At 36.6% G+C, this 72089-nt stretch overlaps 1 protein-coding gene across 1 annotated transcript; it reads left to right on the forward strand.

Annotated features, from left to right (window-relative positions):
* The first annotated feature begins 23392 nt into the window (after positions 1–23392).
* LOC111445179 lies at positions 23393–25098 on the forward strand. The gene is made up of 3 exons (XM_023083415.1): positions 23393–23512; positions 24107–24434; positions 24749–25098. The coding sequence occupies exons 1-3, from the start codon at positions 23393–23395 to the stop codon at positions 25096–25098; spliced, it is 798 nt and encodes a 265-aa protein (XP_022939183.1).
* The last annotated feature ends 46991 nt before the right edge of the window (positions 25099–72089 follow it).

Below are 72089 nucleotides of genomic sequence, written 5' to 3' on the forward strand. Positions count from 1 at the left end.
TAGAATGATAAAAGAAATAAATTAACTAAACTCTTTAATTAATAAATTTTCATTCATTATGCACAATAGGACAAGTTATGTTCATTGATACAATCATTACAAGCAAGTCAATCTTTCACGAGTTGTTCATAATTACAGCCGGGTCAAAATTCAACTTTACCCCTGTCATTACACTTTCACCTTAAGTACCACTGATTTTCTAATGAACAATTCGTTTAGGATCCAATTATAAATTAAGTCTTTTTTTGGGCCAATGAGAATGTGGAGCCCCATTGTTCAAATCAAGAGAGCAACTCATTTACTTTCCTGGTATGGAAATGAGTGAATTTCATCCCATGACATTACATTCCCATGTATTTTGTCAATTTCCTAAAATGGTAGGCATATTGAATGGACTATAAGAGTTATTCTCACTCATGCAAATTAAAGAAAAAAACGAATCACAGGCACGAGTTCATAACTCACTCAGAATTAAGATCGAGTCGCATATGATCATCATGTGAAATATTTATCTTCTTAATTAATGGATTTATAAATAGAGATTAAATATTTTTTGGTCTAGTCTTATACTTACTCATTGTATATGATACCCCCACTCATATGTCTCCACATGAACAATTTGGATCAAATCATTGATAACAATTACAAAAGTACTACCAATATAAGACACCCAAACTTATCCATATACTATAAGACCTTTTAGGTTATTAATTGAACATGATCCTCTTGTATGTCAACCACATAATGTTCAGATTACATTAATAACCTTAGATTTTCATATCATCGATAATATTAAATTGTCGATAAAATAATAAAAAATTATTAAAAATAAAATAATTAATTACGAGGGTTTCGCAGTGTAGTCAATCAAACAAGTCGGTGATGATGGGCAGAGGGTACTTGTTTCTGACGGTAATCTTATTTAGAGTGCGGTAGTCTAAGCATAGGTAGAGACTCCCGTCTTTGTTTTGGAACAGCACCGAGGATCCTTAGGGAGCTTTTGTAGGTTTGATGAACCCAACACTAAGTAGTTCCTCAATTTGTTTTTGCAGCTCCGCTAACTCAGGTGGAGTCATTCTATAAGTATTCTTTGTCGAAGGTTTCAACCTCAACATCAACTCGATATCATGATCTATACCTCAACGTGGAGGTAAGATTTTTGGAAGACTATCTGGTATTATTTCATGGTACTCTTCCAGTACCCATTGTATTTTTGTGGGGACAGACTCTGTTGTCCCTTCGGTTTCAACCACATGAATGCCCATGAACACGGGTTCATTGTGAGAATATCATTTTTATTCTATTGGATTGTTGGATACTCGCCTGTACAATAGTAGGAGTGAATCCTGTTGTGACCAAGCATTTGGCTAAAAACATGGAGATAACTTTGTGTTCTATAAGAATTCCATCCGGAGTACAACATCAAAATCATCTATCTTGACAATCACAAACCCTGCCAGGTTCCCAGCTTGAGGGCATTTCTCCTTGCTACTCCAAGGATAGGTAAAGCGGTAGAGTTGACAACTTTCATCTTCCTATAGTCTCAGTGCAAATGTATGTTCAATCAATTTACCTCAATCTCGGTATAAAGTTATGGGTGGCTCCTGAATCGACCTTTGTACTCTTAGTCAATTGATGGTTGACTCATGCTTCTGCATACATGAGACCTTTTTCGATCGGCTCTTTTATCTCTCCTACTTTCTTTTGTAGGGAGGACAAAAACTTCAGGCCCCCATACGAGGGATGCCTTTATTCTATGACAGTGGCTTTTCGATTTCCCCACCTTCAGACTTTGTCTCTGAGTTTGCGTCCAAAGCGGCTTGAAAAAATTGCAATGTCGCTTTCTTTGGGCACTCGTATACTCTATGGTTCCATCTACACAGGAAGCAAGAGGGAGGTGAGCAATTGAAGTGATTTTGATTGTAGGGCCCTTGGCCTAAGACTCCATTCCTTTGTTGGGTTGTATTTGTTCTCCCCCTCCGACTCCCGATCTATCTCCTTTGCCAATCCTGGTTGAATTGAACATATGGTTATGAGTGCCTCCACTCTAGGAGGTTTGGTTTCTCCTTACTGTTGGGTTTTATGCCCTAAAACTCTAGTTTGTAATAAAAATATATTCTGTTTTCAATAAAGTTATTATTGATGTTTATTCAGTAAAGATTGTTATTGAATAAAGTGAATGTTACGATCATTAATCTAAATCCAATAAACTAAGAACACTCTGGCTATAGTATGATTACTTGAACTATATGTAAAGACATAAGAGTGGATCAAGTCAAGTATATAGTCAAAATAATCTATAGTACAGGGATAAGGCTGAGTACCTTATTCTGGAGACACTATGGATGCGGCCCACTTTTGTATATGATATAAACAATGTTGATCACTAAAATGTACATGTGGAGATGTGAGTGGGGGCATCCTATGCAATGAGTATTGCATAAGATCGGACCATGAAGAAAACCACTCTCACTTTATAATGTCGTTTACTGTTGAGACTGATTTTTTCATTCGATGACCTAGGTATCTCGATCTTAATCCTGAGCTAACTATGAACTCCTGTTTATTCGAAATTATTCTTAGATTTGCATGAGTGAGAGTGGCCTGAGTTCGCCGACTCAATAAACCTCCCATTTCAGGGGTAAGATTGGGTGAATAGCTGGGGACATAGGGTGTAAGTTGGAATTCACTCCTACTGGCTTTTAGGGATAGTAGAGAGGTTGTTCCCTTACGTACTGACTCCAAGTCTTGAACAAGGGGCCCCAACCTCTCATAGGCTCGAGAGGGATTCGGTTTGGTGGTTGGACACAAATCAATTGTTCATTAGAGGATCAATGGGACTTAAGGAACAAGAAGTAACTTTAGGGGTAAAACGGTAAATTGACCTAGCTCTAGTTACGAACAACCTGTGAAGGATCGCTTACTAATCATGGTTATATCAAATGGACAGAAATATATCTATAGTGAGAGGAGTGCAACTACTAGGCTATAGTGAAGTGTCTTAGTAGTTAACGAATGTTGGTTAACAAGGTTAATGAGCTTAGTTGGTTAATCTTAGATCGTTTGAGCTCATGATGTGTAGGTCCATTAGGTCCCTCTACTAGCTCATATCAGACTAAACCTTAGAACAGTGTGACAAGTGAGTTCGAAGCGTTCAAATTCAAAGCAGGGAATACACACTAAATATATACGATATATTTAACCGCATTTTGTTTTAATTGTGAATTAAATAAAAAGAGAGAATTAGAGATATTTAAATAAGATTTAAATATTTTAATTATGAATAGGGATTCATGCATTGGGATTGACATTTTATTTAATGTTAAATATTAATTAAATTGTTTAATTAATCATTTAATATTATTTTAATTTGAAATTAATTGTTGAATTAAAATAAAGAAAGTCAAAATGTTGACTTCAGTTAATGAAAAAACTCATGTTTGAGCTAGTGGAATATTGAGTATTGATATATGGTTTAACCAAACTTGCATGTTTGCCACCTAATCCCACAAATTTGAGTGGAATTTTGAGTGTCAAAATTTGGTTAACCCAAACTTGCATGCTTGCCATATAATCCCACAAATTTGAGTAGAATTTTGAGTGTCAAAATTTGGCAATCTCAAATTTGCATGAACATGCAAATATGACTTTGTAAATAGAATGATCAAGGTACATGGAAAGTTGGCTTGAAAAACTTTGAGAAAATCTCTCAAAACTCTCTTTACATATACTAAATTCTTATCAAGTTTCATCACTCACCGGATTCCACAATCCCGTTCTAAGGGCGGAGAATAGTAGGGAAGACACTAGTGGTGGTTCGAAACCGGTTCGTGAGGAAAAAGGAATTTGAACTACAAAAGATTAGTATTCAAACTCATTGAGTTTTAATGCTTTTGAACATGCTAGCTAATTTACTATAATTGATGTACTTAGAGTGCCTAAGATCCAAATTGCTTCCGCACATGTATAATAACACCATCACTTACATCTTGGGACTGTTCATTACTCAGATCGAATAGTCATTCAGTGGTAACATTGGCTGTGGAGAGGTTTTGTATTCTTTGCTCGTATAGTTTGGACTTTGCCCATGACTTCAGTTCTTCTATGAAGTGAAAGACCTTGTCTTTCTCAGATATATCTCGGATGTCCAACATCAACATCAAGAACCGTTTGACGTACTCTTAGATGTTTCCTGTGTGTTTGAGATCCCATAGTTTCCTTCTAGCCAAGGTTTGGACATTCTCTAGGAAGAATTGAGATCGAAGTTCTTGTTTCAGTCTTTCCAAGGTGCATCGACCCTCTTGAATATCCATGTACCTCGACCTCCGCCATAATTTCGTATTCTCAACTAGATGCATGGTAGCAAAGGTGACCTTTGATTCTTTTGTAACTGTGTTTGTTGCCCAAAAATATTGCTTAAGGTCAAAGATGAAGTTCTCTCGGTCTTGACGTCTCGAACCCCATGGAAAGGTTTGGACTTCAGAACCTTAATCTTGTTGAACTGAACCGCTCCCCCTATACGGGTTTGGCTTCTTACCACTCTTATGGTGAGGTTTACTCTAGTACTAAGATCCGCCATTTTCTATCATGACTACATCGATGGTTGCTTTCACATTGTAAGGACCGGGCTGACTCGATGACTCTAAAAGACGGGTAAATTTTTTAACAAAATAAAACAACCAAAACTTAAAACATATCAAACATTATATCAAAATAAAAATGATATAAAGTATTTTAAAACACAACACAACAGTTAAAACACAAGTTAAGGGACGACACAAAAGGGTTGAAGGACGATGGGTGAGGTTTGTTTATGACACCTGCTCCAGAGTCCGCTCCCGACCTCGACCTGCTCCTTATTTCCTGGAGAAAAAAAATGGAGAATAAGGAATGAGTACAAGACTCAGTAAGCAGCCTACTTGTAGGCTCTTAATCATGTCCTTGATATGCTAGGGTACCACACCTTTTGTTTTCTTGTTCTTGTCTTAAGTTCTTGTTATGTTTCTTAATTCGTTCTCCAAGACACTCCCCTTAAGATTTACAGTACTAGACATAAACTTGTCAACCTGTGTCCGAGGCTTCATATGTCCCAAGCGACACAGTCTTAATACCTACGCTCAAGGCTTCTTATGTTCCAAGCAGTGTAGTCTAAGTCATACACATGACGTAATGTATAAGGTCTTAGGAGGTTCTTAATTCATGGCTAGGGTAACTTACTCTCTTCTTGCTCCATCGTGGCCATAGGTTCTTCCCATGATAGACCATAATGGTCACGTGATCGATACATGCATGAACATGGCATAGACCATAAAGGTCACGTGATCGATGCATGCATGAACATGGCATAAACCATGAAGATCGCATAATCTAACATAGACCATATAGGTCGCGTGATCGGTGCATACATGAACATGGCATCCTGCAAATCATAACATGGCGCAGGGTATCTCATCTAGGTGAGGGGAATGAGGCCAAGCATGACATCCTGCAAAGGAAACACGGTGTAGAGTATCCCACCTAGAAGAGGAAAAAGGCCTCCTTAGAAAGCACCGCATGGTGGGAGTTATGGGCAACAATTAGACATGCTTAGAGTAATACCTATTATTCTTGCATTTTCATGTCTAAGGACTTTGGTCATCATCTTTGAGTGGTACCTAGTATTCTTCTTATCTTGGTAGTTGTAAAGCTTGTTTGGTAATGTTTTTGGCTCTTAACCTTGTAAGTTTCTAAGGTTCTTATTTTCTTGAAGCATAACTTGTAACATGCATTCGTATCATATGAACCCATCTTAGCTTGAGCTATTCTAGAAGGTCATAGATTCCTAGGGAGTTCTTTAGAGGGTTCTAGAAGAGTCTTGAATCTTGACACGTTTTCTTTAGGCGTTTCCTTAAGTTCCATCTTGGCTTATGTTCCAAACTTGCTCTAACCAACTTGAAATCTTGAGCTTATCCTCGTGTCATATAAAATAGACCTTATAGGACATGGTTGGTGATTTGGAGCATATTCAGACCTTGAGTTAGGATATGACTTCTTGTTTCGTTTTCAGGAACTAACCCTTAGAGGTTGTCATGTCATATATCGTATTTTGATCCTGAAAATACTTTCAAAGTAACCCTTAGTTTTCTCCCCATGAGTGCATAGGTGACATTATCATAAACGTGGCATCCTGCTGGCATATCGTGTTATAGGGCATCTCATTTAGGTGAGGAAAATAATAAGTCCATCATGACAACCTGCTCGTGGTACATATAGCAGGGCATCTCACCTAAAGAGGAATATGGATCTCATGGTACACTTCATGATGAGAGATAATGATTACTCCGGGAATGGATCCTAGCAACTTGTTAAGCATACCATCTGCATTAACCTAGGTGTTTCCTTGTATTCTTGGGGATCCTAGGTTTATGCCTTGGAACTTAAAGGTTCTTCTTAGGAATAGCCCAACGTAACCTTGTGCATTTAGAATCTTATTAGCAATCAAGGGTACCTGTGGAAAATCTCTTATTTCATGGGTACCTCGTTAGTCATCCTAGGAGGTAAAGTCATGTGGATCGTGATGAACATTTTTCCCCATATCTTGCTTTCGCTATCTAACGTTTTCTAATGACTCTCAAACTTCATTACCTTATACAACATCTTGAGATAAGGATTCATACAACATTTCACAATGTTGGGAGGTCATTTAGGGCTTAACCCGTAGGTAGTCTTTGTTAGGGGCATTATGGTAATTTTCTCCTAATTCTTGGTTTTGCTACTTAACGAGTTCCAATAGCTTTCAAACTTCACCATCTCATCAAGAATCAGAAAATAAGATCTATAGTAGAGTTTCATAGCATTTGGAGGTCATCTTGGTCATGAACCGTAGGTAGATATCCTTAGGGGCATTATGGTCATTTTTTCCCATTTCTTGGTTTACCTACTTATCCTTATCCAATGACCACCAAATTCCATACATAACCTTAACATGATATATTATGCCCAGCATTAAAATTTCATAGGCATTAGAGCTCATTTAATTGTTTATCTTAACATTCCTTAAATCCCGAGCAATTTGGTCGGTTTAGGGCCTTAACTCACGGTTCTTTGAATTTTTCTTTCATATATCCTTGTATCATACTTTTTTTAGCATTCATATAAAAATTCAAGCGATTCTTACAAGTATTTCTTAAGAAAAGTCCAAGGTGGCTACTTACCTCATCGTCGACGTTCGGGACCTTTGTTCTTGAGCTTTCGGTATCCGAATTACTTCACATTTCCTTCCATAGACTCCTTATTGTGTCTAGTTTCTGGAACCATAAGGTTTGTCATGAGCACCAGTTTGGAAGGGGGTTAAAATTGAGAAATACCAAGGGGAGGTCGGATTTTGAGCTGACTTGGCCGATTCAACTGAACCGGCTATGTCATCGTCTTCTTCCTTTGGACAGGAAGAAGACGCGCGCGTCCTTTGCGCTGCCGTCTGAAAGTGGCCTTCTACAGCCCTAATATCTTTGTTTCTCCCCTCTATTTCTTCATGAAACTTAACGATGATGTTACAAGGAAGAGCGTGAGGTTGATTTCATACCTTTTCGTGGATCATAGCCTAAGATATTTGCCTCCAAAGTTCGTCCAAAATCATTTTCCTCGCTGGAGCTAAACAGGGAATTCTTGTTGGGCAGCCAATTATAGGGATTTTCAAGGCTCGATTTCTTCATGTGACCTCATTCATATCCTTAGCCCAAGTTATAGGAATTGGTTTGGAGGAATTGGTGTGGGGCCTTAATTTCCATAAATCGTTCTCGGTATGCAACTCATCCGAAACGTTGAATTTTTGATCTCTTGGGTAGCTTGTTCTAAGACGTTTCAGCTCTCGATTCCTTCATAGAACTTGTGGGTAATCTTGTTTAAAAACTATAGGAATAAGTTTGAGAGGAAATGGTGGAGAATGACTCTCGAATTTGGAAGAAACCCGAGAGTAGGAGACCCACAAACTAAATGCTCATAACTCTCGAATGGGTGCTTGACCTTGCTCGTTTCTTGTTCCATATTGTTGCTCCAACTTCAGACTTTATAGAAGAAGCTTAAACCTGTTAGTTTGTTTAATCTTGTATATTTTAGTATTTGTGGCTAATAGCAAGGGTAGTTAGTGTAGGTTATTATTGGTTGTTGTGTAGGTTATCAGTAGTTATTTTTTCTCCTGTCTTTAGTTTTTTTTCTGTGTCTATATAGGTGTACAGCAAGTTGAAGAAGGATAACAGAAGTTGGTTTTTGCTTGTTGTCTCTGTGTGTTGTCTCTTCCTTGTATGAGTGTGTCTAACAATTGGTATCAAAGCGTGGTTACATGCCAAAGATCATGCCGAGAAAGAATAACAACACTGGAGAGAGAGGAGAGTCGTCAAAGTCTGCAACAAAGGAAGGTCTGGTATCACTCCGATACCCGACGTTATCGAGAACCAACTTGGGCTATGAAGATAAAGGTTTATTTGCGTGCTCAAGGGCTGTGGGACGCAATCGAATCAACTGAGTCTCTGGATAGTCTTGATGAAAGGAAGGATCAAATGGCCTTAGCAGTTATCTATCAAGCAATCCCTGAAGAGATGTTGTTTTTGTTAGCAGAGAAAGAGACAGCAAACGAAGCATGGCAGACGTTAAAAATTATTCATGTCGGTGCTGAACGTGTAAAGGAGGCAAAGATCCAAACTCTGAAGATTGAGTTTGAAATTATGAATATGAAGGAGTCCGAGACTATTGATGATTATGCAGCAAGGTTGACAGAAGTTATTAATAAAATACGTACTTTTGGAGACAAGTTTGAAGAGGCATACTTGGTGAAAAAATTCCTCCGCTCAGTACCTCCTAAGTTTCTTCATATCGCATCGGCAATAGAGCAATTTTCTGATTTAAAGGTGATGACCATGGAGGAAGTCATCGGCTGCCTTAAAGCATACGAGGAACGGATCAGTGGCAACAAAGAGAATGCTGAGCATGTCTTATTGACTCAAGGAGAATGGAAAGAGAAAAAACGTAGCGACAATGGAGGCCATAGCCGAGGGCGAGGTCACAGTGGTCGCTGGAGAGGGAGAGGTCATGGTCGTGGAAACGACTCGTTTCATCAAGAGAAGAAGGCTGACAAGAGCAAGGTAAGATGCTACAAATGTCAAGGCCTAGGCCACTATGCCTCAGAATGTCCGAAGGTGAAGTGTTATAATTGCCAAAAGATTGGCCATCATGCATCCGACTGTAGATCGAAGAAAAGGGAGGATCATTATGCATCCCACTATAGATCGAAGAAAAGGGAGAATCAGGCGCACTTAACTGAGACGCAAAGTGATGAGAATGAGCCAACCTTACTTACGGCACAAGTTTGTGAGGTCCAAACTCTCGGTTCACCAGAGTTGACGGAAATGGCTCTTTATGAAGAGAAGGTTGTCCTGGAAGAAATTGAGAAGAAAAGCAACACTTGGTTCCTAGATACGGGAGCCAGCAATCATATGACTGGGTATCGAAGTTGGTTCTCGGAATTGAACGAGTCAGTAACCGGCACGGTGAAGTTCGGAGATGGATCACTTATAGAGATAAAAGAACGTGGAGATGTGATGCTGCAATGTGAAAATGGAGAACACTGTATCCTCTCCGATGTATATTTCATTCCAAAACTTAAAAGTAACATTATAAGTTTAGAACAATTGGATGAACAGGGCTGTAAAGTTGAGATCGAACATGGTTTACTTGTTATTTTCACAAAGGCAAAGAAGTTCTTGGCAAAAGTGAGGCGGTCAAGAAATAGGCTATATACAATTAGCCTAAAAACAACGAAACCAACATGTCTACTTGGTAAGTTGTCTGAAGATTCTTGGTTGTGGCATGCTAGGTATGGGCATTTGAATTTTGAGGCTTTAAGAAACCTGTCTACGAAACAAATGGTGAAAGGAATTCCGCGTGTTGAAAGGATCAAACAAGTTTGTGTTAGTTGTGTAATCACTAAACAACGAAGAACGCCATTCCCACAACAAGCGAATTTTCGAGCCGTTAGTGTTCTACAATTGGTGCATGGCGATTTGTGTGGTCTAATCACTCCAACAACTCATGGAGGTAATAAATTCTTTTTGTTGTTGGTAGATGATTGCAGTAGATATATGTGGATTGAATTGCTTAAAAATAAATCTGATGCATTCTTGGGATTCAAACATGTAAAGAATAAAATTGAAACTGAATCCGGAAAGAAATTGCAAGTGCTTAGAACTGATAGAGGTGGAGAATTTACAAGTATTGAGTTCAAAGAATATTGTGAGAGCAGTGGGATTAAAAGATATCTAATAGCACCCTATTCTCCGCAACAAAATGGTGTGGTTGAACAACGAAACCAAACTATTATTGCAATGGTGCGAAGCATGTTGAAGTGCAAAAATTTGCTGATGTATTTCTGGGTAGAAGGTGTGAAGACAGCTGTCTACATCCTTAATAGATCCCCAACGAAGAGTGTAATTGAAGCAACTCCTTATGAGAAGTGGAGAGGAAGAAAGCCTAATGTAGAGCATTTTAGAGTGTTCGGAAGCCTGACGTATACAAGAAATACAACACCAAATTTAACCAAATTACAAGACCAAAGTGTGCCAATGATTTTCGTGGGATATGAAGCAGGTTCAAAAGCTTATCGTTTGTATGATCCTAAAGCGAAAAGACTTCATATCAGCCGAGACGTCAAATTTCTTGAAGAAGAAGAATATAAATGGGATGTGCAACAATTGGAAGAAAATAAGAAGGAAGGTGGTAAATTCGCTGTTCATTATGATCCATAGGCTTATGTGAATGATGAGATCATTTTAGAAGAGAGGGGAGAATCATCAGGGACTCTATTGGGAGACGATTCATCACCAGCAAATAATTTATCACCAAGAGACAATTCATCACCAAGAGACTATTCATACATCTCATCAAATCCAAGAAAATTTCGACAGTTAAGAGAAATTTACTCTGATTCTATTGAGTTGGATGAAGAAGTTGGGATGTGTTTTCTTTCACTTGAGGAGCCAAATTCAAATTTGGAAGCAAGAGATAATGAGAAATGGCAGCAAGCAATGCTAGAAGAGTTGTCTGTTATTGAAAAAAAGGGCACGTGGGAGTTCGCAAAACTACTAAATGGACATCGAGCAATCGGGTTGAAATGGGTATATAAGTTGAGGGAAATCTGGATGGGGAGATTGTGAGATATAAAGCCCGGTTAGTCGCAAAGAGTTTTGTCCAAAAATATGGAGTGGACTTTGATGAGGTATTTGCACCGGTTGCAAGGCTTGAAACAGTGCGAGTCTTGATTACTATAGCAGCGCAAGAGAGTTGGGAGATTCATCATATGGATGTCAAGTCAGCATTTCTTAATGGTGAGTTGAAGGAAGAGGTTTATGTAGAACTACTAGAAGGATTTGCTGTGGAAGGTCGAGAAGGGAATGTTTTACGACTCAAGAAAGCATTGTATGGCTTACGTCAAGCACCTCGTGCCTGGAATGCAAAACTGGATAATTGCTTTAAGTCTCTTGGATTTCAAAAGTGTCCTTTAGAGCATGCTGTGTATACACGTTGGAAGGAAAATAAAATTCAGATAGTTGGAGTTTATGTTGATGATTTAGTTATTGTCGGGTCAAGCAAGGATGATATTTTAACCTTCAAGCAACAAATGAAGAAGTTGTTTGAAATGAGTGACTTAGGATTGCTGTCTTATTATTTGGGAATAGATGTTAAACAAGATGTTGACGGAATCAGGTTATCTCAGTGAGTTATGCAGCAAAGCTTTTGGCGAAACTTGGAATGATGGATTGTAATCCGTGTCATGTTCCTATGGAGCCGAAAACAAAACTAAGCAAAGTGAGTAATTGTACATCTGTTGATTCCACTTTTTATAAGAGTATTATCAGAAGTCTTCGTTATTTAGTGAACACACGACCTGACTTATCATATTCCGTTGGAGTTATGAGTCGTTATATGGAAGCTCCGACTATGGATCATATGGCAGCTGTGAAGCAGATACTCAGGTACGTGAAAGGAACCATTGATATTGGATGTCATTATGTGAAGGCAAAGCAAGTAGAAAATTGCTTAATCGGATATAGTGATAATGATCTTGCTGGAGATATAGATGATCGAAAGAGCACTACAGGGACATTGTTTTTCTTATATGGCAATCCAATTACATGGACTTCAAAGAAACAAAAATGGTGGCACTTTCGTTCTGTGAAGCGGAATATATTGCGGCGATGTCAGCTGCTTGTCAAGGAATATGGTTAGGACGTTTACTGAAGGAATTGCATGGGAATGAAGTAAATCCAGTTCGTTTAAATATCGATAACAAGTCTGCTATAGCATTAGCGAAAAATCCAGTTCATCATGATCGCAGCAAACATATAGACATGAGGTTCCATTTCATTCGTGAATGTGTGCAAAAAGGAGAGATTGAAGTGGATCATGTAAAAACTGAGGATCAATTGGCTGATATACTTACGAAGCCATTAGGACAACAAAAATTTGTGGAGCTTCGAGAAAGAATTGGTTTGAAGAATGTAAGAATGTGAAGATCGAAATACAAGATTAAGGGGATGATTTGTTAGTTTATTTAATCTTGTATATTTTAGTATTTGTGGCTAATAGCAAGGGTAGTTAGTGTAGGTTATTATCGGTTGTTTCTTTAGTTTTTTTTCTGCTGTCTATATAGGTGTACAGCAAGTTGAAAAAGGATAACAGAAGTTGGTTTTTGCTTGTTGTCTCTATGTGTTGTCTCTTCCTTGTATGAGTGTGTCTAACAAAACCGACATTGAAAGCTCTAGAATCGTCATGAATTGGCGGTTGGATTTTCTAAAAAATTTGCCGGACATATCTACTCTGATCAGAGCCTCACGACTTTGGTTTTACATAATAGCGGTTGGATGTGATGATCTGTCCATCTTCTAGATCATATCCAATTTTGGGGAAGATCCAATGACTGATATCTGAGTTTCGAGAGATTTTCTCGAATGGTCACGGTAGATGCTCTGATTCTGACTAGAGGGGCATTTTCGTTATTATACATTCTTCCAAGGGTATTTTGGTCATTTGTCACTTTTCGAATATTTTAATATTATTTTTCTAAAAAATCCATAAATTTTTCTAGATATCCTTCTTCCATTGTTGGTCATTTTTCCCTTCTTGAGCATCTTAAATTCCTCGTAAATAAGGAATTAAAAACTCGGGAAGATCCTTAATAATTGAAAAAATGACCTTTTTGCCCTTTTCACTTACTTTTACATTCCAATCCTTTTTTTCCAAAGGTTTAAACTCCTCTACATTACTTATTTGGGTATAAGAATGACTTGCTTGAGATCATCATCTTTGCTTAATCCTTTAATTTCTCTCCTCTTGATCCTTTTGGTCTTTCATGGACAGCCTATTCTTATGAGAGCTAATTTCCTTCATTTTTTGGGGTGTTACACACATTTTCAAATAGCTTAGTGATCATCTGAACAATTGTTTTTTGAGAGCTGTCTAAACCATCGACTCGCTCTTTAATTAGGGCAATAGAGCTCCTCAAGATAACTTCTCACTCGAAGCCATCAGTCTTTGTGGGTTTTGCTTCTAGGTTGTCCACTCGGTACATCAGTTCCTGCATGGGTAACCCATCCAATCGACCAGTTACTATATCAACCATGTTGGTCTTGTCGGCAAGCTCTTTCGCCCACTCGTCCAAGTACCGAATACTATCAGGGACTTCTTGCAAGTATGGCATTTGTTCTTCTATGTCGACAATCAGTCGACGTGGGACTTATTTAACTGCTTCGTTTTAGACATGTTTACCTAATCACTATTGGAGTCAACTTAGCTCTGATACCAATTGTCATAATCGTGCTCTTATGAGCCGTTTGTAGGCAGTTGTGCAACACTCATTCTCATCACCAAGTGAGTCAGCTAACTCAAAATTGTGTCATCTTTGGTCAAACAACGTATACCAATCTTCTGGCCATGTTTTAAGAAGAAGGTTTTAGAAAATGGAGCCAGGGAGATTTTAGAAAGATAGTTTGAAAGCAAGATTGAGACAAATGAAGAAAGTAATGTTATAGGCTATAAGCAAAAAAAGATAACACACGACTTAAATAACATCTCACTCTGGATAGAAAAAAATTTACTTATAATCGCATAGTCCTATAGTACATTCTTGGCCAAAACATCAAACACTAGAAAATACAATAAGAAAATTATACATCATGAAAACGGTAAAGGAAAGCAATAAAGTGATACGATGCAAGGAGTTTTGGCATGCAATGGTCATGCGGCCACGGACAGCACACCTTAGATAAACATAACTGCGACACTATAACACCATGAAACCACGAAACATTGTGATAGGAAGGATACTCTTATAGTCAAATGGAAAATAAATATATATACACCCCATTTTCTCCATTTCCTACCCATTTCCTTCGTCTCCCCCATCCACCACTTTCTCTTCTCCCTTCCCCTATAAATAATCCCCCAAACCCACCATATCCCAACTCATCCCTCTCTTTACTTCTCAATTTCCCTATCATCCTTGCATCAATTTGTAGAATTAAGAAAAAGAAAGAAAAGAGAAGAAGGGGAGGAAGGAAGAAAGAAAGAAAGAAAATAGAGAAAGTAGGTTGGAAGTTAACCTCAAAATGAAACCCCTTAACAACCGTTTACTTCAAATCCAAATTACTAACTGAAGCTCAACTTTGGAACTAGACCTTGCAGAGCACAGATCAAATGAGTATTAACTTAAAAAATTTAGTAATTTCGACCTAGGCCAACAAGGTTAGTGGTTTTACTGTTGGAACGCTCGTGAGCTTGCTTGAATGTCTTGTATGATGTATGAATGACATGTATTTTGTGACGGTTTACATGACATATTTTTATAATGTTATGGTGTGTTATATGATTTGTGATAATTATATTATGTTACAATTATGTTATGATATGAATCTTATATGATGTATATAATTTCAGTATATCACACAATGTATGTATGATAATATGATCACATTTTTCTTACGAGGCACTAATGAGTTATGTATGTTAACTATGATAGATATGTCAAGTATATGTATGTATCATAGGATTATTATGTCATTGGAAGGAAAGGAAGTATGATTTGAATCTTGATTATGTACCAATATTTGAAAATTAGGGGACCTCATGCATGTTGTATATCATGTGCATTGAGATATTTCTCCAGTGTGATTAGTATAAATATGTGTTATAATACACGTTTCTTTCCTCTATGACTTTTAGCAGTGTGAGCGTGCTCTAGCCTGTAGTCAGGCCTAAGGAGTACGTATACAAGTCTCCTTGATAGGTTCTTGTGCGCGTGCATGGACCGTAGTTAGAGAAATACTGCATATCAAACCTATCTATACTTGAAATTATAACCTAAGAAACAATTCACATAAAGATAACTCCTACCATGATCCATAATTGCATGTGATTATATTTTTCGGCTCCAATAGTAGAGCTACTCGTTTTTAAATACTCAAGCCATGTTTTTTTTCTTCAAGTAAAGGTAAGACACTCATATACGAATGATAGCGTCACTATGGAGGCCATGCAAGTAAGGTCGGAGTATTGTGTTTGAGTTGTAGCCCTTAGATTAAATTATATATACCTTTCTTTTAAATTCTTGTCAAGAGCGACCTTCAACCAAAAGCTTAATAGCCCAAAGCCTAAATGAGTGTGGCCCAAGCCTAATAGTTCACCCAACCCAGCATTTCAGGTGTGTGACTTGGGTTTGGCGTTCGGCTCGATACACACAACCAACGGTTAATGATTTAATTCAATTGGACTATCCTGACTCAAAATTTTGTCCTCTCCTCGTTTCGCTTTTAGGTCTATTTACGTGTTCTTCCTATTTTTAGTTCAAATTAGGCTTTATGAGACTGATTTAGGATAAACATATCCATGGTTAGAAGAAATGGATAAACATTACAATTTCAAGTAGTTTGCTAATTAAGGAGGATCGAGCAGGTCTTAGCTTAGTTTTGCCTTGGATTGAGGTAAGACACTCTCCTTTCTATTTCTAAACACTTTTACATGGTTAGAAAGATATGCATGTGACATTTTTATGCATTGATGTGAATTCTGGGATATTATTTAGGATCTTTGGTAGGTATAGATAATTATTGCATGGGAATATCATTTTCGACTCTATAATTTGACTTATTATTGTTATTATTAATCTAATTTTGATAAAAGATTGGGCAGGGAGAACTAAATTTTAGATGTACTAAAAATATGTAAACTAAATTATTGTAAGAAAAATAAAGTACTAAATTGGTAGGTAGAATGATAGGAGCAATTTAGCCAAACAAAACCGGACGGTAGTATATTGGCAATTTAAAAATGTTTCCTGATATGGGATGGTGGCCATAGAATGGCAGGTCACAAGCTTTAGGATAACGACACGTGTTGTACTAATGTGAACTTTGGGGAATAAATTGACGTCGTTTTGGTGCAAATTCATTCCTACTTTGGCGGCTGAGTTTGGTTCCTGTTTAAAGCACCGCTTCCATTTGCGGCTGAGTTTGGTCCTACACACATTTCTTTGGCTATGTCAAATATATTAATTTCATTTATTTTCTAATCAATTTTTTTCGAAATTATCTAAAATTATACCCAATTCATTTTATATATTCAATCCCTCCCATCCCATTCATTTTGGGATGTAATTACGAAACTTGTCAAGACTTGGGAGTTGACAATATGTCGTCCACACTCGTAGATAAAATAAGTGCACCTAATTTTCATAAATAAAGAGCGTAATGACCTTACTTTCCTATTGAAATCAAAGTTATTATTGCATACCGACATGTTAACTATACATAAAAAAAATTATTTCAAACATTTTGGGCTTATATACATGCGTACAAAATTCATTTAAATTAAGTCGTGCATACGTCTTAATCTAATTTAGGGCTATACACTAAAAATAAATATTACTATCTTTTCTAACCTTTCATGGCCTTCACAACAGCAACATCATCTGTATAAGAGTGTCTTACTTTTACCTTAAAAAAATAAGTCACATGTGACTTGAGTATTTAAAAATACTAACTAGGTAGTCCCATTGTTGAGGTCGAAAAATGTAAACATAAGCAATCATGGTGTGACCTATATTTTCTTAAAAACATTATGACCTTAGGCTTTCTTTCCAGTCCAAGGAAGATTGGATGCGTAGTATTTCTCTACACACAACTCACACATGCACACATAGACCTACCAGGAGCGCTCATTACCTCCTAAGCCTGACTAGTCGGACTAGCGCATACTCATGGTGTCAGATGCCACTGGTGGAAAGAGCTTGTAATATAATTGCGAACATAAATATTGTAAGGTATGTATCCATACTAAATATAACGGGGAAGTATCCCGATACATGTGATATACAACATACATTAGGTTCCATAGCATCAAATATGACATATACTTATGCCGCTAATCATACATCCATTGTTTTCCTAACATAGCGTTTTTACGAGACATACATACATGATGCTTGTCATATTATTCATGATTAGCATACATGGCTTCATAATGTCTCAGTCATAAAGTGTACGTATTAACATAGTTTACATGACGTAACATATAGAGGTTCATCCATCATACAATATTGATAACATAATATAGTTCCATGACATAGCATAATCATATTTTAGTATAAATGATAATATTACATGACTGGTATGTGACATGATGTATATCATAACATAAACATAACATAGCACAATCAAACACATCTAAAAGAAATTTTCATCCTCGAAATTACCTCATACCTAAAACAATTCCAGGTATTTCCTCCTCATCCCGTCCTCTCGTTCCTACACAACTTCTTCTGTTTGGTGGGTTTGCCACAACACCTTGATGAAAGCTATTTCTTTGGTATGTAGGCCCTTTACTTCACAAGATAGTATTCTTAGTGGCATTTCCTCTAACTTAAGTTACCATTTATATGTAGAGGTTCATAGTCTATCACGTGCGTTAGGTGGGTCAAGTACTTATTGAGCACAGACACGTGGAACATGTTATGTACTACGGAGAGGGATGGTGGTAGAGCTAATCTAAAGGTTGTTGGTCCAATTTGAAGAATGCCAGAGGTTTTGATAAAGCATGGACTCCACTTGCCCTTTTGTCTGAAACCTCGAGATGTCTTTCATTAGAGTCACCTTCAAGAATACCTTGTTGCATACTTCAAACTTCAAGTTTCTATGTCATAACTCTTTTGTATATTCTGAATAGTGTGCATTTTTTCCTTGATCTTTTGCACGACATCATTTGTGGCATGGACCAAATGTGGACCTAACCATGCACATTCGCCTACCTTATCCTAATAAATTGAGGACCGGCACCACTTCTCGTGGAGCTTCAAATGGTGCGATTCTAATAGTTACCTGAAAATTGTTATTGTAGGAAAACTTTGTTGGATGTGACTCTTGATCCAATATGTCAAAACAAGTAAAAGAAGGAAAGGAACAATGTGAGGGGAGAGATGTTTTGGAACAAAAAAACCTTGAGCACTTAGCTTTTAAATTCTCTTTGTTTCTCTTGTGAAATGAGCATACATATCATTAGTATTTATAGTGAAGAAAGAACTAACTACCTTCCTAAACTTTCTTCTCAAGTTAAGAACTACTAACAATCTTTCTAATTAAAGCACAAAACTTGGTTCACAATTTGGTAACTACTACCACTTCTCCTATAGTTAGAATATCTGCAAGTTGATCTCTAGTGCATATGAACTCCACAAGAATTTGTCTCTTCAAAACACACTCACGAATGAAGTGGAAGCGAGTGTCAATGTGTTTGCTGCGTCCATGAAATACCGGAATCTTTATCAGTGCAATCACAGATTTGTTGTTGATGTAGAAAGTTACCAATTTTAGTTCACTTCTAGTCACTTCGCTCAACAAATTTCTCAACCACAATGCTTTGCACAATGCCGCAGTTGCTGTCATAAACTTGGTGATATGAACCAAGAGACATCAATCATACAATATACTTCAATGAAGATGTGAAGAAAGTGTTGTTGAAATTATCAAAAGATATTTCAATTCATGCAACATTTAAGAAGAATGAAGCTTCAATGTTATAAATTTTGGGTGGATCATAATTTAGAGTAATTTAGAGTTGGTGTTTCTTTAATGTATTTTAAGGCTTATTTACCTAATGACTAATTATGGCTAGAAAGTATACATAGTGGTTAATTATGGTCATAAAGTATGAAAGTTACCACTCTTGGAAAACCTCATGTAAGGTTAAAGAGCTCATTTTGAGGCTATAGAATGCCATGTATGTTATCTTTGTAAAATAGACTTGGAAAATATGGTAAAAGAAACATTTTTGCTTTCCTTTAGCCAATGGCTAAGTTTCTTTGCAATTCTATTTAGTTTAGGTTGCATGTAGAACCATTCAAGCTTGACATGATCAATCTTGCTTGTGGAGTGATTCGAATCTCAAACAAGTGTTCTTGACTTGAGATATTTAATCAACAAGAATCATTCAAGTGATGGACCTCCTACTCGTGTTGAGCTACAAGAGCAAGAATCAACCTTACAGTGTCCAATCTAGCCACAGGTGCAAAAACCTCCTCAAAATCAAATCCTTGTCGTTGCACATATCCCTTCACCACGAGTCTTGCTTTATGCTTGATGACATTTCCTTCACTATTCTTCTTCAACTTAAACACCCACTTCAAACTGATGGGCTTGATTCCAAGCGGTGAGTTAGTTAGTGCCCATGTCTTATTCTTCTTAATGGCTTCAAGCTCTTTTTGCATGCCCTCTTGCCACATTGTCTCAGTTGCTGCCTTACGGTAGGTTGTCGGCTACTCGGTCACGAGAAACACTAACTCGTCGGGATCCAATTTTTCTTCAAGTGTATCCGCATAAATTTCAGTAAGAGGACAAAACTTGTGTGATTCATCTTTTGCTATGGGATCCTTTTGTGCTCTCGCCTTAGCTCTCTTGTTCTTGAGAATTCATCACGTCTTTCTGTTAAAATAATACTCACTAATTGTGAAGCAATCTCACACACACTAATGATAGAACGCTCCGATATCGCTTTGTGAAAGTACTACTCGCGTACTTGTGAAGGAGATGACGAGAAAGGAGAGATAAGAAGACAAAGAACACTGATTTTATCAAAGACCTTTTCTATTACTTTGTATTTCTTTGCTCTCCGTTTTTTGCTCTGACTTTACCGAAAAATGATTAGGTATTTATACCTTTTCTAACACTAATAATAGGGTGAGAGAAATGCCCGTAAACCCCTACCATCATCTCCTGGAAAAAACTCTGGGCTTTTTCTTTCACCCCACTTTCTCAAATTAACTTAACAAATTTACTAAAGTTAACATTAAGTTTATTTTAGACAAAACTAACCTTCAGCATTTAAATTTATTCCAACACTTTTCGATGTCACAGATGATGACATGTGTGGACTTGCTAGTGCCACTTTCTAGGCCTGTTGTGTCTCACTCTTCTTCCAAAGCAGTGAACTTTGTAACAGCCTGCTTGTTATCGCCAACGCTGCACCAATCCCCTTTGTCTCTTCTTCAAATACGGCATCTCTACTTACATAAATTTTCTCATGTTGCAGAACATACAACGTGTGTTGGATATAAACTTGTTTTTTTATTTATTTCTCTTGCTTCATAAGTTTTTGGTTAAAAATAGGTGTTAGTATTTCTTTTATTTTGTTGTTTATTTCTCTGTAAAAAAAGGCTGGGGATATGTGCCAAAGTGAAAGTAGTGGAAGAGGGGAACTAACTTTTAGGAAGTGGAACTAGTGGGAGGAGTGGTAGCTGATTTGTAGCAAGAAATGTATGTGTTTTTTTTTTTTAAATTATTATTACATAAGGAAAATGGTGTCAAATTAATTAAACACCACATAAAGAAGATAAAATTAATTTTTGTATTTTTTTTTTCCTTCTCCTCTTCTGTTATTATCTTTCATTTGGTATCAGAGCTACAAGATCAAGGCCTGTTTTCAATCATGTCTCATCTAGAGACTGAGCGATCAAGAAGGGAGAGAGATAAAAAAAAATGAGACAGAAATCGAGTGACAGGAGCCAAAACACCGGTGCGATAGAAGATGATGCCTCAAACGAAGTGAGTGTATGGATTCAAGAAAAGGAGGGATCTGCCACACTCAAATACCCGATGTTGACAAAATGGAACTATGCAGCTTGGGCGATTAAGATGGAGGTATTTATGATGGCACAAGGTGTTTGGGAGGCAATTGAGTCACCCGAAACAATTGATAACCGCAAATATAAGATGACTTTAGCAACTATTTATCAAAGTATTGGAGAAGATACGTTGCTACAGTTGGGTGCTAAGAAAACGACCAAAGAAGCCTGGATCATGTTGAAAAATATGAATCTAGGTCCAGAAAGAGTGAAAGAAGTTAGAACGCAAACTCTCTGGCGGGAGTTTGAAGCGTTGAGGATGGGTGATTCAGAAAGTATTGATGAGTATTCTGGAAAACTCACCATTATTGTAAACAAATTAAGAGGCCTCGGCAATTTGTGGATGATATCCACTTAGTTAAGAAGCTTCTACAATTCACCTCTACAAAGTTTCTTCAAATCACTTCAAAGATTGAGGAGTTTAATGATCTCAAAACGAAATCTGTTGATGAGATTATTGGATCACTCAAGGCATATGAAGAAAGGTTGCAAGGGTTTGGAGAAAATGATGAAACCGTTCTCCTCACTCATGCAGAATGGAAGGGATGAGAGAATGCAAAATCCTCAAAGAAAGAAGGGAAGGATCATGGCAGTTCCAGAGGAGGTAGGGGACGGGGTCATGGAAGATGGAAAGGCCGTGGGAGAAGTGACTGGCATCAAGGAGATGAAGGAGAGTCACTGTTGGATCGATATGGCAACCCTAGGGGGTGAACAGGGTTTCAATAATATAATGATTAAATTTTCTAATAACAATAAAACTTAATACCATGCAATAAAACTTAATAATAATATAGAATTTAAATAGGAAAAGGGTTAGAAAATATAGGGTAGTTTTATAGTGGTTCGGTCAAACTCGACCCACTCCACTCCCCAAGCACCTCTTGGGAATTTGAATAAACGTTTCTTGACTCTTTCCTCGGATTAGAGCCCAACCGCTACACCGCTCTTTTTACGAGTTCAAGAGCAAACTCAATCCTTTTCACGGCTCAGGATCAAACCGGTACAATTGTCAGAAATTTTATAGAAATACACCACAACTCTCTGAACTAGTAGATTTACAATTTTCACAATAAATAGACACCTCTTAAGAATAAGATAAACAAGAAATAAAATTGGGAGCTTGTAGAACAATGGAGGCTTTTAAAAAAGGTTTAGATTGAGGAAACTGTAAGTTGTGTATTGTGTTCTATGGTCTGTGTGTTGAAAAATATGAAGAGTGATGAGTTTAAATAGACAGGGTTGTAAAAATAAAAATTGATATGGACCACTCAAACTTGAACTGAACGACGAAAAATAATATTTATTTATTATTTTTTTTTTAAATTTATCTTGAATAATTATAGGCCACATGTTTCATTTATTTAACTATATATATATTATTTTAAATAAATATTAAAAACATTTTAAATTCATTTTTATTATATATATATATATATATATGTTTAAATATAATAATATAATAAAAAATGTTAATGAAAATAACTTAGTAGTTCGAAAAGTTTTATAAATCTAATTGAAATAATTTCATAATTTAAATAATTTTCTTTTAATTTAAAAGTAACTTAAAAGTTTTATAAATGTAATTGAAATAATTTTATAATTCAAATAACTTTATTTCAATTTAAAAGTAATTGAAAAATTCCACCATTTGTTACTCTACGAAAGTTATAAATGTCATACTTCGATTGGTTCATGATGTCAATTTTGTCATCACATCATCACGTCGAGTATCTTGTTTTGAATTTGATTGGTCCATGATGTCAATTTTGCCGCCACATCATCACGTCAAGTATCTTGTTTTGACTGAAACTTCTTCGTTTTAGCTCTAATTTGAGTGAACCAAAAAAGACGTTGAAATCGTTGTTCTCAATCTTACACTGTGGACAAAATTGAGAATTGTTAATAATTGAAGGTAAGTTTGTTATCATTAAAACATCAATTAATTAATTTGAGATTAAGGGCCAAAAAGCCAAACAGTCACAAACTCAAAAGAAGAAATTAGACAAAAGTAAAATTTAATGCTACAGGTGTAAGCAGATGGGACACTTCGCATAAGAGTGTTCCGCAAAAGACGAACAACTCAACTTGATAGAGATGCAGCATAAGGATGAGAAGTCTTCATTGCTGATGATAGAGGCGTGTGAAATTAAAACTACACGTGACAAATAGCCTGATTTTGTGATGCTGAATGAAACTATAATGCCGCCACCAACTAATATTGGAGCTGAAAATTCCTGGTACCTAGATACTGTTGCAAGCAACCACGTGTCAGGAGAAAGGAGGGTGTTTCGTGAGCTTGACACATCTGTTGTTGGAAAGGTACGTTTTGGTGATAACTCTGTAATAGGCATTTGTGGTCAAGGAATAGTGCTCTTCAAATGAAAAACCAATGAGCAGTTGATGTTATCGCAAGTCTATTACATACCCAAACTCAAAATCACTATAATAAGTTTGGGACAACCGGACCAGAGTGGAAATAAAATTTTCATAGAGGACAGTGTGATGAAGATATATGATTATTATGGTGACTAGACAATCCAACAGATTGTATGAAGCAAAGCTGAAGCTTGTGAATCAGGTGTGTTTAATGGCAAATATCAGTTACGATGGTTGGCTCTGGCACGCTGGGTATGGACACCTGAATTTTCACTCTTTAAATCAATTAAATGACAAAAGAATGGTTGAAGGATTGCCGAAAATTACCCAAGTCAATCAATTCTGTGATGGGTGTTTAATTGGAAAGTAGCATAGGACTCCTTTTCCGCGAACAACTACATATCGTGTGAAGGAGTCATTGGATCTCATCCATGGAGATCTATGTGGACCTATTTCGCCTATGGAGGTAACAGATATTTCATGTTACTGATGAATGATTTTTCACGATTTATGTGGGTGTTTTTGTTGAAAAACAAGAATGAAACACTAGTAGTATTTAAAAAGTTCAAAATCAGTGTGGAGGTAGAGAAAGACAAGAAGATTAAGAGCTTTAGAACGGACCATGGAGGAGAGTTCGTATCTACTGCTTTTAAAGACTATTGCGAGAATGAAGGCATGAAGAGATTTCTTACTGCACCATTTTCACCACAACAAAATGGTGTAGTAGAAAGGCATAATGGAACGGTTGTAGAGATGGCCAAATGTATATTAAAGAGCAAAGAGATGCCCGCAAAATTTTGGGGAGAAGCTATCAAAATTGCCATGCATATTTTGAACAGATCACCAACAAAAGGAGTTGCAGATGGTACACTATATCAAGCTTGGTTTGAAATACCGGAGGTTCATCACTTTAAAATCTTCGGGTGTCTTGCACATGCCAAGAATATATATTCACACCTTCCCAAACTTGTTGATAGGAGTGTGAGACAATTATGTTAGGATATGAAGATGGAACCAAAGCTTACCGAATATTGAATCCACAAAAGAACAAAATTATGGTGAGCAAGGATGTGTTGTTCAAAGAGGAGAAAAAGTGGTGTTGGGAAGAAATCACAAACGGTGATGATGAACAAAGAGGAACTTTCATCGTTCAAATTTCTTAAAAACAAAGTAGAACAGAGGAGAGGAATATTGAACAAATCGAAGTTGATTCAGATGAAAGGCAAAGGAAAAATTCGTCCTCAACTTTATCAATGCCGAATAGTACCTCAAATGCATCATCATCAAGCTTGTCGACGCCGAAAAAGTTCAAGTCTCTAGAAGATATTTATAGAGAACTGAACGAAGCAGAGGAGGAAGCAATGAACCTTTGTTTTCTTTCTATAGAGGAGCCAACCTCATATGAGGAAGCTGCTAAGAATGAAAACGGGAGGAATGCCATGAAGTCTGAAATTCTCTCCATTGAAAAGAACAGAACGTGGGAACTCACAGATTTGCCGAAGAATCATAAAGCAATTGACATCAAATGAATTTTCAAATTAAAGAAAAATCCAGATGGAGAAATCATGAAACATAAGTTGAGACTCGTGGCAAAGGAATATGCACAACAGTTTGGTGCAGATTACAGTGAGTATTCGCACCAGTGGCCAGGTTAGAAATAGTAAGATTAATTATTGTCTATGCAGCCATTAAGAACTGGTAAGTACATCACATGGATGTGAAGACAACTTTTCTGAATGGCGAGTTAGAAGAAGAGGTATATGTTGTTCAACCAGAAGAGTTCGTTGACAAGGAAAATCCAAACATGGTAATAAAACTACGTAAAGCCTTGTATGGATTAAAACAGGCTCCGAGGGCCTGGAATTTTAAACTTGATAAATGTTTGCAGTCACTTGGTTTTGTTAGATGTCCACAAGAATATGCTCTCTACAAGAAAATTAATGGAGTTGAAGCAATGATAATCGGCACATATGTGGATGACTTAATCATAGCTGGCTCAAACAAACAAGTTATAGCTCAGTTTAAGGAAGAGATGCACCAGAAATTTCAGATAAGCGATCTTGGACTTTTGAGCTATTACTTGGGTATTGAGGTATGACAAAGCAGTGAATCAATCACTTTATGTCAGACTGGATATGCAAGAAAAATCATAGAGAAGCTAGGAATGGGGGAGTGCAATCCTTGTTCGATTCCCATGGAACCAAGAATGAAGAGCAAACATGGGAATGGAGAACCTACGGTTGACAAAATATTTCATAAAAGTGTTATTGGAAGCTTACGCTATCTGGTTAATACCCAGCCCGACATAGCCTACTCATTTGGTGTGATGAGTAGATACATGGAGGCACCAGCAACTTCACATCTCGCAGCAGTAAAATAAATATTGAGGTATGTGAAAGGTACTCTAAGTTTTGATTGTGTTTATAAGAAGTTGTCAAATGTGGAGTTGGTAGGATTTAGCAACAGTGATATGGCTGGGGATATTGATGATAGGAAGAGTACAATTGGAGTGTTGTACTATTTGGGAGTAAATCCAATAACCTGGGTATCACAGAAGCAGAAGGTGGTGGCTTTGTCGTCATGCGAGGCTGAGTATATAGCCGCAACTGCTGGAATGTGTCAAGGAGTATGGTTGGACAAGATTTTGAGTAACATCAGTCAATTGCAAGTAAAACCCAAGCTTAATGTTGACAACAAGTCAGCTATAGCATTGGCGAAAAATCCTGTTTACCATGATCGAAGTACGCAAATTGATGACCAGGTTCCATTTTATTCGTCAATGTGTGCAAACTGAAGCTATTGAACTGGAATATGTGAACACAGATGAACAGTTGGCGGATATTCTGACAAAGCCGTTAGCAACACAACGGTTCTTGGAGTTAAGAGAGTAGATTGGCTTGAAGAAAGCCGATTCACCATAGTTAAACAAGTTTAGAGGAGTGATTGTAGGTTACAAACTTGTTTTTTATTTATTTATTTTGCTTGGTTAAAAATTGGCGTTAGTATTTGTTTTATTTTGTTGTTTATTTCTCCATATAAAAAATGCTGGGGATATCTTGGTGGTGACACCAGAGTGAAAGTAGTGGAAGAGTGGAACTAATCTTTAGAAAGTGGAATTAGTGGAATCTTTAGGAAGTGGAATTAGTAGAAGGAGTGGTAGCTGATTTGTAACAAGAAATGTGTTATTTTTTTTATTATATAAGGAAAATGGTGTCAAGTTAGTTAAAGAAGATAAATTAATTTGTGTGTCTTTTGCTCCTTCTCTTCTATTATTATCTTTCAGTGTCTTGGTTACCTCCTCTACGCCAAAGTGCATCTTTCGCCTTCTGTCATCAAGCTTTTTGATATATGACTTTGCAGTTTTAACATGTGCTATACAATCGAAGACTCTTAGGTACTCGAAGTGAGGTGTCTTACAGAACCATGCTTTGTAGGGGTTGCGAGTGTCTGTTAGATAAATCTCTATTTTTAAGTTAAGAATTCCTATTTTACTGTTAAAGCCACGCAATTAAAGTGAGTGAATATCCACTTCGAGGAGAAGAGCTTTAATTGAGTCGCCACTCCTTTCCATTTTTAAGATTGAAGGGTTATTTAAATATGTCAATTGGATGAGAATAAAATAATCGGGTCTTTAGCGCATAATCCAAAATACTGTCTCTCTCTTTGTTTTTTTCGTTATTTTCTTCTTCCAACATTTTCTTTCGGCTTTTTTTTCCTCCGTCAACGATTTTCCTCATATTCGCTCAGTCAATGATAAAAGTGTTCAGCGTCTTTGTGAGTAAACGATTTAAAAGATAAACTGCATGTAAATCAAAAAGTACATTTTCGAAACCCTGCTTAAGGAGTATATATATGGTTCATTTTAATATATATAGGTTTATCAGAAATAATCATCTACGGTGTATAACTATCTACCACATATATATATATATATATAGCTCTACTCACCTTTTTACTATAAATAGTTATTTATTATATATGACCATTTTTCATATATAGTTTTATTATATACAACAATGGAATAAGGTATAAATAAGCCGCATGCTGAAATTCTTGGCATCTTAAACGGTAGTATATTTACAGCAGTATATTTTCTTAATTTGAGGATTTTCCCCTCTTACCTATATATGCCAATGCCCGTAAATAGTCGTTGGAAATGTATTGCATTGAGGAACGGCCAAGCCACCAATAAAAAAATTTAGGAATACTTCATATTTCTTGTCATGAATAATTTCTGATGTATGGAGTAAACATTACATGTATGGTGTTTTCCCAGGGATCTACCATCTATTTAGTTTAATAGAGGAATAGGTTCTCTTAACCTTTATGTCGGAAGGGTTCCTCCTTTTCCAACGACACCAGTAAAGGCTTTAGAAGATTCTTTCCAGGGGCCTCCCATGTCTAAAGTCAGGTCTTCTTTCCTACCCCTCTATTGCTTTTCTCCTAAGATCAACGACTTTTCAACATTAAATGGCCAAAACCAATTCTATGATGTTATAAGTTCACTTAATGTCAGTTCTTTGTCATCAGCTACGATGAATATGAATGAGAATTTGAAAGTAAATTTTAGAAATAATGAATTACTCTCTTTTAATTAAATGGAAATAAATGCTTATATCACATCCATGCATATTCTGAAGTTAATGAATTTCTCTAAGTTCACTTTAGAATTTACACAAGATTGCTGCAGGTACCCCATATATGGTGGCATGCAAGACAAAACTATACGTACGGTGGCTGTTTTTAGTGGACTTTAGAGATTACAGAATAGATGGCCTCTGCTAATGAGGTTGGAGATGAGTTCAACCCATCCCGGCTTCAATAGAAAGGAATAAAAGTCTTGTCATTCTATTACTCCCAATGAAGTGGAGGTTTATAAAGTATTGGCGGTCAATTTTGCTCCTGTGGATTTTAGTGATCTTTGCCATTCACACGACTACTGTTTAATGTGACGGACGTGCAACTTGTTATCATCTTTTTAGTACAACAAGTTCAGCATGTTAAAGCTGGTTGTAAGCCTTGCTCAAAGTACACCTTCTGAGCAAGTAAACTTGACTTGGCAGAATAATTTATTTACTTAACTTAAATTTAGGAGAATTGTTAGTAAATTTAGTGGCTGAAGTTTAGTACTTTAATTAGAAAGATTGTTAGTGGTTTAACTTGAGGAGAAAGTTTAGAAAACTAGTTAGTACTTTCTCCCCTATAAATACTCATTAGATGTATCTTTTTTCACAACAATGAAGAGAATTGAAAAGTGTTACTCGTATAAAAAATATGGGCACTAAGACGTAGAGTGCCATAAGAAGAAGAGCGATGAGTTGGCAAATCTCACACTTTTGTTGGCCGAGAAGACACCCAACATATCGATGCTCAACGAATAGAAGAAGAAAATCGATTTGGGACTAGCATGTGGTACCTTGACAATGAAGCAAGCAACCACATGACCAGAGACTGAGCAAATTTAAAGGAGCTTGATGAGAATCTCATTGGAAACGTGAAGGTTGGTGATGGATCAATTATACCGATCCAAGGAAAAAGATCCATCTTCTTCTAGTGCAAGAAGGGCGACCAATGTCTACTAACTAAGATATATTATATCCCAAGCTTGAAGAGTAATATTATCAGTCTTGGTCAGATGATAAAAGAAGGAAGTAGAGTTGAGTTAGCTGACTCGTTTCTCAAGATGTTCAACATATATGAAACCTTGTTGATAAAGGTAAAACGGTCACATAACCGCCGGTACAAGATACTATTGGAGACAAACAAGTCCCACCTCCCTATTGATGACATCGCAGACCCAACTTGGTTATGAATGCAAGTCTTGGGCACATGAACTTTTAGACGCTCAAAATAATACACTCGAACAGCTATATGAAATTTGTATAGTTTCAAAATAAGCAAGACTGTCGTTTCCAGCTCAAACCTATTTTCGTGCTAAACGACCACTATAACTGGTCCATGCAAATTTGTGTGGCCCAACACCCGATCATTGATTGGGGGTAACAAGTATTTTCTTTTATTTGTTGACCATTATAGCCGTTGGATATGGGTGTACATGCTCAAAGAAAAAGGATAGACATTATGTGCTTTCAAGAAGTTCAAAAAACTCATTGAAAATGTATCTTATCACAAGCTGAAAACCTTACGCACCAACTGAGTTGGCCAGTTCTTATCCCAAAACTTCTTAAAATTTTGCGAAGAGGAAAGTATCAAGCGTCAACTTATTGTTGACTTCTGACAATTGCGAGGAAATCGTAGACGGAATAAAAACAGTCGAAGAAAATTTGTTGGAAGAAAGAAAATAACGGAAGACTAACAGAGAGAGAAAGTATGCGCTGAATACCCGATGGATGTTATTTTCATTCGGTTGACATATTTAAATAACCATCTTATCCTAAAATTAGCAGTAGTGGCACGAATCTTGAGCCCAAAGTTGGCCCAAATGGCCAGTAGAAAATACGCTCTTCCATTATACGGGGAGCGTTAATTCAGATATCCAAAAACCAAAAAAACAACTAAGTTTAAGGGAACGTGTGAATAATCTAAATAAGGAAAAACTAGCTTTTATCTAACAATATCCTTCTAAAAGCTGCAGTATATCTACCTTATTATTTGAACTCCGATCTTTGAGCGTAGTTCTTTAAATGTTACTCGCGCTAGGGACTTGGTGAAAATGTCTCCAAGCTATTCCTCTGTTCAGATGAAATCAATCTTGATGAGCCTTCGATCTGCACATTCTCGGATGTAGTGGAATCTGATTTCTATGTGCTTGCTCCGGTCGTGCAAAACTAGAATTTTGATCAGGAAGATCGTAGCTTTATTGTCCACGTATAGCATTGGTGGATCACCTTCTCTTCCGATGAGTTCTTCCATCAGTTGTACAAGCCAAACCCCCTGTGTTGCCGCCGTCGAAGTGGCAATGTATTCTTCTTCGCAGGAAGACAAAGCAACTACCTTTTGTTTTGTTGATTGCCAGCAAATCGCGCCACCTGAGAGAAAGTAAATCATCCCACTGATGCTCTTACGATCATCAACGTCATGGCCATGTCACTATCACTGTAGCCGATAAGCTCAAGCTTCTCCTTTCATCTCCCAGCGCAGTATCTCGCACCCCAGCCTCTAGTTCCAGCCACATAGCGTAGGATGCGCTTGACAGCCACAAGATGCTCCTCCCTAGGTGATTCCATGAATCTACTCACGTATCTAATAGAATAAGCAAGGTCAAGACGTGTGTTTACTAGATAGCACAGGCTCCCGACAATGCTACGGTAATTGGTGGTGTTGACTGCCGTCGTAGTGCTAGCCTTCCTAGCTAGAGTCAGGCCTCCATTGACGTTCTTGTAGGGTTAATGTCCGCAAGCCCAGTTGTGTCCAGCAGCTTCTTCACGTACGCTCTTTGGCAGATGGTGATGCCGGTAGTACTTTGTTGCACTTCGATGCCGAGGTAGTAACTAAGCACGCCGAGATCGCTCATCTTGAAGTTATTTGACATCTTCCTCTTGAATCTTCCGAGGACTTCCATGTCACCTCCAGTGATTATGAGGTCGTCGACGTACACTCCCACGATCAGTCGCTGCTCGTCGTGGCCGTGCGCGTACATGCCATGCTCAGAGGCACAGCGCTTGAACTTCAGCAATAGTAGGATATTGTCGAACTTCTCGTTTCAGTCTCGTGGTGCTTGTCGAAGCCCATAGAGTGCCTTGTGCAGGCGCAATACCTTGTCAGGGTTGTTGTTGTCCAGGAAGTCCGGTGGTTGTCGGACATAGACGGTCTCCTTCAGCTTTACGTTCAGGAACGCGGATTTCACGTCCATGTAGTGGACCTCCCATGAATGATGTGACGCGATTGCCAGCAATAGGCGGACAGATTCCAGCCTTGCCACCGGCGCGAATACCTCCTCAAAATCCACTCCTTGCTTCTGGACGTAGCCCTTTGCCACCAGAGGGGCGTTGTGTTTCACAACTTCTCCCTCTTCGTTACGCTTCAGTTTGAAGACCCATTTGAGCCTTATGGCTCGGTGTCCCAGCGACATGTCCTCCAGACTCCACGTCTAGTTCTCACTGATGGATGTCATCTCCTCCTGCATTGCCTTCAGCCAGCATGGGTTCCTTTCTGCTTCGACGAAGGTGTTTGGTTCATCTGCGTTGATGGCATGCAGTTTGGCCACCTCTTGTTCGAGTTCGCGTGCCGCTAGTCTAGGTGGTTCACCTCCTCCTACAAGGTCGTCCATTCTCGAGTACCTGGCCACTAGATCATCATTGTAATCGGCATCCAATGTCGAATCCGCAGTCCGTGGTGTTGCAAACTCCACTGGTTTAGATGGTGTAGCTGCTGGCAGCGGTGACGGTTCCCAATGTTGTGCTCTCCCTTCTTCAAGCTCGGTGATGAGGTACTCTACCGTGAATTGATTTGGGTTGTGGTCTGCCTCGATCATGTCACTGCACTGCCAGAAGGTGCTTTCGTCGAAGATGACCTCGCGAGACACGTGAGCTCGCCCCCTACCAGATCATAGAGCCTGTACACCTTGGCGAGGTGGGAATGTGCTACCTTCATGTATCCGATGCAGCTGAACACTTGAAGATGATGTACCGCTGGCTTCTTGTTGTACTAGGCCTCATGTGGCGTCTTCCCATCAAGGCTTCGCGTTGGCGATCGATTAAAGAGATAGACGGCCGTCATTACTGCCTCTCCCCAGAACCTCCCAGGCATCCCGGCCGACCGTCATCAGCAATGACCTTGTTGTCCCTTACGATGGTTTGATTTTGGCGTTCCACCACCTCGTTCTGCTAGGGGGAGTAAGGCGCCATTAGTTGTCGCCGCATGTCGAGCTCGTCGTAGTACTTACCGAAGCTCGCTAAGGTGAATTCTTTGCCTCGTCTCATCACGGTACTTACCGAAGCTCGCCTCCGCTCACACTTGAATGCGCTTAATCGCTTCTGCCGCCTCACTTTTCGCTTGCAGCAAAATTAGCCACATGAAGCGACTTTTGTCATCGACTAGCAAAAGGAAGAGGGTCTTGCCGCCTGAGGTTGCCGGCTTGATGGGCCCGCGATATCGCTGTGCACGAGCTCTAGTGGCTCACCGGTGCGGTAGGGGATGTGCCTGAGACAGAAAGGGGGTGCTCCTCTACTTACCGATGAGACACCCGTCGCACAGCTTATTAACGCCTTCAATTGCCGGCAAACCATGCACCATCTCCTCCTTGTGTAGTTTTTGTAGAGCAAGAAATTTTAGGTGCCCATACCTTACGTGCCACCTCCAAGATACTTCTTCGGTCCTGGCCGGTCGAGAGGCTGACCGATTGCTCTATCTCCAACTCCAGGATGTAAAGACGGTATCGTGTGCCGAACTTGCATGAGCAACTGTCCTCGATCATCACAGATTTTGAGTACCCCTCGTTCGATGGAAATGAAGCCGCCGGCCTTATCAATTTGACCCAGGCTCACAAGGTTAGCCTTGAGCCTCAAGATGAAGGAGAGGCCGGGTCAACTTGCAGTGCTCGCCTCCCTTATGGTGCCAGGCCCTTCGATCTCGACGATGGAATCTCCAGAGAACACAGATCTAGCCCCGATCATATAATATGGTTTGTTGCCCCTGTTTCGAGGATCCATCACCCGGTGCTCATGTTGTTTTCACCCCTCTCCCTCTCACCGCGATCTAAGGGAACACTCACGCTCCTCCTTCAGTTGAATTGGCTCCCCGGTCGGTGCTCGCCTCCCTTGCTGACGAGTAGGATGGTGCCGGGCCCTTCGATCTCGACGATGGAATCCCCAGAGAACGCAGATCTAGCCCCGATCATATATGGTTTGTTGCCCCTGTGTCGAGGACTCATCCGCCCAGTGCTCATGCTATTTTCGCCCCTCTCCCTCTCGTCGCGATCTAAGGGAACACTCACGCTCCTCCTTTAATTGAATTGGCTCCCCAGCCGATGCCCCTTTGTTAAGATCAATCTGCAAATTATCATAAGACAAAAGGAGGAGGTTTCAAAAAATCCTATCCACCTTGCCGCCATTGTGAGAAGAAAGGTCATCCACCATACAAGTGTTGGAGAAGACCTGACGCCTTCTGCTCCAAATGCAATCAACTTGGACATGAAGCTGTGATTTGCAAAGCCAAAGATCAGGTGAAAGAAGTAGATGCACAGGTAGTTGATCAAGAAGAGGAAGAAGAAGATCAATTGTTTGTGGCCACTTGTTTCTCAGCAAAGAATCAAGCGAGAGCTGGTTGATTGACAGTGGGTGCACAAATCATATGACATATGACAAGGAGTTTTTTGAGGAATTAAGAGACACTGAAGTCAAGAGAGTGAGGGTTGTCAACGATGAACACTTGGAAGTAAAAAAAAAGGCACCGTAGCTATAACAAGTTATGAAGGTACAAAATTTATTCCAGATGTTTTATTTGTACCTAAAATTGATCAAAATCTCTTAAGTGTTGGTCAGTTACTTGATAAAGACTATAAAGTGTTGTTTGAGAATAAACAGTGTTTGATTAAAGATGCTAGTGGCAAAGACTTGTTCAATTTCAAAATGAAAGGAAAAAGCTTTGCTCTAAATCCGATGGAGAAAGAGCAGATGGCCTTTATATCCAAAGCTAGTGCTACTGAGATTTGGCACCAAAGACTTGGGCACTTTCATCATCGAGGTTTGCTTCAGATGCAGTCAAAGAAGCTGGTAGAAGGACTCGCTGACATTAATGATGACATGCATCCTTGCCGTGCTTGTAATTTTGGGAAGCAACATAGGCCCTTTCCTAAACAGGCATGGAGAGTCTCGAAAAAACTACAGCTGGTTCATACTGATCTTTGTGGTCCTCAGCGAACACCATCATTAAATGGTAATCTTTATTACATTATTTTTATTGATGTTCTAACAAGAATATGTTGGATCTTCTTTATGAAGCAAAAGTCAGAAGTTGCGGGTGTATTTTGGAAATTCAAGGCTAGAGTTGAGAATGAAAGTGCATGCTTGATTCAGACTGTAAGATCAGATAATGACAAGGAGTACACTTCAGAAACTTTTAACAGGTTTTGTAAAGAGGTTGGAATTGAAAATCAGTTGACAGCACCATACACTCCTCAACAGAATAACGTCAGTGAAAGGAGGAATAGATTCATAATGAAGATGACGAGATGCATGCTTCATAAGAAGGATCTTCCAAAACGTTTTTGGGGAGAAGCAGCAAACACTGCTGTGTACTTGCAAAATTGAATTTCAACAAAAGCTATGATGGACCTGACACCATTTGAAGCTTGGTATGGTTACAAACCTTCTTTAAAGTTCCTTAAAGTATTTGGGTCTCTTTGTTTCACTTACATTCCACAGATCAAGCGTGATAAGCTTGACAAAAAGGCAGAAGTTGGCATCTTTGTTGGGTATAGCACTATATCCAAAGCTTACAGAGTTTTTCAACCACACACTAGTCGGGTTATTGTGAGCCGAGATGTTCATTTTGCTGAAAATGAGCAATGGAATTGGGAAGAACTAACAAAGGTGAATCAGATTTCTAATGCACCAAACAATTTAACCTTTGGTAGCATGTTAGAAGAGTCTGAAGATGAACGACAAGAAGAGTATGAAGATGAACAATAAGATGATTTGGTTGATGATGCACTTGTGAGAGGTACAAGGTTACTGTCTGATATTTATCAAAGGTGTAATGTAGCTATTTGTAAGCCTGCAAGGTTCCATGATGCAAAAAACAGCCAACATTGGATGGCTGTAATGCAGGAGGAGCTTTCGATGATCGAGAAAAACAAAACATGGAAGTTGGTTGATCGACCTCTAAACAGAAAGATAATTGGAGTAAGATGGGTATTCAGAACAAAGCTAAATTCTGATGGTTCAGTTAACAAATACAAAGCAAGACTTGTTGTGAAGAGATATGAGCAAGTTTTTGAAGTTGACTATTCAGAAACATTTGCACATGTTGCCAGGCTTGATACAGTCAGATTGTTGCTTGCTCTTGCTGCTCAAAAGAGTTGGAAAGTATTCCAGTTAGATATTAAATCTGCATTCTTAAATGGAGTCTTGCAAAAAGAATTTTTTGTCAAGCATGAAGGCACAAATACTTTAGTCATTTCTCTTTATGTAGATGACTTATTAATTACAAGAAGCAATCCTAAGCAAATTAACAAGTTCAAACTGGAAATGAAAAAGATCTTCGAAATGACAGACCTTGGTCTGATGTCATATTTCCTTGGCATTGAGATCAAGCAAACCCAAGATGAAGTGTTCATTTGTCAAAGAAAGTATCCAAAGGAGATACTTCAAGAATTGCAGATGGAGGATTGAAAGGAGAAGCTGGTAAAAAATGATGGTTCTGCCAAAGTTATTGAAGCTGAGTTCCGGAGCTTGGTAGGGTGCCTGATGTACTTAACAACAACCAGACCTGATATCATAAATGCTGTAAGTGTTCTCTCCAGATTTATGCATTGTCCCAATGAGACTCACATGAAAGCTGCAAAGAGAGTTATCAGATACATCAAGGGGACCTGGAATTATGGAGTGAAGTTCTTAAAGCACAAGGAAATGAAGCTAATTGGTTTCTCTGACAGTGATTGGGGTGCCTCAATCGATGACATGAAGAGTATATCTGGTTACTATTTTTGCCTCGGATCAGACATGTTCTCTTGGTGTTGAAGAAAGCAAGAAACTGTAGCTCAATCCACTACTGAGGCAGAATTGATAGCTGCAACAACCGCAGTAAATCAAGTTCTCTAGTTAAGGAAAATTCTCGTGGATCTAAACTTGGAGCAAAAACACAGCACTGAGATACTAGTTGATAACCAAGCTGCTATTGAAATCTCCAATAATCCAGTTTTTCATGGAAAAACTAAGCATTTCAACATCAAGTTATTCTTTGTTCGAGAAGTTCAAAAGAGTAGTGATGTGACTTTGTTATGCCCAGCTGGAGCTTCTCTTCCTCAGGTTCGAGGCTCACACCTCCCTTATGGTGTCGGGCCCTTCGATCGCAATAATGGAATCCCCCGAAGAACACAGATCTAGCCCTATATGGTTTGTTGCCCCCTATGTCGAGGGCTCATCACCCACTCCTTAACTAGAGAACTTGATTTACTGCGGTTGTTGCAGCTATCAATTCTGCCTCAGTAGTGGATTGAGCTACAGTTTCTTGCTTTCTTCAACACCAAGAGAACATGTCTGATCCGAGGCAAAAATAGTAACCAAGCTGCTATTGAAATCTCCAATAATCCAGTTTTTCATGGAAAAACTAAGCATTTCAACATAAAGTTATTCTTTGTTCGAGAAGTTCAAAAGAGTAGTGATGTGACTTTGTTATGCCCAGCTGGAGCTTCTCTTCCTCAGGTTCGAGGCTCACACCTCCCTTATGGTGTCGGGCCCTTCGATCGCAATAATGGAATCCCCCGAAGAACACAGATCTAGCCCTATATGGTTTTGTTGCCCCCTATGTCGAGGGCTCATCACCCACCCTCGATGCTAGGTCTCCCTGATCACTCGCTCAACGATAACTTGAGGACGATAACTTGAGGTCCATGAGGTGCGTCTTCGCGGCGGCGAGGAAAAGTGAGCGAGTTTTTCATGTTTAGCATTTTCTTCTACTTGAACCTGAGACTTGTGTATTGTTAGGTCGATGGTCTAACCACTTGAGCTATTCAACTTAGCTTTTGATAAAGTTGGCTCCTCTGCAATGATATATCATCGGTGGATTAAACCAAGCTCTGATACCACTTGTTGACTTCTTACACTGGCGAGGAAATCGTCGATGGAATAAAAATGACCGAAGAAAATTTGTTGGAAGAAAGAAAATAACGGAAGACTAACAGAGAGAGAATGTATGCGTTGAAGATTTAATGGATGTTATTTTCAGTTGACATATTTAAATAACCATCCTATTCTAATAACGGAAGACTAACAGAGAGAGAAAGTATGCGTTGAAGATCCAATGGATGTTATTTTCAGTTGACATATTTAAATAATCATCTTATCCTAAAATTAGCAGTAGTGGCACAAATCTTGTGCCCAAAGTTGGCCGAAATGGCCAGCAAAAAATATACTCTTCCATTATACGGGGAGCATTAATTGAGATATCCAAAAACCAAAAAAGACAACTAACTAAGTTTAAGGAAACGTGTGAATAATCTAAATAAGGAAAAACAATAGCTTTTATCTAATACTTACTGCATTGTACACTCTACAACAAAACAGTATGGTCGAATGAAGAAATTGCACTATAATGAACACTGCAAGAAGCTTACGCAAGAGCATGCAATGTTGGACACAACTCTTTGTGAGAAATACCCGCACTCTTTATTAATATCAATCGAGAAGAGATTACAAGACACTTTGTAGAATAATACAATACACTTTGTAGAATAATACAATACACTTTGTAGAATGCTACTATTTTGTATTTCTTGGGATGATAACCTAGATAAGATAGAGGGGTATTTATACTACAACCTACCAAATCTAGGCCTTACAAATCTAAATCTTTTTACTAAAATATCTTGATCTCTTTCCTAAAATATCTGGTTATCTTTATTCTAACCTACTTAAATCATAAATATAAATGGGCTCATTGTTGGAGTTTTTGACTTGGTCTACAACGTGCTATAGCTAATTAAGAGGTAGTAATTTTCTATTTGTTTTCAAATAGCTAATTGGTAGGAGTTGATTTATTTTTTGATTCTGTTTGTTTGTTATTCTGTTTTGTAAGGCATTATAAAGCAGTAGTTATCCCTCAATAAAGATAATCAGTTCCCTTTATTTGGTATCAGAGCCAAGTTAGGACCTGAAAGAAGAAACACAAATTGAGTGTTTGAGAGGAAAAACACTGAATAAATGGCAAGTGATTCAGGAAGCTTTGCTACACCATGTGTTCCTAAATTCTATGGAGACTACGAGCATTGGAGTTTAGTGATGGAAAATCTCTTGCGTTCCAAGGAATATTGGAGTGCTATTCAATCTGGTTTCGAGGAACCAAAAGGAAACAAAGCAATAAGCGCAGCCCAACAAAAGGAAATCGATGAAGCAAGGCTCAAAGATCTCAAAGAAAAGAATTATCTCTTTCAATCCATTGATAAGAGTATTCTGAAAACTATCATTCAAAAGGATACTGCTAAGCAATTATGGGATTCAATGAAACTCAAGTATCAAGGAAATGCTAGAGTGAAGCAAGCCCAACTACAACGACTTCGCAGAACATTCGAAACCTTAGAGATGAAAGCAGGAGAAGGTGTTTCCGAGTATTTTACAATAGTTATGTCTACTGCTAATGACATGAGGAATTGTGGAGAAGATATGCCGGATGTCAAAATTGTTGAGAAAATACTTCAAAGTCTCACCGATAAATTCAACTTCATAGTATGCTCAATTGAAGAATCCAAGGACATTGACCAATTAGCAGTCGATGAATTACATGCATCTTTACTTGTACATGAACAAAAGGTGATTGATAAGAGGAGTGAAGAGCAGGTTCTGCAGGTGAAGAATGTACCAAGGTATGGACAAGGAAGAGGCAGGGGACATTTCAGAGAGGAAGAGGTTACTCTAGAGGACGGGGAAGAGGTAGATCTTTTGTGAACCGGTCAACCATCAACTGTTTTCGATGTGGAAAGCAAGGACATTACCAATTTGAATGTCCAAGCTTAGAAAAAGAAGCTTTCAATTATGCTAAATTTGACGAGGAGAAAGAACTGCTATTGATGGCGTACACAAAGAAAAGTAAAGTTGAAAGAGAAGGCATTTGGTTTTTCGATTCTGGGTGTTCAAATCATATGACAGTGGACAAAACATGGTTCGTTGAGCTTGACGAAAATTTAAAACACACTGTCAGGTTGGAAAATAGCTCAAAATTGGCAGTTGAAGGAAGAGGCAGTGTCAGATTCGAAGTTGAAGGTATCACACAAGCCGTGACAAAGGTCTACTATGTCCCCAATCTCACCAACAATTTGCTAACCATAGGGTAGCTACAGGAGAAGTGCTTGGTGATCTTAATCAAAGAAGGAACCTGCAGAATCTATCATCAACAAAGGGGCCTAATAATGAACACACAAATAACGGCGAATCGCATATTCTCAATTCATGCAAAGATGAAGTCATTGGTTGACAAATGTTTGAAATAGAAGATGAAGACTTGGAGGCTCTATGGCACAAGAGTTATGGATATTTGAATACTAAATCTATTCAAATCACGCAGCAAAAACAAATGGTGGAAGGATTACCCAAATTAAAGGAAGCTGTCAAAGTTTGCACAGTTTGCAATGTTGGGAAACGGCAAAAAGTTTCAAAGAAAAGCAAATTGAGAGCATCAAACAAGAGTTATTGTGCTTTCGTTAGGGATCCTTCTTATGGTGGGAACAGGTCGTTTGGTGTCGATTTGAGGGTAGTTTGAGGGCTCGTCGGAGAAACTGGACACTCGTCGACGTTTGTCTGAAATCTCTCTCTCTCTCTCTCGAAATTTTTCTCTTTTCTCCCTTTGCAGGTGTTCTGAAGATGCTGGTTGTCATGGGCTGAGGGCTGGGCGTGCTGTGGCCGTCGTTTCGCGTGGGTTCCGCGAAACTCGGTGGTCGCCAGAAAACTCACGGGTTTTCCGGCGACTGAGTTTTTAATTTTTTTTAAAATTTTTTTTTTTTATTTACTTTTTATTATATGTGTATATATATATTTTTCTTTCTTTCCCGGGTCGTTACAATTGGAAAGGTTCAATATGTCGAATTGTAATGCTGTAAAGAATCCGATAGTCCCTAACACCTTCTTGTCAAAGTCAGGCAGCAAAAGTGTCGATGCAACAGTGTACAAACAACTAGTAGGATGCTTAATGTACCTTACGGTAACTTGTCTCGACTTAATATTTGTGGTTTGCTTGATTTCTCGTTATATGGCTGATCTCAAAGAAGAACATATGCTGATTGCTAAAAGGGTACTAAGATATTTAAAAGGCACATTAGATGTTGGAGTTTATTACAAATATAGTAAGGATGTAAATCTTTTGGATACACAGACAGTGATTATGCGCGAGATATTGAAGACAGGAAGAGCACTTTAGGCTATGTTTTCTTTCTAAATGGAGCAGCAATATGTTGGAGTTCAAGGAAGCAGGGAATTGTTACACTATCATCTACAGAAGCTAAATATGTAGCTGCCACTACAAGTGCATGTCATGGTGTTTGGCTTAAGGGGAATTTTGAAGAAGCTAGGTGTTCTAAGTAGCGAGTGCATCGATATCACGTGTGACAGTAGTTCAGCAATCAAATTGTCTAAGAACCCAGCTATGCATCGAAGGATAAAACATATTGATGTCAAGTATCATTACTTGCGTAATTTGTCAACTAATGGGACTGTAAGGTTAGTGTTTTGTGGAACTGAAGATCAAGTGGCAGACATAATGACTAAACCAATTAAGCTAGATCAATTCGTGAAATTCAGAGGCATGCTTGGAGTTCGACAACTTGAGTAAACTGATACTGTTTCAGCATACTTCAGTTTATGGGGAGGAATTTGTTGGAGTTTCTGACTTGGTCTGCAACGTTATAGCTAATTAATAGGCAGTAGTTTTCTATTTGTTTTCAAATAGCTAATTTGTAGGAGTTGATTTGTTTTTTGATTCTATTTGTTTGTTATTCTATTTTGTAAGGTTTTATAAAAGCCGTAGTTATCCTTCAATAAAGATAATCAGTTCCCTTTACTCATACAATTATTGGGTTTGTCTCTATTGGGCTAGTGATGATATTTTAACGCTCCCCTCAGCACTAGTTCTCAATCATTGCACTATGTTGAGCTGACAACAAAAGCTCTTATGTTAGCCCTTTTGTAAACAGGCCTGCCACTTAGTCATCTGTCTTTTGATCTACTGCATCTTTATTTCTTCCTTTAGGACTTTCTCTCTAATGAGATGGGAGTGCACCTCCACTTGCATTGTTCTAGCATGAAACACCGAATTTTCTTCTAGACGAATCGCAGATTGATTGTTGGAATAAAGTGGTATTGGATAGTCAATTTTCTGGTGCCAATCTTCCATCACGAGTTTCAGCCAGGTACTTTCTTGAGCTGCTCCAACCGCTGCTCTATATTCTGCTTCTCTAGTTGACAATAATACTGTTGATTGTCTTTTGTTACACCAAGAAGTTGTTCTCGAATCGAGCTTGAATACATACCAGGTGCTTAATCTTCGGGTATCGTGATATCCTTTGACATATCTAAAGGTTCGTCGAACCGCATCAAAATGAGGCTTCTTCAGACTTTGCATATACTGACTAATGACTCCAACTTCATTTTCGAATCCATTTGCTTAGTTCATGTTGATCTCCTAGTCCAACTCTCCATGCAAGAATACATTCTTCATATCCATCTGCCCAATTTTTCAATCTTTATTTACCACAAGGGCTGAAGGAACTTGTACGATAGCGATCTTTGCCATTGGACTAAACGTTTCATCATAGTGTAGTCCATATTCTTGAGAGAACCTTGGATCTACAATCTGAACTTTGTATCTCACGATTTTCCATTCAGAGTACACTTTATTTCGTAAGCCCACTTGCAAGAGATGGATTTGACATCTTCTTGTCTTGGTACTAGGTCTCAAGTTTGATTTTTCTCTAGGGCTATAATTTCTTCCTCCATCGCTTTGTACCAAGCTGAGTTTTATGATGCTTCTTCATATGCCTCTAGCTCATTAACTTCATCTTCTACTGCGTTGACATAATCTGGATTTGGCTTTTGGATTATTTCTGACTGTCTAAGTTGTTGAGATGTCATTTTCTTTTCGAGTTCACGTGATTGAGTCACTTCTTGTTCACTAACATTATTGTCACTCAAATCTCCAGGCACATCAGCACTTAAGCAAATGTATACAATATGCTCCCTCATCTGTAGAAGAATTTCTTCAATGTTGTCTAAGTCTTGTAATACTTCATTCTCTGAGGGACACCCCTCTTCCATTGCACCACTCTGATCGTCAATCATGTGGTTTAAGCATCTTGAATCATGATCCAGTCGTCCTCGTAATCAATATGTTCTCTCATCATTGCCATGAGCGCCAGCTCGTCTTCTTATGTGACACATATTGCCTCTACATTTCATTCCTCCTCAATCTGTATATTGGAGGATGCCACATTGCTTTCGACAGATTTTTTCTTGGACCAACAATCCTTGGACATGTGGCCCTTCTTCCCGCAACTGTAGCAATTACCTTCAAATCTCTTTCCTTGAGAACTCTTGTTATCATTCTTCTGAGCTCTCTCAGATTGTGAGTTCCTTGATGGCTTCTTGTTTTGTCACCATTTTTGTATCTAAATTTGGTAGACGACTCCTTGTTGCTCTAAATTTCACTTGTGTATAGTGTTTCTTCTTCCTTAAATGTGATGCCTCCCATTTGTTTAGCCATGGCTTCTTGGCTGGCTAACAAATTTTCAAACACTACAAGTGATGGTTGAGCAGGCCATCCTTGTACAATAATAACGAAGCTTCTATATTCTAGTCGCAATCCGTGGATAATGATTCTCTTCATTTGAGATTCTCCAATGGCGGACTTTGGGTCTAGTTCAATAATCTCCCGGCAGATTGACTTGACCTTGTGGAAGTACTGAGAAATTGTCATGTCACGTTGTGAAATTGACAACAACTCATTCTCTAGAAGTTGTAGCCTCGTATCGTTCTTATTTGAGAATAATAGCATGAACGTGTTCCATGCTTCTTTCAGTGTCTTGTCATCCCAAATATGCTCTAACATCTCTTCTTCGATTATGGTCTTCAAAGAAAACATTGCTTTGCCTGCTTTTATTCTCCATTTGCGCAAGGCGCCGTTAGAATCCTCCTTTGGCGGCATAGTTTAACTCCTGACAACAACCTCCTAGAGGTCCTGTCCTTGTAAATAGGACATCATGCATCTTGCCCACATGTTGTAGTTGTTATTGTTGAGTTTCTTGATTCCTCCTATGATTTGAAAGTCACCCATCATGTTGACAATACCTCAATAATACCAAACAAGTCTTTTCGACACAAAACTTGCAGTGTCACGAACTACTCACGAAACAAAGAAACTCACCCACTAATAATCTCAAGAAAACGTTTCTGATGTGGAAGATCAAACAGTGCTGCAACCACAGAGCAGACTAAGAATTCCAAGAGATCAACAACCTACAGTAACCTTGCTTTGATACCAAATCGTTGGACACAAGTCTCTATGGGAAACACCCGTATTCTTTATTAATACCAATTGAGTAGAGATTACAAGACACTTTGTAAAATAATACTACTATTTTGTATTGCTTGGGATGATAACCTAGGTAGGGTAGAGGTGTATTTATTGAGCCTACGCAATCTAGGCCTAACAAATCTAAATCTTTTTCCTAAAATATCTAGATCTCTTCCCTAAAATATCTGGTTATCTTTATTCTAAAATACTTAAATCATAAATATAAATGGGCTCATACAATTATTGGGCCTGACTCTATTGGGTTAGTAATGATATTTTAACACGCAAGTCTCGAAGATTTCTGGGGCAAGGAAATACGGCATGCAGTTTATCTTCTAAACCATTTATTGACATAGGTGTTAGACACTCGCACCCCCTATGAAGCATGGTTCGACAAGACTCCTCACTTTGAGTACCTAAGAGTCCTTGATTATACAACACAACTAAAACACTCATGAAGTTTGAGATGACTTAATCGTCACTGGTACCAATGTGAAAGGTATCAAAGAGTTCAAGCAGCAAATGATGAAAGAATTTGGGATGACTGATCTTGGGCTGCTCGCGTACTATCTCGGTTTTGAAGTGGACCAAAGAAAATATTGCATCATGCTAAAGAAATCAACCTATGCTAAGTTACATGGAAGAAAAGTTACAACTTAGGAAAGACGTTGAAGGAAGCTTGGTGAATTCCACTGAGTATAGGCGCGTCATCGGAAGCCTAAGGTACTTAACTCATACTCGTCCAGACCTTTCATATGTTGTTGGAATGGTGAGTAGGTACATGGAAAAGTCCACTACGATGCATCATCATGCGCTTAAGCACATTCTTCGTTATGTGAAGGGAACCATAAGCTACGACCTAAAGTATCAAAGAGGGTGAGGTCCTAAAGAGCTAGTCAATTTTACCGATAGTGATTTAGCTGGAGACACTGACGATAGAAAAAGCACCGCATGAATGAAATTTTATCTCAACGGAAATTTGATCTCTTGACAATATAAGAAGCAGAAAACTGTGGCACTATCTTCCTGTGAGGCCGAGTTCATGACAACAACTGTAGCATCGTGCCAAGCATTATGGCTGAGAAATTTGCTGAGCAAAGTGACTAAAAGTGAACTATAGTCGGTAACTCTCTGCGTCGACAACAAATCTGCGATTGCATTGATGAAGAATTCGATATTTCATGGACGTAGCAAACACACTAACACTTGCTTCCACTTTATCCGTGAGTGTATCGAGAAAAGACAAATTGTTGTGGAGTTCGTATGCACTAGAGAGCAACATGGGGATATTCTAACCAAAGCCTTAACAAGGGTTAAGTTTGCAGAGATGCGAGAGTTGCTGGGAGTGAAGAATCTCGAACAAAGTCAAATTTACAGGGGAGATTGTGAGCTAATAAACTTGACTTAGTAACCATCCAAGAATCTTCCTTGAAGTTCATATCACATGATTAAGATGTCTTGGTTCATATCATTCTCCACTTTATCAAGAGAACTCGTCCTCGAATATATTTGTAAAGCTTTGCTATAAAAATAAGTGAAGAAACTACAAACGACTTGCCAACACTTTCAAGCGTGTACACTTAAAGAATTTTAGGCCACTCTCTTTGCACTCATTTACATAAATGAGACTCTAATTCTCACCTCTCAACTTTTTTCAGAAGGGCGAAGATTGATTATCTTGAGTCTAAAACTCTGGTACCAAATGACAAGGAATCACTCCAAGTGAAAATAAGGTTTAGATTATCTTGTTAATCAAATATCTCAAGGCAAGAAAACTTTTTTGAGATTCGAATCACTCCACACACAAGATTGATGTTATTAAGAATGATGATTAGGGTGTGTTATAAGCTACATATCACACTTATGATAGCCCTTGATTTTTAACTAATCAAGAGGCTACCCTAAGTCAAGATGAGCTCTAGATTCATCCTTGATTTTTAAGTAATCAAGATGCTATCTCATGATAAGTTTTATAATGTAGCCCTTGATTTTTAAGTATCTAGGAGAATATCCTAACTCAAGATGAACTCAAAGTTAGTACTTAATTTTTAAGTAATCAAGATGCTACCCCGTGATAAGTTGTAGGATAATCCTTGGTTTTTAAGTAACCAGGAGGCTACCCTAACACAAAATGAATTCAAAATTAACACTTGATTCCGAAGTAATTATGATGCTATCTCATGATAAATTTTAGGATAGTCCTTAATTTTTAAGTAATTAAGAGACTACCCTAACTCAAGATGAGCTCAAGGTTAGCATTTTATTTTTAAGTAATCACGTGCTACCTCTAGGTAGCTTTTGATTTTTAAAAGTAATCAATATGCTACCCTAAGTTGAGATTCAAATAAGCTTTAAGTACCTTTTGATTTCTAAGTAATCAATACGTTATCTTAAGGCCATGAATTAAGACAAGTTCATCATAGACCCATGCCCTAAAGTAGCACTATAGAAGTCCCAAGTCCTCTAAGATATGAAGATAGCTAGTACAACTCAATAACCAAGAACAAGTGATATGGAATCACCCTAAGGAAAAGTAGGATTTGGATTACTTTTTTTTATCGATTATCTTAAGCCAAATCACTTGTTTGAGATTCAAATCACTCCACAGGCAAAATCGTTCATGTAAGTTTGAATGATTCTAAACATGTAACTTAAACTACATATAATTGTAAAGAAATTTAGTCATTGGCTAAAGAAAAGGACAAATGGTCTTTTTTGCTATATTTTCCAACTCTACTTTACAAAGACAACATACATGAATTTATATAGCCTAAAAAATGAAAAAAATTGACTTTCCATAAGACATTTCAAGAGTTGAAAACGGCAAATTTTGTGACCAATATTAGCGAATATGTAAATGTAACTTAAGTAAATAAAAATTCTTAAAATATATTAATGAAAATAACTCTAAATTATCATCCACCCAAAATTTGTTACCATCCAACAATAGATGAAGCTTGATTCTTTATGTGAAAGGAATTGCACCATCTTGTCATAATTTGAACAACATTTTTTTCACGTTTCTTTGAAGTTTATCTTACATGATTGATGCCTTGGTTCATAATATCAACTAGGACAAGAACTAAGATCAAGGATCAAGGATAAGAACAAGAACATGAATCAAGATCCAAATTATCAAGACTAAGAACCTATAACTCAAAATTAAGGTATAACGATACCGTATACGTACCATAAACATTGAATGCGAAGACTTCCTTTAAATTCCATAAAACATCACCTTTATCTTAAAACACAGTCATGGACTTACGTGTTTCGAAAACATCTTTAAAACGACACAACAAAAGGCCCGAAATAAAATAAATATGCGTTTAATTTTAAAACATCCTATTCTATCCTAAGTCTAAGAAAATAAATACCACTATCCTATGCATGTACCATGATCTCGAGTTGCGATGCCGTCGTCAACCGTACAGGAATGCCTTGCCTTAACCTGAAAAAATGTAGTAGCACATGGTTTGAGTATTTAAAGAAATACTCAGTAAGTGACCCCACTATTGGGGTTAAATGCAACAATCACATGCAATGAAATGATGGGACCTATCTTTCGTTTCGTTTCATTTCGTTTCGTTTTGTTTCGTTTTCTCTACGGTACTGTCCTAACGGGTAATCGTGGACGTGTACCATATACTCTACACACAGCCCATACGTGCGAGTATGGGCTCACCAGCTAGTTCGCACACCGCTAGGCCACTGTCCTTAGCCAGTGGGCATACTCTGGGAGCCCCTTATGTCGGGACTCGTTAAAACTAGAACCGTCACGGCAGGGTTATGCAATGCATAACGATCGTTATCCTGTCATTGGATGTACGCGTCCGTACCCTCGTGATGGGATGAGGGTATCCCCCAAATGCATGAACACACATAATGCATGAGGTCCCCCTATTTCTACATTTATCTTTACTGACCATAACCCCCTGTCACGTTTCAGGCTTCATGTCATTCTCATTTTCATTTCACATTTCATACACATTTCTATCGGGGTTATGGTTCCAGACAGTTTACCGTGTTTCATGTCATACAATTCATGCGGTTCACATTCACATATTCCATACAAACATGTCATAATCATTCAAGGACCTCATATCGTTACATGCATTACACATCTCATCAGACTAAAAGCATACATAGCATACATTCACGTTCACATAACTATGTACTTAAGCACAATAATCTAGCATACAATGTATCATATTATAAACAAGTCACAATGTAAACACTTCATAGTCATATCATTCTCTAACTTACCATAGCCTTAACGTTCTTATACCTATCACAGACATATCATTACGTAACGTACCTTAGTCATATCGTCACAAGAACGTACCCTAACGCTATCGTTCTATCAATCTATCACAAACCTATCCCTTTCTACTCATAACCTAACCGTATTCTTTCATCAATCTCTCCTATCCATAGCACTCCGGTATGTAACCTAACCTTAACGTTTCATGAATGTATCTTACTCCTATCGTTACATTTCGTTTTGTGCATCTTTCTCGTATCCTATCTCAAACATATCCTTGAGCACATCGTACCATAATTATTATCGTACAAACCACATATTATAACATAACATAACATATAGGAAGCATATCGATCCACAGACAATTCACACATATCAATATATATGACACGTGCAGAACCACAGGGCATGTGTCAACATCAAATATAACCATGTCGATAGTAAGGTCACTTACTTGGTTAGCTTAGGCAGATGTTCCGTCGTTATCCTTAATGAAAGTCCATTAAAATTCAAGTCAACCTATATGAGCCCATGACATCAGTTTCAAGTTTGAACTTTATAAAATTATTTCTCTCATTTACCTTGGCCATTCTTAAATTCTATATTTCGAAATTTGATGGAGTTCTTTGCCCTCTTGATGTTTCCTGTTTTATTTTTTTTTAAATTATGTTCAACAAAATCTTTTCTCAATCTTCCATCTTCCACTGTAATTATTTTGGAGATATTATTGGCCAATTTTGTTAATCTATCCTTACTTCCAAATCTTCCCTTTTTATTTTTACTTTTATTTTTTTTTCTCTCTTTTCCGATAACAGTATTTTTAACAGTATTCTGTATTTCCATCTCTATTTAGTTTTTTTTTCTTATTTAGTCTTCTTCTGATTTAGTTAACAATTATATTCTTAGCTCTTAATTTAATCAATTCATTTGGTTAGGTTCTTTTTCTATAATTCATATAAAATTATTGACAACCTAAATCATTGCAGTGAGATCTAAACAATTTAGGAGATCTAAAATACAATTGGTTGTAATTTCCTAAAACTCATACAAAATTCTTTTCATTTAATCTCTAATTCAAAACTAAATAATAAAATAAGAGGAAGATTTAACATACAACTACTGGCCTCATACAACTACTGATTTTTTTTTTTTCTATTTGTTTCCGTAGGAATGAAGAAATTCTGGGTAAATCTTTACAGAAAAGAATTCTTGATTTATTGCCAAATTTTTTTTTAGGGAAGGAGTGGTGAGAGATTGAAGGAAGGAGGAGGGTTCAGTTACCAAATATTTTTTTTAATATATTTTTATTATTTATTTATTTATTTTATTATTATTATTATTATTATTATTTTATTTTATTTTATTTCCCCGTTGTTACATAAGGTTGTTACATAAGGTCTTTAGATTAGAAAAAAAAGGTTAAGAGAACTTAGAACACAAGACAAAGGTCCTTGGGCTAGACCATGACAAGAACAAGAATGCTATAAGAAAGAGTGTGATACTCTAGCAGACCTTAAAGGCACACTCAAATGTATGAGAAAGTCCAATTCATTTTTTTATTTAACTTAAGATTAAGAAAAAAAGACTTCTTTTTTTATTGTGCAACCAACGATTAAAAAAAATATTAATTATTATATTATTGCTGTTTTATTTTTTTTCCGAAAGCTATCTAGCAAAATAATTAGATAAAAGAGCTTTGATCTTGTCAACTGATAGTGAGAAAACAAAATCTGGATAAATACCAATATCTATGACAAGGATAGAGATCGCAACAAACAACTCTCATGGTCTGGAATAAAAAAAAAAAGAATTTTGAACATTAAAAAGCTTGTATCCATAGAACATCCGGCATAACATAGATAATTAAGAGCCTGCAAGTATGCTATTTATTGAGTCTTTGTACTCATTCCTATTCTATCATGTTTTTTAAGTGAAAAAAAAATTAGTCGAGAATGGAAGCAAATGTAGAGAAGGTATCATATAGAACTACACCATTTTCAACTGTTTTATTGTTTTTTTTTGTTGCTTACTTTACTAGGTCATGTATATGAACTCTATTTTGAATTTGTAAATAAAATGTATTTATATTTTGTTTTAAATATGAAATTCTTTCATGTATTTTTTTAACTCCAATTAAAAAAAAAACTTTTAAACCACGGTATCTCTCCCCTCAACACGTAGTTCATGCATATGAACTCACTAAGAGAATTTAGTAAAATTTAAATCAAAAGCAAATAACACAACAATTAAATATAAAATAAACTTCAATTACAAGACGGTGTTGTTCAATTTATTACAAACAGAGAAACAGGTTCGGGATACAGTTACAAAATATAATACAAAAGACTCAAAATATAAAAAGTAGATTGTCGCTCTATAGTAACTCCTTTTGTGACTACACAACTCTAGAATGCTTCCCCACTTTAACCGGCAGCCTGTAGACTCGTGAAGAAAAGAAAAGGAGAAAAGAGTGATTAAGGCTCTAGTTGAATTCTTAACCTAATAAGTCCTTTTCTTTAGGCTCTAAGAAGTTCAAGCCTATTTTAAGGAACTCCTAACAATTTTCACACACCAATTTTCACACACCATGGTGGCATCTATCATGAGTTAAATTGTTTATGTAGCCCCTTATCCCTTATCAAAGACTAGTTTATGGGCTCTCAAACCTCTTCTGCACAATAGTAGCTCCTCAAGTTAACTACTTATAACCCCTTGTCCCCTCTCAAGATTGATTCACGGGCTTTTGACCAAACACACTAGTAGTTTCTCATGTCATCTACTTATGTAGTCTCTAGTCTTCTCTTAGGGTTGGCTTACGGGCTTTTGACCCATTTCTATACATAATAGTATCTCCTCAATTCAACTACTATTTAGTCCCTTGTCACCTCTCGAGACTAGTTTATGGGCTTTTGACTTTCTTATACATATAGTAGTAGTTCCTCATGTCATCTACTTATGTCGTCTCTCGTCCCCTCTCAAGGCTAGTTTACGAGCGCTCGACCTGCCTCTACACACAATAGTGACTCCTCAAATTATACTTTTCACTCTGCTAGCGGTCTCACAAATTTTCTAGGATGTCGTGGATGCTTACTAGATTGTTAGGAGTGTCTAGGCAATATAAATCTCATATGGCATTTCTATGATACTTGTGGTTCGCTCCTTAGTGCTAATCCAATCTCTAGGTACTCTCAAATCTATACCTCTAATCGATTTTCATGATTATAGGGTGCTCGGTTCACTAGAAACGTACTGATTTGAGTCCACCCAAATTCGCACTAGCTCTAGCTTGGTTCTCTTACACATTTTTTGTTTACAAAATTATCCTATTTGTCACCTAAAGCATAGGTATTCATAATCTAAATATTTGTGTAAGCTGATTAAGGAGATAATTATTTATCACCTAAAGCACCAAAATCATAAATTAAACATTCATACAACTTAACAAGAAGATAACATCCATCAATTGCTCGAGTAAAGATCACCACATCTTACCCTCCTTTCTAACACAACGAAAACCATTAAAATACGTATACAACTTAAATTTTCATCCAATGAGTATTTTGGTAATTTTTCCTAACATACATAGCTTCTTATCCAAATTTCTCTTCGGAGGTCCACCTAAGGCAAGAAATGTTAGCAAATTCTAGCAATTCCTGCGAGTATTACTTAAAAGAGTCATAGTGGATACTTACATGGATAACTCGTGCCTTCCCGAGCTATCTAAACTCCAAAATTATTGAAATTTCTCTAGAATTTCCTAATATAAGTCTTAATAAGGTCAACATCAAAATCAGAACGAAAAACAGTTGAATGAGTCGAAAAAGTAAACTCACACATTACATGTGCAAGCACGCACTTAAGGAGCGTTTCACATCGGATGACACACGCACGCTGGCTATACTCGCGGGTATACATGGTCGGGTTAGATCAACACTTCAGGTTCGAGTGATGGGTTTAGGTCATGGTTCTCCATCTTCTTTAGTGTTGCAACGCGTGTTTCTACGTTTTTCAATCAGATTTCGTGTTTTTTCCTATTTTTTTTATTTTTGTATCTTTTCCTACCTAACTCGAATGAACACTGAAGTAGTTTTAGCCAAAAGAGATGAACAATATTTCTTGTGGGCTTTTTTGGATTTGTCTTTTCTAGGCTAAGACTACCTCATCCATGTATGCCACTCGAAGGGATGAATACATGCAACAAATACACTAGGCCATTTCAACTACAATTCGTATCCAGAAATATATAGGGTGCTGTTGTCCAGAGGCTGTATTTTCAAAATTTCTCAAACATAAATATTGTCTTCAAAATTGCTTCATTCGTAAACTACCTTTTTCAGTATTGAATGAACGACGTGCCTTCATTGATGCCGAATGGGCATTTTTATGGGCTTTATGAGTATCAATCCGCAAGTCAAGTACTTGGTTTTTATGGGCTTTTTAATAGAATCTAAGGAAATGAGTATCAATCCGTAAGTTAAGTACTTGGTTTTTAGACGCCTTTTCCTCAAATGTGATACCCATTTTATTTTATTGAATATTATGAACTTTTTTCGCCAGATTTTTTAAATGGTAGAGAATACTCATGCAATGCTCACAACTTATAAGTTTTGGTTGAGGGGAAAATTCAAATATGTATAAATGAAGCGGTTATAAACTTGACTTGGTAGAATAAGTCACTAATTTATAGAGCAAAAATTGGTAATAATTGTCAAATTGTGGACCAAGTTTTGTGGTTGTGGACTAACTTTTATGTTTTAATTAGGAAGATTGTTAATAGTTCTTTTTAACTTGAGTAAAAAATTTAGAAAACTAGTCATGAGATGTATATTTTTTTAACCACACGAACAAAGAGAATTGAAAAGGTAAATGTTTAAACTTTCTTTACTCCAAAAAGATCTCTCTCCTCGAGGTGTTCCTTTGTCTCTTTTTCTTCTTTTCGACATAATTCCGATCGAGGGTCACATCCAACATGAAGTTCATACTTTGCACTATTTGCTTTTAAATTTCCACCATTTTGATCGTTATTTTATCCAATTCAAAAATTCTAAATTCTTTTAATCTAATTTCAATTTGGTCCTGTGAATTTAGTTTATTTTAATTTGAATGATTTAGTAAAATTATGTATGGTATTGAGACATGTTTAAGTAAAAGTTTGTATATTTGGGTAAAGAAAGAAAGAGAGTTTTTGAGAAGTGAAAGACAAAGCAAACCAAAACATTCTTGTTTGCTTTCCCCGGACACACCGACCTACATGCACTACGCACGCCCTTCTGTTCTGACCACACAGGGAGAGAGAGAGGGTGTCCTTAGGTAGGGCAGTAGTGATAGCAATGGGACTCTCAGAGACCCTATTCGGGCTGCAGGCTGCTGTGAGAGCCCCAAACAAGGTAACATGTTATGATTCTTCTTCCATCCCTACAAATTAAAGAAATGGTTTTGCAGCTCTCCAAGAGACCAACTTTGTATCATTATCCTCTCTCTCTCTCTCTCTGTGTCCCTTTCAAAAGAGACACACAAACACACACACACGCACACACACTCTGTACTCTCTCATGCAAATGGTATTCAAATGTAATGATAACACATCCATTTGGAAATGTGTATTCATTTTCATCCCACACAAAAAGTTAAGAGCGAATTGACAAAGCTACACACAAGGGCAAGGGGCTGAGGAGAGAGATAGGGTTGAAAGGGATGTTACATAAAGTGAGGAAAAGGTTGAAAAAGAAAGGGTTTAGGAGAGAGATATGAATGAGATCTAAAACCAATCAAAAACAAAAGGGGTTTTCATTTGAAGTGCAAAGATCTACACAACCACCCACATTGATTTTCTTGAATCGAGCGGTCCTTTTCATCCTTCAATTTCCTTTATACATCTCCACATCTAACGTAATCTAATCTAATCTATTAAACCCTAGATACACAATCATTGTTGCTCATGCCTTATTATTAAAATTAAAAATAAAATAAAAAATGTTTGCGTGTTGGGGTTGAAATTATATGCTTGCTCCCTCTGAGAGATATTCAGACATGAGAACAGACAAAATTGAAAGAAAGTGGAAGAAGTAAAGGTGGAGTTTAGGCGGCCATTGTATGTTTGGTGACAGCATTTAATGATCATCATCAACTTAGGCCTTCACACATTTTTCTTTTCTTTCTTTGCCCTTTATTTTATAAAATATTCTTCCGTAACCCTTGCATCTTTCATGCATCTAACTTTAATTTAATGCTTTCAAATTGTCTGTCACTTTTAACTTGGGATGTATGGAAAGAGGGAACTCCACAAAGTCCACCACACTAATAGATTCGAGCACCATTTATCATGTTTATTGCGTTAATAGATTGGATATGACCCTGGATTGAAGGAGAATGATTTGAGAGGAGAGATTCTTTGCACTAAAAAAGTCTTAAACACTTATGTTTTTCAATTCTTTTATTATTTTCATAAGAAAGCGTACATTTGAAGGCTCATTATAAGTGAAAAAACATCCACCCATGTATACTCATGGTTTTTCTCTTTTTTTAACTAATCTGATACAAGTACCCTAAAACAAATCATGGAAGGGAGAGATTCTTTGTACTAAGAATCTTTTTGAAAGTGTTTTGAATAAAGTGTACATTTAAAGACTAATGAGACTAACAATTCCCTCAAATATTATGCTTAGTCGTAATTTCTAATTGACAGAGCATCATAATGAGAGACTAACAATTCCCTCAAATATTATGCATAGTCGTAATTCCTAATTGACAAAGCATCGTAATCATAAATAATATGAAAAAATATGAAGCTTCTTGTACCTAAAAATAATTGTACATAGCATAAGTATATCAATAAAAATTATTCATATAAAACTAAATTTGTTCTTAAAGGGAGTTTTTTGAGCAATTATCTATCTAAATACATTATCACATAGATTCAGATTGGAAGTTCCATAGGCCATTTCTCTTCTTAAGTTGTTTAGTCTGAATGTATAATTTAACAAATTTGGGTTGGGAAATGCATGCTAGAGCGTACATGTAAGAGGAAAGAAGTGTTGGGTAGGGGTTGTCCATGGGGCAAGCGGATGGGTTACAAGCTTGCGCTTGAGGGCCTATATGTTGTTCAGCTGGCATATAGGTTGGACACTGAAGGGCCTTTGTGACAAACCAGCTATCATCTCAACCCTACTATTAGAGGGTGGGTTGAGACTCCCCATTGATGGAGCAAGCACCAAGCAAGCACAACGACACGTGTAAGCATGCATATTGACTGGCAGGCACAAGCAAACACGTCGACACATGAGGATGTCATAAAATACACCAAGGACTAAAGAGAGAAGCATGGTCATGTAATCATAGATGATGGTATACAATCATACGTGAATATAAAAGTAATTATGGAGTCGCCAACAATTGTATTAGTCGAGGTTATGCCATGAGTTTGTGTCAATGTTCATAAGTGAAAATTTGTAATTACCTTAAAATGAATTATAGGTGGAGGCATCACATTGGCTCTCCACCACCCTCGGCAACTCAAGTGCCTGCGTGAGTTTTCTCGTGACATGTGTCAATGTGGTTGAGCATCGTGGGGACGACCATCTTAATGATTCCTATGAGGAAAGGTAACTCCAAGAACAATGTTGGGTGTTCTAGCTTCAACACAGTGCTTGATGGACATGACATGGTTGTAAGTGTCGCAAAAATCTAATTACTTCACTAAAATATAAAATTCTATCCATTAACTTCCAAAGTTAGTATACCGTCACTCAACAGCCGCCTTAGCCAACCCTTGTAGCACACTATACATGCTGGATGTCAGTGAGTTAGCACACATATCCATGCTGCATAGACGTATGAATGAAACCCAAAAGTCAATGGATTAAAATTCAGATTCTGAAAGCCAGGTTTAAAGACTTACCTTAGCAATAGTTGCACATGCATATGGAATAAAATGGGCGTCAAATCCTAGAGCTCTGCGGCCTATATTTGTGTTGAACAAAGCAGGAGTTGAGCAAATGGATACTCAGTGGAAGGAGAGGAGGGGAAGGGGGGGCTAGTGAAGGCCTAGAAAGCAGCTTTAAACATTCCTTCATTTATTGCATCAACCAAGCCAACCCTATCGCCCTCCACTTTACCTGCGGCTAAGCTATTGCATGTAATCCTCCCCGCTCTCTCTCTCTCTCTTTTCTGACAGTTAAAAAAATGCAACTTTTTTAGTGTACTACTTCTGGCCCTATAACTCACAACCATCCACAACCCCTGTGGTTAAGCAAGAGCAGGAAGGGCCCAATGAACAGCTACCTAACATACCCTGCATGTGTATATATAAGCTCAACATGTTACTGCACAATTAGGGCTCCTCAATTAGGACTCCCCTATGTGCTTTATTTTATTTCGGTTGTTTTCCAATACACACAAATCTCTCTCTTTTATGTATATATAGACCTCAGCAGCCTATTGCAGCTACTTTTAAAACTTGGGTATTGCACTTTCCAGGACCTGATTCTCCAACATCTTGCTCATCCGCACCCCTACCCTTAAATGCTCACTTTTAGTTTTCTCCAAAATTTATACATATATTATTATTATTATTATTATTATTATTACTAACTAAAATTATCACTGAAAAAGCTGCCTCTGTTCTCCCACTCACACTGCATTCCTCACTCTCTTTTGCAACAAATATTAAGCAAATTGCTCGTTAATGAATCTTAGAGTGGTTGACAAAATATATATATATATATATATATATATATATATATATACAAATATTTGAATTCTTAATCAAATTCCAAAAATAAGAATAAATTTATAGAAACTATATTCATTAGCTTAAAAAAATTGCTTAATTGTAAAAAAATAAATAAATAATAAATAATAATAATAAGAATAATAAATAAATAAATAGAGAAAATTATAGTTGGAAGTTGTATTAAAAAAACACATAAGAATTTGAATAATTATCAATTTGGAGCCTTAATTATTGTAACTTATATTACATACAAAAACTAAAAAAAAAAAAAAAGGAAAAAAAGATATTCTAATCAATAGTATAACTAAGGATCGAATAATAATGGCCATTTTCTCATCTAAGTTAAAATATTTTTGGACATGTATATCTTTTGACCTAGTTGTAATTATGAACGACTCATGAAGGATCGAATAGACATAACTTGTCCTACAGTGCATAAGAGTGCAACTCTAAGTCTATAGTGAAGTGACCTATAGTTATGAATGAAAGTTATGAAAATTGATTAATTAAAGAGTTTAATTAATTAACTTTGTATCCCATTGCTTCTTACGAGGAGGTGGCTTACCCTTTCTTTACATAGCAAGAAAGCGATGTGTATTCAGGGTGTAGCTTATAATCTATAGGTCCATAAGGTCTCTTGCTAGTTCATAATAACCCGCTAAAAGGTTCAATTTAATGGAAATAAAATTTGAAGTTTTTAAATTAATATTTAATATAATAAATATATTAAATATAAAAAAGAAAATAGATTTATTATGAAAGGTTCAAACTAAAATGGAGTAAGATTAGATATATTAAATAAATATAGAAATGTATATTTAATTTGAAGTATTTAAATTAATATTTAATATATTAGATAGGTTAAATATAAATAGAGAAAAAAAATTAATTTAAAGGGTTCAAATTAATTAATATATTAGATATATTAAAAAGGAAAAATATATTTATGATATTTGATATAATTAAATATTAAATCAATGTATATTAATGATACATCAAATAAAAATATATTTAAAATTTGGATGAGATTCAAATTAATTAAATATATATTAGGATACCTTATAATATTTAAATACGATGGATATAATATCATAATATATTAGATATTCAAATATATTATTAGACAAATATTCTACTAGAGGCCTTATATATAAACAGGACCCTAGTAAAGAACACACGAATCTCTCACTTTCTCTCGAGAATAAAACTACCTCTATAGATAATCCTCTTGAAACTCTCGTTCTTCAATCCATTTGGAATTTTTTTTCAACAGACTCCACAAGTCTTGACTTTGTGTTCGAATTGTAGAAACGAATATCTTGTGGAATGTGGAAAAACTTTTACGTTGAAATACTTTAAATAGTCTTGCAATACAAGCCTTGACCTTGTGTTCGAGTCATAGCAACAAATATCTTGTAGAATGTGGAAAAACTTTTACGTTGTAAGTAGTCTTGCAAGCTTGGAATACTTTTACGTTGTAAGGAGTCTTGCAAGCTAGGGTTTCTATAAAGGTAGAATTCCTACTCTCGAATTTATTGTTTTGTTTTAATTCTTAATAAAAATCAAAACGATTCATAATACTTCCGCTAAATGGATGAACACAAGTAGGATGGGTATGTTATTTCAAATCATACATGTGATATATGTAATTGTGATTTTGTAAAATTGATTGTTTTGACATTGGTGTGACATTAGATTTACTGCTTTATTAGATAAATATAAACTCTTATGGATTTAGTTTATTGTAAATTGAAAAGAGAGGACGGCAACGGCAACGATAGTGTTCATCAGTTTGCAGTAGAATTTATGGTTTTTGAAACCTTAATTTTACTACATTTGTAATTGTTCCAAAAGGAAAAAAAATGTACCTAGGAGAAAGTTCAAACATCTTAAAACGTGATTTTTATTACATTTGGAATTCTTACACAAATGGGAATTATTGTACGAGAGAAATATCTCAAACCTTAATTGGTTTTATTACATTTGTCGAGGTTACACCCTAATTTTATTTTTAAAGATAAATCCTAATTTTATTGCATTTAGAAGGGTTAGAGAAACCTCTCAAATCCTAATTTTATTTGGAAGGATTAAAAGGAAAAGATTTTAAAATCTAATTTTATTGGAATGGAATTGTCTCTTGAAAACTAAGATAGGTCTTGAATTTAAATTATTATAATTTAATTTATTTTAAATTTCTAGAATATATGCCCATCAATTTTGCTTTATTTTTAATTTAATTATGCATAAGAAGTATGTTTTAATTTGATTGATTAATTGTATAAGATATGTCATTTAATCTCACTCTAGGTTAAGAATAATATGCGTCTTAATTATTTTTTTTTAATATAAATGTTATATTTGATTTTTTTTTTAATTAGGCTGTTTCCTATAGAATTTCTATAAACTAGGGTAGGATGATATTTATCTAATAAGATTAAGATTTGTTCTAATATGATTAGAATTTTAAATAATCTATTAAATTTGATTTTAGAGAATTTAAAATAGTAACATTTTAAGAAAATTCTAAATTAATTTTTAATAGGATTAAAGATGGTTTAATTCACTTATTTCATTAATCTAATAATTAATAGTTAATAAAAAATTAATGAATTTAAAATAGTAAAATTTTATTTAATTTGATCTTAATGTAATTATTTTTTTTTTAATAATTTAAAAACTTAAGACAATTCACATTAAAAACAATCCAACCAATCTAAGGGTTATGAGAGGGTTTTGAGAGGGTAGATTGTAAAACTTTGATAAATGAGGTTAGCCTAATCTATGTGAGTAATAGAAAACTCTATTTCAAAATACTTGAGGGAAGGACGTCTATCAAGATATCAAGATATTAAAGACACATGTCAAGATATCCTATGTTTCTCTATTACTGATTCACACCGTGAGATTCATGCAGGGCCTCGTGGCGACTTTTGGACCGTCCTCCTATGGAAGGTGTTTGCATGAGTCAATATCAATGTGTATCTCTCAAGAAAGTATTTATAGTAAATGGGAGAAGAAAATGTGTCAACATATTTTATGGTCTCTATCAATGGTTCACAACGTGAGATCCATGTAAGGCCTCGTGGCTACTTTTGGACCGTCCCCCTACGGAAGATGTTTGCATGGGTCAATATCAGGGTGAGTATTGAGAATGATAAGATAGTAATTTTATTTCCAATATTTGACTTCGCTAGTACGACACTCATTGGGATAAAACTACAAAATCTAAAATGATGGGTTACATTTACAAAGAAATCATTAAGCTTGTAAATGTTGTTGGTGGCCGAACTAATGGTAACTAAATATTATTGGAATAAGAGTTATTCTGGTATAATGTTTGGTTGAGATTGTCTTAGTTTAGTGAAGGAACACGTGACCTACTCAACAACCCCACTTATTCTAAATCACTAAAGTACCATAGCAATAGAAATGATTTATAGAATTCAATTTATAAAATTGTTTGTTCTTGAATGAATAGTTGATTATTTGTAATTAAATAATATTTTATATATTTCAAATATTATGTCTATTTCCTCCCCATGGTTTAATTTTCACTTCATATAAATCAAGATCGAGAAAGTTTTAATATTTGAAAAAATAATATTAGCATTATAATGGTAGTATATATAATGTCTTTTTTCAGAAATTTTCTCAAAATTTATTGTCAATGTCAATCGAATGGTTCGAAGAGCACATAATTGATGAATGAAAGATAACGAGAAAGTTTTGTTTAGTTCACATATTCAAAATCAAAACTAGAATATGAGAAAATGACAAAAATATATGAGATGTTTAAGTCAATAAAAGCTGAATGATCTTAAAATTAAATATTACAAAATTTAAGAAAAGTAATCTTATATGACGGAACATATAATAGGAAATAGTTTTTAATTAGTCAGGACTATCATGATAAGAAATTACTTTATGAGACAGAAAAATTTAAATAAAAGTAAATTTGATTTACTAGATTTTTAATACAGAATAAATGACACTCATAGTTGATATAAGATTTACTATCAAGATTTGTTCTCCATTACATTTGATATGTAAATCTTGAAAAATACTTGATGATGTAGAATAGATTCTACCCGTTGACACTAAGAAATCAATCTCAGTTGGTGTAGTGGGAGATATTAAAAAGTCGATAAGTAAAAATTGTTACTAAATGTTGAATATGGTGTTTTTAATAACCATAAGAGAACTTTAATTTCTCAAACTTTATTACTAAGTAGTTCATATAATATGAATTGCTTTCAAGTTTTCAAAATTGTTTGAAAATAGGTAAATGAAGTACCATTTGGTAACTTTTACTCTACTATGAAATATTGAGATATTCATGATTAGAGAATGAAGAATAAAAAGACAAATTGTTTTCTCCTAAAGGACGATGGTAGTTAATTTGATTAACATTAAATTGAATAAAATGAAATTATTAGTAAAAGGTAATCCTCTAATCTTAGAGTTAATTACTTTACATGTTTATAGATCTTGCTTTTCATGAAAGATAGTCATTAGACTTTTATCGTATAAGGCTACAAGATCAAAGAGCAGTTTGGGCTTATGCATTCTAACCCAAGTGATCCAATAAATGCAAAAATCAAATAATATTGCTAATATTTTATCATTGTGATCGATGATTATTCAAATATAAGTATCTTTATAAAATGTAACCTAGTTTAATTTTTTAGAAAGTCTAAGAAAGACGAGACTAATGTTGAAATCCATTTAGATAAATCTATCACAACACTATGATCAAATAATAATGAATAGTATAAGAATATTGTACTCAAATTAGTTGATAGAAAGTGAAAATGTATTTGAACTCTAAGCATCGTGTTAAGAATGAGAAATAGAAATAGAATTGGGATCGAAAATATGATCTTCATTCAGGTTTACCACGTTTAAATAGGATACAAACTATCAACTAATACCTAAAAATAGAAAAATATATATCTAATTAAATCTGGTAAATAAATAAAATATACGGTTAATCAAATCTATACTAACAACTTTCTAAATATCTAAGATATATTCTAACCAATTCTCACGGCAAAATATCCTCTTAATACTCCCCCTCAAGTTGGAGAGTGTATGTCGATCACACCCAACTTGTCCTTCAAAAAGTCAAATTGCTGTCTTCCCAAAGCTTTAGTAAAAACATCTGCCAATTGCATTTTGGTCGAAACATAACACGGTTTGATGATTCCAGCTTGTAATTTTTCTCGAACTATATGACAATCTATTTCAATGTGTTTCGTACGTTCATGAAAAACTGGATTGGCTGCTATATGTAATGCTGCTTGATTATCACAATATAATAATGCTGGTTCGGACAGTGGAACATTCAAGTCTTGAAGAATGTATCTTAACCAAGTTAACTCTAAACAAGTATTTGCCATAGCTCGATACTCGGCTTCTGCTGATGATCTGGACACATTAGTCTGCTTTTTAGACTTCCAAGAAATAATTGAATTTCCGAGGAAAATGCAGAACCCAGAAATAGATCGTCTGGAAGTTCGACAACCACCCCAGTCAGAATCACAATATGCCTGTAATCTTAAATTGTTTTCAGATGGCAGTAGAAGTCCTTGACCAGGAGTGCCTTTAATGTACCTCAGAACTCGAAGAGCTGCCTCCCAATGTGGTTTTCTTGGTTCATGCATAAATTGGCTAAGCATACGAACTGAATAAGCTATGTCAGGCCTAGTGACGGTCAAATATATTAATCTGCCAATCAACCGTCTGTATTTACTTGAATCATTCAACTTCTCTCCTTCGGTTAAAGAAAGTTTCAGATTTTGCTCCATAGGAAATTTGTTTGGACGTGCTCCTGTAAGACCTGTGTCTTGAAGGATGTCTAGAGCATACTTCCTTTGAGACATAAAAATTCCTTTTCTAGATCGAGAAAATTCAATGCCTAGAAAATATTTCAAATTTCCTAAATCTTTGATAAGAAATTTCTGGAGTAAACTAGTCTTGAGATATTGAATTTCTTCGAGATCATTGCCTGTCAACAGAATATCATCAACATAGATTAGAACTGCAGTGAAAGAAGTACCTTTACTCTTAGTAAACAAAGAGTAATCTGCTTTGGACTGAGTGTAGCCTGCATTTTGTATAGTTGTAGAAAATATGGAGAACCAATTGCGAGAAGCCTGTTTTAATCCATAAAGAGATTTATGGAGCCGACATACTGTATTCTCCCCCTGTCGGCGAAGACCTGGTGGTAAAGACATATAAACTTCCTCGTCTAGATTACCATGGAGAAAGGCATTTTGAACATCCAACTGATGGGTGAACCATTTTCGAGCAGCAGCAACAGTGAGTAAGCAACGAAGTGTAGTAAGTTTCGCTGTAGGGGAAAATGTTTCTGTGTAATCAATACCTTCAACCTGAGTGTACCCCTTTGCTACTAGTCGAGCTTTATAACGTTCAACAGAACCATCAGAGTTGTATTTAATTTTGTACACCCAACGACAACCAATAGCTTTATGACCAAGTGGTAGAGGAACGAGAGACCATGTATGATTACGTTCCAAAGCTGCAATTTCATCATTCATAGCCTGCTGCCATAACGGGTCGCCAACTGCCTCGTCATAGGTTTTAGGTTCTGTCTGGGATGTAATAAGAGCTAGAAAAGCACGTTGAGTAGGAGAAAAACGAGAGAATGAAAGGTAATGATGAAGGGGATACCTGGTGCCAGTGCCGGGACTTGAGCTAGAGGTTAAATGATTGGCTCCAGAAGACATCTCATAATCCTTATGCCAAGCTGGAGGCTGTTTAGTACGAGTAGAACGTCGAAGTGGAGCTGATGTATCAGGTGGGATAGGATTGGAATTAGTGGGCGAATCTGGAGAAGGTGGAGGAGACGACGGAGTAGTAGGTGAAGGGATAGGAGGTGAAGGAGGAGTAGGAGGTGAAGGAATAGGAGGTGAAGGAATAGGAGGTGAAGGAGGAGTAGGAGGTGAAGGAGGAGTAGGAGGTGAAGGTGGAGGATGGATGTTTGAGTAGGATGGATCATGAAGTGGTACAACAGGAGTCGAAGGAGCTAATGTCGAAGTTTGTGAAGCTGATGAAAAAGGAAAATCATCTTCACAAAATTTGACATCACGGCTGATAAAGAATGTGTGAGATTGCATGTCATACAACTTGTAACCTTTATGACCACAAGGATATCCTACGAAAACACAAGGAGTTGCCCTAGGTTCAAATTTTTGCTTAGGATGTACTATAGTTGCATAACATTTACAACCAAAAACTTTAAGATGATGAAATGTAGGTGGTCGTTTGTAGAGTGCTTCAAAGGGTGTCTTGTTAGATAATAATGGTGATGGCGTTCTATTTATAAGATAAACAGCCGTTAAAATGCACTCTCCCCAAAAATTAAGTGGAACCTGTGACTGAAAAAGAAGAGACCTAGCTACATTTAGGATATGGCGATGCTTGCGTTCTACGACTCCATTTTGTTGTGGAGTATAGACACAAGTGCGCTGAAATTCAATATCACAAGAAGTAAAGAATGGTTGCAAAGATAGGAACTCAGTCCCATTGTCTGATCGAACTATCTTGATAGTAGTATGAAATTGAGTTTGAACGAATTTAACAAAGTTCATCAACAAATGATGTACTTCTGACTTATGTTGCATTAAAAAAACCCAAGTACATCGAGTAAAATCATCAACAATAGTGAGAAAAAAACGCAAACCGGAATGGGTAGGAATTTTATGTGGTCCCCAAACATCACAATGTATCAGATCAAAAGCAGAATGGGTTGTTATTGAACTTCTTGGGAAAGACAACCTAGTTTGTTTTGCTAACGGGCAGATACTGCAATTATGAGAATAACTCGCATTATTAAGATGCAATTGATCAGCTAGAAATTTAAAACGAGAAAAGGAAGGATGACCTAGGCGTAAATGCCACAAATCAGATGACTGAGATACTTGATGAGCTGAAGACTTGATTGGAGATGAAGAAATATGATAGAGACCTCCAAATTGTTTACCCGAGCCAATCATCTTCCCCGTAGCCAAGTCCTGCATAACACAAGAATCAGGATAGAAGGTGACATAACATTTCAAGTTATTGGTAAGTTTGCTGATCGACATTAGGTTTAAATTGAACGAAGGCACACATAAAACGTTGTTTAATTTAAGGTTAGGGCTAAGGGAAATATTGCCAGTATGTGACACACGTGCTGTCTCTCCATTAGGCAAATTTATTGTAGACATGATGGCAGCCTTTGGTTCAGTCATAACAGAAGATTTTGATACTATATGATCCGTAGCTCCACTATCGAGAATCCATGAATTAGAACTCGCAGAGTTAATAGATAATGTAGATATGGGAAACAAACCTGCAACATTGATGTGATTGTCAGAATTACCAGAAGGGTGATGATTGATTGCAGATAAGGCTTGTGCTATCTGTCGTAATTGCTCAGAAGAAAAATTTGGAATGGAATTAGGTGACTGTTCTTCTGTATTCAACTGTGAAACATCGGCCATATTTGCAGATGATCGATATCCACGGTTATTGTGTTGATTGTCTTGTCTTGTCCTTCCAGAATTATTTTTCTGTCGACACCGATCTTCTGTATGGCCCCTTCTATCACAAAACTTACAGTGAAACTTAAGAATTCGACACTCATTAATTGTATGACCACTTTTATTGCAGTGTTCACACAATTTGTCCTTGGCGAATTTTGAATATATTGTTTTCTTTTGCACTACTGATGCAATCGAGATTTTCTCAGTAGGTTCGGAAGTTACCTGACGCTGCATCTCTTCTTGTACAAGTAATGAATAGGCTTGCCTCACATTAGGTAATGGAGACATCATCAATATGTTAGATCTCACCGTTTTATAAGACTGATTGAGCCCCATGAGCAATTGCATCAACTTGTCTTCTTCGCGTTGATCAATATGTATTTGACGTTGATTACAGGTAAATGGTGTGCGGTACGCTTCCAGTTCATCCCAGAGTGCTTTGAGCTTGGTGAAATATGTTGACAGTGCCATGGTTCCTTGTGACATCGTTGCTATCGAGTTTTGTATTTGAAAAATTGCTGGAGCATTCTTTTGTGAGAATTGATCGTGAAGATCAACCCACACTTGATGAGCTGTCTTGGCGTGAATAATGCCTTTAGCGATATCTGCTTCAACGGAATGAGTTAACCAAGATATTATCATACTGTTGCACTGATTCCAGAGTTCGAATTCAGTTGAATTTGCATCTTGGGACGGTTCCTCAATTGTGCCATCAATGAAGCCAATTTTCTTCTTGGCAATAAGAGCATGCATAACTGATTTCCTCCAGGATTGATAATTTGCTCCATTTAATTTGATTGGAACAAGTGCATATCCTAGCTGATCAGAGTGATGAATATAGTACGGATGTGTTAAATCAACATCCGAAATTTTGAAGCTAGATTTGGCTGATTCCGCCATAAAGGAAATTTTGATATTTAAGAACACCAAGATCGGTGCTCTGATACCATGTTAAGAATGAGAAATAGAAATAGAATTGGGATCGAAAAGTATGATCTTCATTCAGGTTTACCACGTTTAAATAGGATACAAACTATCAACTAATACCTAAAAATAGAAAAATATATATCTAATTAAATCTGGTAAATAAATAAAATATACGGTTAATCAAATCTATACTAACAACTTTCTAAATATCTAAGATATATTCTAACCAATTCTCACGGCAAAATATCCTCTTAATACATCGGTATACCTTTTATAAAATTGTGATGTAAGGGGAGAAGACAAGACTATATTAGATATAGTCACATATTAAAAAAAATAAAAAAGAGTTAATAGGCCATTACCATACTCTTGTTACAATATGCAATAGGGATTGCAGGGTAAACATGTTTGCCTTCAAAATTATCTATGACATCGTTTTTGGGATTATAGAAGAGTAGCAAACTTAGTTTACAAAACTTCAATAATTGGAATTGTTAACATATATGCGGAAACAAATCAAAAGAGGTTGAATATATTCAAAATTATGCTTTGACCGTAAATTTCTACTTAATCAGGTAAGTGGTCTTACTATCGACATGATTATATTTGACGTTGACACATGCTTTGTGGTTTTGCACGTGTCATATATAGTGATATGTGTGAATTGCTTATGGATCGATATACTTATGATATAATATGTGTATGTTATAATATGTGAACTGCATGATAATACTTATGGTATGATGTGTTCAATGATATGTTTGAGATAAGATACGAGAAGGATGTACTAAACGTAATGTGATGATAGGAGTAAGATACGTTCATGAAACGTTAAGGTTAGGTTATGTATCGAAATGCTATCGATATGAGAGATTGATAAAAACGATATGGTCATGATCGATAGATAAAAGAATATGGTTAGGTTATGGATAGAAAGGGATACAATTATGATAGATTGATAGAACAATAGCGTTAGGATACGTTTCTATAATGATATGACTAAGGTACGTTCATGTAACGTTATGACTGTGATAGATATAAGAATGTTAAGGCTATGATATGTTATGATATGATATGTATATGATAAAAATTGTTATGTCTGGAAGCATGAAATATTATGATATGAGATAGTTATGTAATTTGAATGTGACATGCAAAACGACAAACTAGCATGAAATACAACCCCGGCGTAGGCATGAAAGATATGATGAAAGATATGATAAACGATATGTGAAATGATATGAAAAACGATATGATATGTACGGAACGCTAGTAGGGTTGTATTAAATGATAATGAAAATGGACAAAGGTTGGGACCTCATGCATTATTGTGTGCTCATGCATTAGGGGATACCCCTTACCCTTCATGATAGTACAGACGCGTACGTTACGAGGCAGAAAAACGATCATTATGGTTATCATAATGTTGCAATGACCAAGTAGGAAAATGATCATTATGTTTATCATAATGTTGCGACGGTCAGGCAAGAAAACGATTATTATGTTTAATCTAATGTTGCCATGACAGTTACTAGTTCTAATGGGTGTCCGACCTAAGGAGCTCCCAGGGTATGCTTGCCCGATAAGGAAAGTGGCTTAGCAGTGTGCGAACTGACTGGTGAGTCCATATTCACACGTATGGGCTATGTGTAGAGTATATGGTACACAACCAAGTTACTCGTTAGGATAGTGTTGTAGGAAAATAGACTGATATGATAGGTCCCTTCATTGCATTCACATGTTTTTGCATTTAACCTCAATAGTGAAGTCACTTATGATAAGTTCAGCAGAAGATTGTTACAGCAAAGAACATAAAAATATCAGTAGAAAAATTGAGTCCCAAAGAATAGGACTCCCCAAAGACTAGAACTATATTTGAAACAGAAAACTAGACCAGTGACTCCTGACATTTCCTCCGTTAAACTTATTCTAGTTTTTATAAATTAAGTCTAAAATATCATATACACTAAGCTTTTACGTAGTTTTTGAAATGCTTCCAACTTGAGAGGCTTTGTCAACAAATCAGCAAGTTGTTCTCGAGTACCACAGAACACGAAGTTGACAATGCCTTCTTTTGTAAGATCTCTAAGAAAATAAAATCTCACGCTTATGTGCTTAGAACGATCATGTAGAACTGGATTTTTTGACAGCCTAATAGTTGAAGCATTATCACACATAAGTTTGGTTCCTTCTGTCTGTAAAGAACCGATCTCCTTAAGTATTCTTCTCATCCAAACAGGTTGACATGCACATACAGCAACAAACTCTACCTTTGGTGGTTGATAAAGTGACTATAGGTTGCTTTCTAGATGACCAAGCTACTGCTCTTTCACTCATCATAAACACATAGCCTGAAGTGCTTTTGCGGTCTTCTATGTCACCGGCATAGTCACTATCAGTAAAATCGATTAGCTCACTCACTCCTCCCCTTTTGTAGAATACACCATAGTTAACTGTACCTTTCAAGTATCTCGAAGCTCTTTTTGTTACTGCAAAATGTTGCGTTGGACAAGCCATAAAATGACTTATTAGACTGACAACAAACATAAGATCAGGACGAGTAATGAGATACATAAAGCTTAATACTATCTGTTTGAAAAAAGTTGCATCCATTTTAATGCCATTTTCATTTTTACCAATTTTTTGTCGTGACACAATGGGATTACAAACAAAGTTATAATTTTCTATCTCAAATCACTTCAAAATCTCAGCGGTATACTTCCTTTGAATATAAAAATACCATTTAATAATTGTATTACTTCAATCCCTAGAAAGAACCTCATCTGTCCTAGATCAGTCATATCAAACTCCTTTTCATAGAATATTTAAATTCACCCAGTAATGTTTCATCATTGCTAGTAAATAAATGATCATCAACATATATGCTTACAATCAAAATGTTACCTTTTTTCCTTTTAACAAAGAGTGTATGCGCACTAGAACTCCTTTCAAAACTTTCTTTGATGAAGTAGGATTCGATTCAGCTGAATCATGCTCTAGGTGCATGTTTTACCCCGTAGAGTGCTTTGTTGAGCTTATACACCATATATTCACTCCCCCTTTTTTCATAGCCTCTTGGTTGTTCTACAAAGATATCTTCTTTCAATTCTCTAGGTAGAAAAACTGATTTTACATCTAACTGATAATATTTCCAGCTTTTCTGAGCTGCAAAAGCTACAATCATCCTCACAATATCCATTCTAATTACCGGCGTAAAAACTTCAGTGTAATCAATTCCATGCTCTTGTGTGTATCCTTTTACCACTAATCTTGCCTTGTATTTGTCAACTATTTTACCTCAATTTTCTTAGCACGAGCAGGTGGAGCTACTAAGTGTCAGGTCTGATTTTTTTTCAATGGATTTAATCTCCTCATCCATGGCAATCCTCCACTTTGAGTTTTTGACTGCTTCCTCATACTTTATTGGATCTGAATTTATAAAAATGTCATGTTAACATCATCTTCTTCAGACAAACCTTCACTGGAAACATAATCATTTGACCATATAGGTGGGCGTCCATTTCTACCCTCTTTTACAACCAAACCTGGTTTGATTTCAGTAGTAGGTGCTGCAGTAGGTTCAGTAATAGGTTCAATTTCACCATCTGAGTTAATCGATGAAGTTGAACCTGTGTGCTGTTTTGTGTCTTCTTCAGTTGCAGTTAAAATTTCAATGTTTTCTCCCCAATCTAAATCAGTTTCATTTTTAGAATTTTTCAATCTCATTCACGATCCTCATAAAAAATACATCGCAGTTAACTATGATTTTGTTTGCAATAAGATCAAACATTCTATACCCTTTGGATTCACCAATGATTCCAAATGATACATAACTTACACTTTTATCTTCAAGCCTTCTCCTCTTAGCATCTGGAATATGAACATATCTCACACATCCGAAAACTTGAAAATAGTCAACTGATGGTTTACTCTACTTCAAGCCTCTTCTAGTGCCACATCTTTTACTGTAAGAGTTGGTGATCGATTTAAGACATGATTCACCCACATAACAGCTTCAGGTCAGAATCTCTTTGGTACTTTCTTTTCTGTTAATACAGCTTTTACCAGGTTCATCACTATACGATTTTTTTGTTCAGCTACTCCATTTTGTTGGGGAGTATAATTTGTGGTCAGTTATCTCTTCACTCCATGCTACCTGCAAAATATTAAATTCTGCCGAATTGAGTTCTCCTCTTCTATATGTTCTCAGGCATTTTATGGGCATTCCAACTTCTTTTTCCACCTGAATTTTGAAACATTTAAAATGGCAAAATGTTTCTGATTTTTCGGGAAGAGAGTACATCCATGCCTTCTTAGAAAAATCATCTATAAAACACAACACATACCTTTTTCTGTTGCTTGAAGACGGAGTAATCGAACTACACAAATTAGCATGAACAAGTCCCAATTTTTTCAATTGCTCTCCACTGACTACATTTTGGAATCAGAGTCTGATGTTGTTTGCCCTTTATACATGCCTCGCAAGTGATGCATGGATCAACAATATGCGGCAAACCTTCCAGTTTTTTTTATTTAGAATATTTTGGTTATGTGGTGCAATTTAATTTCTTTTGTTATTTTGATTCCGATTGTATCTACACAGAAAAATTTTCCTTGTTTTTATGTTTCAAAATACAAAGTCCTTTGTAGCGGAGATGACCATAACGATAGTGCCAAAGTGTTGATTGATCTATATTAGAGACTTGGAGGTAGCTCCCTTCAGTTGTGATTGATGACTCTGCAAGCAAATGAACATTCGGTTTGCGCTCATAATTGATTCTGTTATTTTTTCCTTTTGTGGATGATAAATATTGCATACTCCATTTTTGAATAGTACATCTACTCCCTTTTCTTAAAGTTGTCCAATGCTCAAAAGATTGTTTTCGAGTTCATGTGCCCAATATACTTCTCCAATGGTATAACGATTTTCTTGCAAAAACAATTTTACAATACCTTTTCCAGAAACTTTCATTTTGGTATTATTTCCAAGCTTGACACTATGAGAAAAAGTTTTATCTAAGCTTGAAAACATGTTTTCATTACCACACATGTGATTTGTGCAACCCGAGTCTAAGAACCAGGCGTCACTTCTCTTTGATCCATGGAGTTCTACATAGGCCATCAACAACATCTCATCTTCTTCATCAAGCTCAGCATAATTTGCTTCATTCTTCCACTTTGGACATTCATACTGAAAAAGTCCTAAGTTGTGACACTTATAACATTCAATAGCTGTTTTGTTGAAATTTATTCTCCCTCTTCCACGCCCTCTTCCTCTGTACGTTCCTCTCCCTCTATTGTTTGTACTTGATCGACCTACAACATTCAACATCTGTTCTTCATCATTGTTGCTAGGGCGTCAAAATTTTTGTTCATACACCACGAACGAACTTTGTAACTCATCAATGGACATAGTATCAGTATCTTTTGATTCTTCAATGGATAATACAACGTAGTAAATTTATTAGTTAGGGTGCATACGATTTTTTCTACAATTTTTTTTTCTAGTATTTCCTCTCCATTGTTTCTCATCTTATTAGCAACCTACACCACTCTTGCAAAATAGTTAGTGATGGCCTCATCATTTCTCATCTCCAAAACCTCAAACTCTATTCTTAATGTTGACTCTGGCAATTGGGAGGAAAGCGTCGATGAAAAACTGGTCGAAGGAAAATTTCTTCGAAGGAACAATAACAGAAAGTAAAAGGAGACAGATTTGCTGAAGACTCAAGGATTTGATTTCCATTCCGTTTGAATAGTTTAAATAACAACTATAATCCTAAAAATGGAAAGTAGTGGAAAAAACTTGCACTCAAAGTTGGCCAAAATGGTCAGCAAAAATTACGCTCTTCCATTCAACGGGGAGCATTAATT

This window comes from Cucurbita moschata, unplaced genomic scaffold, assembly GCF_002738365.1.
Source record: "Cucurbita moschata cultivar Rifu unplaced genomic scaffold, Cmos_1.0 Cmo_Scf00007, whole genome shotgun sequence".
NCBI lineage: Eukaryota > Viridiplantae > Streptophyta > Magnoliopsida > Cucurbitales > Cucurbitaceae > Cucurbita > Cucurbita moschata.

Coding starts and splice junctions, on each gene's coding strand:
- LOC111445179 (XM_023083415.1), top strand. CDS start 23,393: ATGCCGCCACCAACTAATATTGGAGCTGAAAATTCCTGGTACCTAGAT. Junction 23,513..24,106: donor ACACATCTGTTGTTGGAAAG/GTACGTTTTGGT, acceptor TTGAAAAACAAG/AATGAAACACTAGTAGTATT. Junction 24,435..24,748: donor AACAAAAGGAGTTGCAGATG/GTACACTATATC, acceptor AAAGTAGAACAG/AGGAGAGGAATATTGAACAA.